Source organism: Chiloscyllium punctatum, chromosome 50, assembly GCF_047496795.1.
Source record: "Chiloscyllium punctatum isolate Juve2018m chromosome 50, sChiPun1.3, whole genome shotgun sequence".
NCBI lineage: Eukaryota > Metazoa > Chordata > Chondrichthyes > Orectolobiformes > Hemiscylliidae > Chiloscyllium > Chiloscyllium punctatum.
Genome location: NC_092788.1, coordinates 43,071,336 through 43,143,424, shown reverse-complemented (window position 1 = coordinate 43,143,424; position 72,089 = coordinate 43,071,336). Strand labels below are relative to the sequence as shown.

The following is a 72,089-nucleotide window of genomic DNA, read 5'->3' as shown; positions in this document are numbered from 1 at the left end:
ACAACACAGAGTACGAGCCACTATACGATCACGGCAACCCACAGCCAAACACACTAAGATCATGCAATAAGTACAGTATTATAAGGAATGTTAGGCAGAGCAACAAATGCACAATATCAGTGCTTAGCGAACAGTAGCAGATATGTGGGAAATCAGAATGGTCTGACCGTTTAACATCGGTTTCCCCAGTGGCTGTGTTGATTCCATCACTAATGTGTTGAGGGCTGAGATAAATAGATTTCTCCAAAACATCAAAGACTCCGGGGACAGTGCAGCTTTTGTTACCTGCACATCCACCAATATCATTTACTGTATCCGTTGCTCCCGGTGCAGTCTCCTGTACATTGGGAAGACTGGGCGCCTCCTAGCAGAGCGCCTTAGGGATCATCTCTGGGACACCCGCACCAATCAACCACACAGCCCTGTGGCCCAAAATTTCAACTCTCCCTCCAACTCGGCCGACGACATGGAGGTCCTGGGCCTCCATCACCTCCGCTCCCTCACCACCAGACACCTGGAGGAAGAACGTCTCATCTTCCGCCTCGGAACACTTCAATCCCAGGGCATCAATGTGGACATCAACAGTTTCCTCATTTCCCCTTCCCCCACCTCACCCCATTTCCAAACTTCCAGCTCAGCACTGTCCCCATGACTTGTCCTGACTTGTCCTACCTGCCTATCATCTATTCCACCTATCCATTCCACCCTTCCCCCGACCTATCACCTTCATCCCCTCCACCACTTAACTATTGTACTCTATGCTACTTTTTCCCCAAATCCACCCTCCTCTCACTTATCTCTCCACCCTTCAGGCTCTCTGCCTGTATTCGTGATGAAGAGCTTTTGCCCAAAACGTCGATTTCACTGCTCCTCGGATGCTGCCTGAACTGCTGTGTTTTCCAGCACCACTAATCCAGAATCTGCTTTCCAGCATCTACAGTCATTTTTGTTAACAAGCTTTTATTGAAATGTATACTTCAATAGCAATGCAGTTTAACATCGGTTACTTCACGAGTTTCCCCACACAAGGCAGTAACCACTGCTGACACATAGGCCCAGTTCCCAGCACCAGACTCAGAGGAACTGAGTGGCGCAGTCGCAAATAACCAACTTGTAATCAAGATGGGAATGAGGTCACAGAGATACTCGCTGGCTCAAGTGAATCAACCGGACAATGCATGGTTTCTATGATTGTTTCGAGGCGCAAGCAATTCCGAGGTTGGGAGTGCTTCTGGTCAAAGGTGGGGCAGAATGGAAAATTTGTTCCCGTTTATAATAACAGCAATCTACAGTGCATCTTGCTGAGAGAGCAGAATGCCTCAACTGGAGCGTGGGCAGCTGGTTTGAAATTTAGTTTTGCTTCACTATCATCCACTTCCCTGGAATGAATTGCTTTCACCAGTTTTATTTCCAATTGTTTAATATCTCCCTGCAGACTGCGGCTTTCTTCCTCATGGTTAATTGCATGACTAACTGTTGTATGATCTGCACACTGCTAAATCACGGCAACTACAAGTAAATATAAATCATTGATCTATATGAGAAAACAGTGGAACTAACAGCAGGCATGCTTCATAGGTTTGCAGGCGATACCAGAATTGTAGACAGTGGAGAAGAGTATCTAAGTTTCAAAAGGGTCTTAATCCAATGAGTCGTTGTACTGAAAAATGTAACATGGAGTTCAATCTGGATAAATGGAAGGTATTGCATTTTGGTACAACAACAAGAGTAGGGCTTTGCGTATGTTGGAAAACACGGAAGCTCGGTATGCAGGTAAATAATTCCTTGTAATTTGCATTACCAACAGACGAGATGGTTCAAAGGCATTTAACCTACTTCCCTTCATTGCTCGGTCCTTTGTGTATAGCAGTTGGGACGTTATGTTGAAGTTTTGCAGGAAATTGATGAGGCCTCTTCTGGAATATTATGTCCAGTTCTGGTCGCCCAGTTGTAGGAATGATATTATTCAACTGGAGTAGGTTCACAGAAGGGATACACGCTTGTTGCCTTTGGAAGGTTTGAGTTATAATGAAAGGCTGGACAGGCTGAGACAATTTTCAGATTCGAGATCTGGGTGCTTGAAAACCACATAAGTTAAGGCAGCATCCCAGGAGCAGGAGAATATTTTTTTTTGCGCAAGTGTCCTTCACCAGGCTTTTCCCGAAACATCGACTCTCCTGCTCCTCAAATGCTGCCTGATCTGCTGTGCTTTCCCAGCACAACACTCTCGACTCAGATCTCTCATCTGCAGGTCTCACTTTCTCCTAATTGAGAGCGTTTTCACTCGAGCTAAGGGCGACCGGACAGAAGTTTATGAATTATTGAAAGACAAGTTTAGAGTCAACGATAGCGGCCTTTTGCCAGGAGGGGAATTTCAAGGCGAGAGGGCATATGTTTAAGATGAAAAGAGAGATTTTTTTAAAACGAGACAAGTGAGGCATTTTTTTAGGGACAGTGTTTTACAGTGTAATTAACTTGCTGAGGAAGTGATGGATGAGGGTATATTTGCAACATTTAATGGACAATTGATTCCAAACATGAATGGGAAAGTGGGATTTTTAAAATAAATTTATTCATGCCTAGTACGTCAGCTATTTCCCAGAGGGCATATAAGAGTCAACCAACTATTATCCATCTGGACTCTCATGTGGGATGGAGCAGATGAATATGACAGTTTGCTTCCCGAACTGGCATGAGTGAATCAGATGGGATTTTCCACACAATTGATTCAGGTCATCACGAGAGTCTTCAATTCCAGGTGCTTAGTGAATTCAAACTTCACCATCTGTCATGCCAGGACCTGAACCCTTTGTCCCCAAAATATTACCTGGGTTTTGGATTAACAACACAGTCATAAAACTACAAGGACATTATCACCACTCAGCGGGTACAGGAGGGGGCAGACAGGAATGGATTAGTTTGGCAGTTGTTCAGCATGGATCGGTTGCACTGACAGGCCTGTTTTCATGTTGTATGACTCTGACTGACGCTATTGAGCAGGCAGCTGGTTGGGATTAACAGCCGCATTGACATCATAATCGAACACCTGATGGGATCTGTAATCCAGCTGGAGACTCCGGAGGTTGTTTTGCTCAGTGATCCCTTCCCACACACGGGACTGGTGAACGGTCTCTCCCCAGTGTTACTGATTAAATGAGATTCCATTTCTGTGGTTAATTGAATCCCTTCCAGCAGCTCTCACATTGCCCTGCTTTCTCTGTGGTATCTGTGTCCTTTTTTCTACACAGGGTGAACGATCCTTTCAAATTGTGTCCACACAGATACAAATTCTGTTTTCCCTGTTGTGAATGTGTTTTCATTCTTCCTCATTCATCCACAGGGTGTGAGTATCACTGGTCAGGACAACATTTATTCTTTGCCCCTCGTTCGTTGCTGTCTGGCTACACCACACACCCGGGTGGGATCCTAGCCTCGGGTGTCTGTCTGTGGGCAGTCTACACATTCTCTGTGTGTTTGCGTTTTTATTTCTCCCTCCGACCAACGATGTGCCAGTTGTAGGGATCAACAATGGGAAGTGCAGGCTTATGGGATCTGGTGGGATGTGCTTCGGATGTACCGTGTGGACTGGAAGGGCCGATTCGACTGCTTCCCCACACGGAGATTCTTGAATTAAGGGTCAGCTCATGTTTTTCTGGTCCTGGAGTCTCTCGTAGGCAGGACTGGGTGAAGATGGTAGAATCCCCTGCATAAGGGACAAGAATGAATGGAAATGCAGGAAATTAAAGTCATGATCTCTGTTCCTGAGGTCAGGCTTGTATTTCATGTTTTATTCGTCGAACGTAAACATCACCGTTTCCGTTTCCCAACCCCCAAGGATGACTAGTTTAAAATATCATCCCAACACCACCTTCTCCAGGTTGAAGTCTTGACTGTGTGGAAGAAACTGATACTGAGCTGATGCGAGCAAATGTAGCTGCCACCGCCAGTGTCGGAAACACAGATCCAAACAGCAAAATCATCTTTTAAACCCACCATTGCAAAGTTAAGGGCTCAACACGCTCCACTTGTGCCACTCAGCTGTCTTAGAAAGATGCGCTGGAAATCGCCATGATAGTATAAACGGGGACAACCATTCCTTTGAGCAGGAGCACACTCAACCGAGGAATTTCTTGTGCCTCTATACCATCACAGAAGGACAGCACGCTCACCTATTGCTTCACTGGAGCCAGAGAGTAACTCTGCACACTGATTCCCATCCCCATTTCCGGTTGGATCTGGACGGCTGTGCCGATGTTAAGCTAAAATGCTATTGAAGCATACATTTCAACACTACCCTGTACTGTCCCCCGAGTCTTTGATGTTTTGTCGAAATCGATCAATCTCATCTTTCAACATTCTTATTCAAGGGATCTCCACAGCCTCTGAGGACATCGATCTGAAAGATTCAGCTCATTCTCAGTTCCCACATGTCTGTCCCTGTTCACTGAGTACTGATATTGGGCATTTGCTGTTCTTCCGAACATTTCCTCTGCAAGCATCCTGTTCTGTGGTTCCTGTGATCGTGGTTGTCGGTATTTTGCATTGTGACCACAGCATCCTCGATTTGAAACCAAATCACGGCACTAAGTGTTCTCTCCGTTGTCCTTTTTGTGATACACGTTAATAAATTAATTGGTTTACCTTCAAGTTCCGCTCTCTCGCATCTCTGCATTTCATGTATCAGAATTCAATCACACCCGTTGTCAGAGATTCCGATCCTTCCCACGATCATGAAACCTCCTTTCCGTCCCTCTCCCCATTTCTCTGAGGCAATGCACAACCTATCACTCTCTTTCACATTCCGACTCTTCTGTCTGTGCTGCTGCTGCGGTCACTGTTATTGGGTGAACGTGCCCCAATCCCACCATCGGGACCTTCAAAAAAATTGAACCATTTGGATACCGCGGTTGTGAAATCAATCCCCATGTAGCAGCTTTTACTGACCAGAGACAATTGTAGCGTCAGGCTCATGGAAAATACCCAGGGCAGTTTTGGTGAAAAGACATTTTATCGGAAAAGATCAGCTTTGTGGCTTTCTGCGTTGGTCTTGTGATAATTTCATAGGACTGATAATCCAGAGACCGAGGTAATAGTCTGGGTACTCGCGCTTGAATCCCACCATGCCATGATTGTCAAATATCGATTCAAAAAATATCTGCAATGAAGAATCTAATGACTACTATATATCCATTGACAATTGTTGAAAGTAAGTCTCTGTTTCACTGATGTCATTTCGGGATGGAATTTGCTATCCTTACTTAGACTGGGCTGCATGTGACTTCAGACTCATAGCAATATGGTTGGGTCTCAACTGCCCTCTGGGCAATTCGGAATGGGTAATAAATTCTGCTTAGCTAGAATCGCCCTCATCCTAATCAAGAAATTTTAAATCTAATGCTCATTAGGCTCAAACAAGAGTGTCATTGTGCAGTTTTGCCATTCACATTATAGCAGGGATGTGATCACACTGAGAAAATTGCAGGAGATATTTACCAGGATACTGTTTGGGCTGAAGAGTTTCAGTTGTGAAGAAAGACAGGACAGAGTGGAGTGTTTGTCGCAGTGCAAAGGGGATGTAGGCAAGACATGATTGAGTTAGGGCATGGACAGGGTTGACTGAACGAGTTTCCCATTGATGGAGGGATCGACCAGCAGGGGCCAGAGATTTAAAGAGAAAGACAGAAAGGTTTGAGAAGATGTGCGAAAAAGCTTTATCAGCCAGTGGGTGGTTGGAATTTGGAATACACTGCATTGTTCAGAGCGGCAGAAATCCTTATAACCTGAATAAATATTCAGATGTGAACTCTTGATGCCAATACATATAACTGAAATGGGATTCAGTTCATTAGGCAGTTGTTTTTGACAAGTGTGGCCACATTTAGTTGAAGGGCCTCCTTTGACACTCTTGTCCTCGGTAGTATAATGACTAATGTCCCCGCCTGTCACAGGGCTCAATTTTCCGCTGGGGACAGTGTAAACGTTTTAAAACTGACGCTCCATTCCCAAGTGCGGGTATTGATACCTGTCCTTCCATTCTCGATGGGGCATGTCACAGGAAGGACAGTGCTGCCTGAATAAAGGTGGGGAAGCTGAAAGTGTGTTGCTGGAAAAGCGCAGCAGGTCAGGCAGCATCCAAGGAACAGGACAATCGCCGTTTCGGCTATAAGCCCTTCTTCAGGAATCCTGATTCCTGAAGAAGGGCTTATGCCTGAAAAGTCGATTCTCCTGCTCCTTTGATGCTGCCTGACCTGCTGCGCTTTTCCAGCAACACATTTTCAGCTCTGATCTCCAGCATCTGCAGTTCTCACTTTCTCCTTAAAGTTGGGGAAGGACTGCAACTCTCAGGGAGGCAGAGTGTCAGTGAACGGCCAAACACGTGACTTCTGCAAACTTCACCTTGTGACTGTGTTGGAATGAAAAGCATTTGACAGACTTGTTCCGGATTGAAGTGTTTGCTAGAAGCTGGAAGCTGAGGATGAAACAACATAAACGCATTCAAATATGAGTGCAGAAACATTTCCCGCAGCACGAATGAAATTGTAAAGGACAGAGTAGCGTTTCGATACATTGAATTTGTGTTCCTTTGTTTTGATGAGGCTGTTATCAGGTTATAAAACCACTAAAAATGATACAGCATTTGCCCAGTATGATGGAACATTGTCTCAGTAATTCGCACTGCAGTTCAGAGGGAGGGTTAGGTTGATTGGCAAAGTTAAACTGCCCTCTCGTGTCTAGGAAGTGAATTAAGTAAGTTAGGTGAATTAGCCATGGGTAACGCGGGGACAAGGTCAGAAGTCACAGGACATCAGGTTATACTCCAACAGGTTTATCTGAAATCATATGGGGGAGGGATTCCCCTTCTTCAGGTGAAATATAAGGAAATAGGGAGGGGAGCTAGGTCTGGGTGAGATGCTCTTCAGAGATTCGATACTGGCTCGATTGACTGAAATGCTTTTTCTACACGGTAGGATTCCGTGATTCTATGAATTGATAATGACGGTGTTTACTGGGGGGTAAAGCCATTAGAGAAGGTGCTGATGGGGGTGTACTGAGGATGAGATTTTATTCACTTGTCTTCTTGGAAAATTGAGGCCAGTTATCCCTGAACCAAGGAAAACTTAATGGGGTTTTTTCAGGTTATGAAATGTTTGAACAGACTAAATAGGTGGAAAATTCCGTCTTTCAAGTAAATAAACATCTAGATGTCAGGCATTCAATAGCTTTGATAAAATCTTGGAAGGGCAAAGAAATGATGAAAACAGAATCGCTGTCACTCCAAGAAACTGTTTTTCAAAATATTTGGAAAGGTACATTTGGTGACATACAAGGAATAAATTTCACAAGGAGAGAGACAGCGTGTGGCTAGGTAAAGGTGCAGAGGTGGGGTGTAGTCGGTCAGAAGTTGAGGGAAACAATGTCTAAGTTGGTTTACTTTAAATGTAAAGAAATTTCTTTAATGTGTGCAACTGAGTAAGATTCGCTTCCAAAACTCTGCATTTTGAAAGATTTGGCGTAATATTCCACCTAAAGCATTGCAAATGGAACTGAGTGGATTTTTATTTATTGTGAACGGAAGATATTACATAATGAATAGGAAGTGACCAGTTGCTTGGAGATCTACTTCCTGCTTTCATCACATGCGTTAAGGATGTGAGAACAAACACCATGATGTTTGGTCCATTTAATACTCAGTGAAATCTGCCAAAGAAACGAGAAACAAAACTGGTGGGTTTTCTTTTGTACTTTAACCCTCTGTTTTTCTAAGCGCATTTTCCTTAAACTGAAATTAAGTCAGAGCAAATTTGAATACAACATTAATCGTTCCAATGAGGTATATCTCATTCACTTCTGATCATTACAATGAAAATTGTGAGGTTTCAGCAAAATTAAAATGAAAGGAACAAATCAGCATTCCTTGCGATTGAATCCAATTCAGGTTCAGCCATATGAGAAAGGCCATTGAGTGAAAACATCGCCTTCATTTCACTCACCATGGCTGCTTCTTCACGTGATAGAAAAAGTGACTGAAGAAATTATGAGTCAAATGTAGATGTAAATATGACGGAAAATTCTTGTCCTGTTTCATTCTGACTCAGAATGTATTATTGACAGCTATTCATTCTGACCAGCATGGCTATTTATTGGAATTTGCTGTTATTATAATTCAAGTGAAAGCAGTAACACAATGGTGTGGATTCGATTCCGCTCTGGAACTTTCTCATCCATGACTTTCACTACATGTAACCTGATGAGGTCACATGTCACCCCACTACAAAATGTGCAGAGGAGACTGTGAGATTACGGTGCTGGGTTATTATACCGCTGTGCTCCACATTCACGGGTTCGAGTCACACTCTGGTTGCTAACTTTACACACCGCTCAAGTAGTTTTCCTTTGCACCTCACACTCTGGTATACACTGGATCGAGAATCTTGCCCTTCACTGCACGGAAGATTCACAAATAATCGACACCACATTAAAGTCGAAATGAAGAGTGAGAGCAGTCATTCTATTCAATTGTAGATGAAATTGGTGTAATGAGAAGGAACGCATTTTTCTTTCTGCCCTACATTCCATCTTGTCTTTCTATGAATTTTCATCGAAAGAAAGAGAAAAAAATAACAATAGATCGGAAGCACAGGTTATCCAGTGGGGTTGTTCATGAGTATTTCAACCTAACACTTCACACAAAGATCTGATCAGTATTTCAAACAGTCACTCGGAATTGGAACTGCAGAAAATTTCTCCAATGAAACAAACATTTCATTCTTTCACAAATTTCTGCTGTGTGCGAAACATACAAGGATCCATTATCCAGAGTGATCACTGACTTGCCAACTGTAAAGATCTAGCACCTTCCTTAAGCAATCACAGCTTCTGTACACAGCCACCTGTGCTGGTGCCCAGTGTCATTTGTTGCCCCCAGGTCACAGCACATTTCTTCTTCCTGAGTTTCTGAGGCTTGTTCCTGATCTGTCTGATTTGTTTAATAAACCTTTTTTGTCACTTCATCCCATCCCCTCACAATTCTGAGCTTATGAATAAAATGAGGCGTTAGACGAAATGTTAAACCAAGCGGAAGTATGCTATTCAGCCCAAGGAGTCTGCTCAACCATTCAACGAAATCATGGATGATCTGATTTGGAGATGCTGGTGTTGGACTGGGGTGTACAAAGTTAAAAATCACGCAACACCAGATTATAGTCCAACAGGTTTAATTGGAAGCACACTCGCTTTCGGAGTCACCTGATTATTACCTGATGAAGGAGCGATGCTCCGAAAGCGAGTGTGCTTCCAATTAAACCTGTTGGACTATAACCTTGTGTTGTGTGATTTATAACATAGTTAATCTGATAATCTTGAATTCCTTTCTGCTAACTAAACTCGACAAAGTTTCATGATCTTTCTGATTAACTATCTGGCACAGTTTGAAAATACCCAACCACACAGTCTCAACAGCGGTTTCTGGAAAATGCCACAGATTCTTTGACATCTGAGCAAAGAAATTACTCCTCATTTCTGAATTAAATTGGCAATATCTAATTCTGAGATTATGTCCTCTGGTGCTCTCCTCAGAGCATAGGGCAAGCCACCTGCCCGTATCCACCCTGTCAAGGTCCCATGAATATTGAGCGTTTATAATTGTTATTATGGGATTGTAAACCTCCCCTCCGCCTCCTTTGTTTGAAGGAGAATAATTCCAGCCAAACCAATCATTCCACGACGTTCTACTGTATTTAGAGTTAGCAACATGTTAGTAAGTCTGCGCTGTCCCTTACAGCGTCTTACATATTATTAAGACAGGTGGAGAAATTTCAGCGAGGAAACGGGTTGAAATTTCAGGCGCAGACGGGAATTGAAACTTGAAATCAGAAAGCGATAAGAATTGGATTGACCCACAGAAGGACCAAATACAGGGAAGATAACTCTGACAAATGAGAATCTAATCATATTCGATGGACACTCAATGGCTTCAATGTAACTGAATTCCTCCGTGTAATCGTCCTGGGAGCTAGTATTTAGGAAAACTGGAATCTGACCGCCCATATAAAGAAGTTGACGACAAAAATCTGTCGGTGGGTCAACTTTGTTTGATTATTAACTCAACCCTTGTCTCCATGAAGCCTAATCGACGTTTCGGGCAAAAGCCCTTCATCAGGAATATACCTGATCAGGAATATTTTTATTCCTGATGAAGGGCTTTTGCCCGAAACCTCGATTTCGCTGCTCGTTGGATGCTGCCTGAACTGCTGTACTCTTCCAGCACCACTAATCCAGAATTTGGTTTCCAGCATCTGCAGTTATTGTTTTTACCTCCATGAAGCCTACATCGTCCGCAATGCACAAATTAGATGTTTAACAGATCTCTCTCCATTTGCCTAGTTGGGTGCAGCTTCAATGCCACTGAAGGAACTGGGCAGCCTCCACGACAATGCAGTCACTTAACTGTATATTATTCAACACCTGAATATTTATTCCCTTAACTGCTAAAGCAGAATTGCAGCAGAGTGCACCACATAGAAGATTCACTGGAGTAAGTCATCCAGGATTTGTTGACAGAACCTTCAAATCTCAAAAATTGTACTGACTATAAGGACAAGTTTGAAGATGCTCTGAAACTTCACCATTTGCAAATTACCCTCTAAGGCACATACCAGCATGACTTGGAGAGGAATCAGTGGTAAATTCATTGAGTAGTGAAGTAGTTTGATAGGCAAAGATTCATACTTCAGCCCTCTATCTTTCATCTTTCAATTTTTAAAAATGTACATTATTGTATGGACCAGACTTGTGCTCATTCCTTTAGTTGTTTCCTAAACTGGTGGTTACTAAATATCGAATATCATCCGCAGTCTGTGGTCAACAATAGAAAATATCCAAAAACCTCTCGGGCAACTGATCTCCCTGTTCAACAATTTTCAGGGATCTGTGAATGAGGTAACAGTGGCTGAAGGACCTGAATTTAAGGGAATTTATATTTGCCAGGATTTGGTGTTGGAGAGACTGTTAGATCTGAAGGTTGATAAGTCTCCGGGACCTGATGGCATGCATCCCAGGGTACTGAAGGAGCTGGCTCGGGAAATCGTGGATGCGCTGGTGATTATTTTCCAGAGTTCAATAGAAACGGGGTCGGTTCCTGAGGATTGGAGGGCGGCTAATGTTGTGCCACTTTTTCAGAAGGGTGGGCGGGAGAAAGCAGGAAAATATAAACCAGTTAGTCTGACCTCAGTGGTGGGAAAGATGCTGGAGTCGATTATAAAGGATGAAATTACGGCACATCTGGACAATAGTAACAGGATAGGACAGAGTCAGCATGGATTTATGAAGGGGAAATCATGCTTGACTAATCTTCTTGAATTTTTTGAGGATGTAACTCGGAAGATGGACGAGGGAGATCCAGTGGATGTAGTGTACCTGGACTTTCAGAAAGCTTTTGATGAAGTCCCACACAAGAGGTTAGTGAGTAAAATTAGGGCGCACGGTATTGGGGGCAAAGTACTAGATTGGATAGAGAATTGGTTGGCTTATAGGAAACAAAGGTTAGTGATTAATGGCTCCATTTCGGAATGGCAGGCAGTGACCAGTCGGGTACCGCAGGGATCCGTGCTGGGACCGCAGCTTTTTACAATATATGTAAATGATATAGAAGATGGTATCAGCAATAACATTAGCAAATTTGCTGATGATACAAAGCTGGGTGGTAGGGTGGAATGTGATGAGGATGTTAGGAGATTACAGGGTGACCTGGACAAGTTAGGTGAGTGGGCAGATGCATGGCAGATGCAGTTTAATGTGGATAAATATCTGGTTATCCACTTTGGTGGCAAGAACAGGAAGGCACATTACTACCTCAATGGTATCAAATTAGGTAAAGGGGCTGTTCAGAGAGATCTGGGTGTTCTTGTCCACCAGTCAATGAAGGCAAGCATGCAGGTACAGCAGGTCGTGAAGAAGGCTAATAGCATGCTGGCCTTCATAACAAGAGGAATTGAGTATAGAAGCAAAGAGGTGCTTCTGCAGCTGTATGGGCCCTGGTGAGACCACACCTGGAGTACTGTGTACAGTTCTGGTCTCCAAATTTGAGGAAAGACATTCTGGCTATTGAGGGAGTGCAGCGTAGGTTCACGAGTCAATTCCTGGAATGGCAGGATTGCCTTACAAGGAAAGACTGAAGCGACTGGGCTTGTATACCCTTGAGTTTAGAAGACTGAGAGGGGATCTGATTGAAACGTATAGGATTATGAAAGGATTGGACACTCTGGCAGGAGGAAACATATTTCCGCTGATGGGGGAGTGCCGAACCAGAGGACACAACTTAAAAATACGGGGTAGACCATTTAGGACAGAGATGAGGAGAAACTACTTCATCCAGAGAGTGATGGCTGTGTGGAATGCTCTGCCCCAGAGGGCAGTGGAGGCCCAGTCTCTGGATTCATTTAAGAAAGAATTGGATAGAGCTCTTAAAGATAGTGGAGTCAAGGGTTATGGAGATAAGGATGGAACAGGATACTGATTGGGAATGATCAGTCATGATCATATTGAATGGCGGTGCAGGCTCGAAGGGCTGAATGGCCTACTCCTGCATCTATTGTCTATTGTCTATAATGTCCACTCCAAGATCTCTTTGTACAGGTACACCACTCAGAATCCTCACTGTTATTGTTACAACTCCCCAAATTCACTACCACTCATTGGTCTGGATTCAATTCCATTCGCCATTTTTCCTTTCCACCTGATGGATACATCCCTGCGGTCGCTGACATTATTCATCATAGTCAACTGCACGACTATGTATCGTTAGTAAAGATCTAAATCATGACTCCGAATAAAAACGTTTGAATTATTGATCTACATCAGGAAACAGTGGTACTTCACTGGGAACAAGCATCCAAACATGGTTCCTTTCTGCATGGGATGAACAACTGCCATGTTCCAATCTCCAAGTGTTGCTAGCCCAGTATCTCGCCACTACATTTGCAGATGATACAAAGATTGGTGGAGTAGCCAGAAAACATAGGGGACTGTCAAAGAATGAAGGGGAATATAGATAGACAGAAGAGTTTAGCGGAGAAGTCGCAAATGGTGTTCAATGTGAGGTGATGGTTGGGGGAAGTCTAAATTCCAGAGCCAAGTATACAGTAAGCGGAAGAGCCTTGGGTAAACTTTATGAGAAGAGAGATCTGGGAGTTCAGGTCCTTTGTACCCTGAAGGTGACTGCACAGGTGGATAGAGTGGTCAAGAAGGCATATGGCATGCTTGCCTTCACCGGATAGGGCATTGAGTATAAAAGCAGGCAAGCCCTGCTAAAATTGTACAAGAGTTTGTTTTGGCTGCGTTAGAATACTCTGTACAGTTCTGGTCGCCAAATTACCAAAGTTATGTGGACGTTTAGGAGAGAATGCGGAGAAGGTTTACACAGATGTTGTCTGGTATGGAAGATGCAAGCTCTGAAGAGAGGTTGAGTAGGTTACTTCTGCTTTCATTAGAAAAAACGAGATTGAGGGGACCTGATTGAAGTTTACAATATCATGAAGGGTACAGACAGGGTGGAGAGAGATAAGCTTGTTCCAAAGATGAGGGATTCAATAATCAGAGGTCACGTGTTCAATGAGAGAGGTGAAACTTTTAGGGGAGATAGACATGGAAAGTATTTTACACAGAGGGTGGTAGGTGCTGGAATGCGTTGCCAGCAGAGGTAGTAGAGGCAGGCATGGTAGATTCATTTCAGGTGCACCTGAGAAAGTGAGGAGCAGAGGGATACGGATGCTTAGAAATTGGGTGACATGTTTAGATATTGATTTGGATCGGCTCAGGCTCGGCTGTCCAAAGGGCCTGTTCCTGGGCTGCATGTTTTCTGTATTCTTTGTTCTTCTTTGTTCACTACACTACCAACTGTGCGTTACAGGTGAAGTAGTGTTACTCCTGCAATCATAATTGCTTATGCAAGGTAAATGAACTCACACCAGTGTACAATTGTTTCAACCAAGAGCTGAGTCAACAAGAATTAAACCTATGTGAAGGAAATATATAATTGTTTTCATATTAGCTAAAATGTGCATACAAGAATGAAAGGTGTCTGCAAGCAATAGTATATGGTACAGACAAATAGATAAGGTGCTGTGAGGATGTAGGTTAAGCCAGATATGCTTGTACAAGCAGTAGTTATAAGCATTTGTTTCCCATTTCTGTAAAAACAAAAAAAAAACGAACTGCAATTAAAAAGTAGTAAGGTTCACAATGGTTGGGGAAAGGGAGGAAATGTCACAAGTGGGGGAAATAGTTCGCAGTGATGGAGGACACACCTAAAAGTTGACCACAGCCAAGATGTGGTGAGAAGGCCAAGTCAAACCTGCACATTGTTATGCACAAGGCCGGATAAGGCAAGAGAGAAACAATAGTAATGGGCACTGGGTTTGGAGTAGTGAATCCTATGTACTTGCTAAACTCTGCGAGTCTATGTCAGGCACCACGCTTGCAAGCGTATAATAAACATACTGATTGCTTCAGATCTTGTCTCGCACTGAAATTATTGAAGTGAGTGGGCTTAGTTTCTCACGACTGGGGGATCATCCGGGATATTCTTCCATCGCCGAGGGGTGTGGCTGGTCCTGGACACTGGGAAGATGCCTCCCATTCACAATTGAGGAGCCGTTTCTTGCCCCGGTTTGGTCCACTCCCTTGGGCGACTGGTACGAATCCCACAAGAGAGACATCTGAATCAGACAGTGAAAGAAGGTCGATAAAAAATATGGAAAAAATGGAGCCAGGCAATTCTGTGCACAGACCAACGTCAGAAAAGTAACTTTTAAGTATTAACTTGGTGGCCGGGAAAAGGGGTATTTATTCGCTGAGGGGCTGGTGAGGGCCCCGAGAAATGGGGTGTAGGCAGAGTAAGTCGAACTGTCACTGAGTAAAGGAAGAAAAAGTCACTGGTAACATTCCTCCTGTAAGTTCGTTGGGGAGGATGTTGACGGAATGGACAAATAACACTTGTACAAGGGAAAAAGATAAAAAGAAAATGATTAAATATTGTTGTTTAGTATGGACCAAAGAACCAATCCTTCATCCAGCTGTCTTCTGGCCAAAGTATGATTCGGATGAGGATTGGGTATGTCAGTATTTAGATTTGTATGTGAATAAAAAACAAACTTTTAGTGAAGATGAAGCAGACTATGCGTCCTGTTGGAAGGGCAGTTTGGGAATGATGGTAGTAAAGACAAAGGATTCCCCCTCTGCCCCACCCAGTTCCTGGGATCCTTTTGCCTGTTTGCACTCCCGCCCCCTGTACCATAAAATCAGATTAGGTGAAAATGGGGGAGGAGGAGAGACAGACAGACAGATAGGGACAGGGAACGGATGACCCACAAGAGGAGAACGAAGGGGCGGTGGACGGGGATGTTGTTGTTCCCGACCATCAATCCGCAACAAAAGAAAGGGAAGATAAAGTAGACGTAGAGGAGGCCTCTGGAGTATCTAAACAAAATCCTAAGGGGCAAAAACAAAAACAAAAAAACATAATACAACTTATCCCCTTCGGGAGGTACAAACAGGGGACAAAGAGATTGAGTTTGTAAGTGCCCCTTCACCAGTGGGGAGGTCAGAACTTTTAAAAAGGAGATGAAGGTCCTGGTTGAGGATCCGGTCGGGCTCTCTGAATAAATTGATCAATTCTTGGGGCCCAGTCTGTATATGTGGACTGAGTTAATGTCTATTTTGAATGTACTATTTACTGGGGAAGAAAGGGGACTTATACGAGTAACAACCATTAAAATATGGGACAGGGAACTTCCCATTGGGGATGGGGATACTGGACAGGGAAAGACGGAGTTTCCCCTAAGAGACACCCAGTGGGAAAATCAAAACCCGGAGCATAGGGAAGAAATGATGGAATTGAATGACCTGATTCTAAAAGGAATAAGAGCGGCAGTTCCGAAGTTGCAGAATTTGACTAAAACCTTTGAAGTTAAAGAGGAGAACTGTGAGACACCCTAAACATTCTTCCAAAGAATAAGAGACTCAATGCCGAAATACTCTGGAATGAACCCTGAGAACCCAGTGGCACAGGGTCTTTTGAAAATATATGTTGTGACAAAGGCATGGCCAGACACAGAGAAAGATACTGAAGATAGAAGGGAGGAGTGAAACACCATTAGATGAATTGTTAAGAGAGGCACAGAAAGTGTTTGCAAAGAGAGAGGATGAGAGACAAAAACAGAAGGTGAAAATGATGGTAGCTACGATTGATGATGTAGTTAAGAAAAGAATGGAACCAATAGTGACCAACCGGAGCGGTGGGTGGCAGAGAGGAAGTGGGAGAGGGAGATGACAAGGGGGATATTTGATAGAGGGTTCGGGCGACAGGGGCAGAGATGGAAGTTTCCACAGGCAGAATGCTGTTATTGCAGAAACTCAGGCATTTTAAGCTGGAGTGTCCTGATCTACAAAGGGTAGAAAGGGCAATTCCGCTTATGAATTTTGATGAAGAATAGGGGTGTCAGGGGTTCGTACACCCGGGGAGCCACCAGGAACCCTTGATAAACTTCAAGGTGGGACACTGTAGGGAAGAGGTAGTTTTCCTCGTAGATACGGGGGCAGCACGGTCATCGCTGCATTTTAAACCAAAGAAAGTAGGAATGTCAACACGGTCAATTACTGTTTCCGGTGTAAAAAGGGAAGGATTTACTGTTCCAGTATTCGAACCTATGATGATAGAAGGTCCGAAGGATAGAGTCAAAGGGGAACTGCTGTATATCCCTGATATAGGAAATAACTTACTAGGGAGAGACTTAATTATCCTCTTAGGATTGGAGATTTGAATTCAGGAAAAAGAATTAGTTGTACAAGTGGCAATGTTGACCGAAGATGTGGAGAGAGAGGTAGACTCTATTATATGGGCTAGAGTAGGGAATCGGGGGAAAATACAGATCCGTCCCCTAGAAATAAGTTTAAAAAGGAAAGGGGACGTTGTTTATGAGCGACAATATCCCATTTCCACAGAAGGTAAACGAAGACTACAGCCAGTAATTGAGGGGCTAGAGATGGACTGTTGGAGCCATGTATGTCTCCTTATAATATCCTAATTCTACCAGTGCGAAAATCCGATGGAACTTATCGATTGGTGCAGGATTTGAGAATATTGAATCGAATAGTACAGATTAGGCACCCAGTGGTGCCAAACCCCTATACGTTATTAAGTAAGATCCCTCATGACCACAAATGGTTTAGTGTGATAGATTTAAAGGATGCCTTTTGGGCTCGTCCCTTGGCGGAGGAAAGTAGGAATTATTTTGCCTTTGAAAGGGAAGATCCCAAGACAGGACGGAAAAAGCAATACCGGTGGGCCGTGCTCCCCCAGGGGTTTACACAATCCCTGAATTTATTTGGACAGATGTTAGAACAAATATTGGAGAAATTTAGCAGCCCAAAGGGAACTACCCTGTTGCAGTATGTAGACGACTTCTTAGTAACAGGAAAGAGAAGAGATAGAGTAGTAGACGCCACTAAAAAAATTGAATTTCCTGGGTCAGCAGGGACTGCGAGTATCTAAAAACAAAATACAATATGTGGAGCAAGAAGTGAAATACTTGGGACATTTAGTTAGTGAGGGAAAGCGAAAGATAAGCCCGGAACGGATAGAGGGAATAGTGGGGATTTCACTGCCCAGGACCAAACAGGAATTACGTATTTTTTGGGGTTCAACGGGATATTGCAGATTGTGGATTGATTCTTATGCTCAAAAGATGAATCAATTATATCTCAAACTATTAGAGGAGGAACCAAAGTGTCTGAGTTGGGAAGAAGAGGAAAAGGAATTATTTAAGAATTCAAAAGAGATCTGATCCATGCCCCCATGTTAGCCTTACCTTCTCTAGATAAATCTTACCAGCTCTTTGCTACTGTAGATAAGGGAGTGGGTTTGGGAGTATTAACCCAGAGGTGGGGAGGAATGAGACAGCCAGTAGCATATCTTTCGAAGCTATTGGATCCAGCATAACGGGGGTGGCCTGAGTGTGTGCAGGCCGTGGCTGCCACTGCACTGTTGGTGGAGGAAAGCAGGAAGCTTACATTTGGGGGAGCCCTAATAGTAAGCACTCCACACCAAGTGAGAACAATCCGAAACCAAAATGCTGGGCGATGGTTAACAGACTCGCGAGTTCTGAAATATGAGGCAATATTGATAGAAAAGGATGATCTAGTGTTGGTCACGGACAATTGTTTAAATCCAGCTGACTTTCTTTGGAAAGGGGAAGGAGACTCTCCTCAGAATCCAGGGCACAGCTGCCTTGACATTATAGAATACCAAACTAAGGTCTGCATGGACCTGAGAGATGTTCCACTTCATGCAGGAGCCTGACTTTCTATAGTTGGATCATCCCGGGTGACTGAAGGGAAAAGACATAATGGGTATGCAGTCGTCGATGGGATGGAAGGTAGTGTGGTGAAGGCAGGAAGTTTGCCGAATGGGTGGTCAGCTCAGACCTGTGAACTCTATGCATTGGAAAGAGCCCTTAGCGCATTAGAAAATAAAGAGGGAGCAGCATACAGTGACTCTAAATATGCATTTGGTGTTGTGCACACTTTTGGAAAGATATGGCAGGAAAGAGAACTGATCAATAGCCAGGGGAAGGAATTAGTACACGAGGAATTGATTAAACGGGTCTTGGAATCCCTATTACTCCCCCGAGAAATAGCAGTAGTGCATGTAAATGGTCATCAGAAAGGAAATAAACCAGAAATTAGGGGGAATAGATTAGACGATGAAGTGGCTAGGGAAGCAGGCCTGGACCTACAAGGAGTGCTGATTCATTCCCTAATACCTACTGTCCCTGATCCCCGGAAGCTCCTATATTTACGGAAAGAGAAGAAAAATAATTGAAAGATTTTGGGGCTGCAAAAAAACAGCAGACGGGCAATGGATGTTACCTGATGGAAGAGAAATGTGAAACAAAATGATGATGGGAGAAATTATGGCTGTCCGACATCAACTCAGCCATTGGGGAGTACCAGCAACGTATCTTTTAGTTCTTAGGGAATATGGATGTAAAGGAATATATACAATTGCTAAACGCATATGTGAGGGATGTATCATATGCAGAAAGGTAAATAAGAAAGTCTTGAGAAAACAAACCCCGGGAGGAAGAGACCCGGGATTGAGACCTTTCCAGAGTATACAAGTAGATTATACTGAACTACCCAGAGTAGGAAGACTAAAATATATACTGGTCATAGTAGATCATCTATCTGGTTGGGTTGAGGCATACCCCCTAGCTACCGCAACTGCGAGTGGGGTGTCTAAAACAATATTGGAGCACATAATTCCCCGATATGGGCTAGTGAACCGTATAGATTCCGACCAAGGAATTCATTTTACCTCTAAAGTGTTACAGGAGATAATGAAAAGGTTGGGAATTTCCTCAGAGTTCCATGGTCCATGGCACCCACCATCATCAGGAAGGTTTGAGTGAATGAACCAAACACTCAAACGACAACTCTCTAAATTGATAATAGAAACCAAACTCCCTTGGACCAAATGTTTACCTATAGCTCTCATGCGAGTACAAACAGCCCCAAGGAAACATATGGGACTATCCCCATATGAAATCATATTTGGATTACCTTCTCTGGGAACGAACGGAGAATTGACAATTCCCGAAACTAAAGACTTGTTCTAAAGGAGTATATACTGGGCTTGTCCGCCTCTTTGTCTCTCCTCAGGAAACAGAGTTTATTCGCACAGACTCCGCCCCTTGAATTCACCTTTCATCCCATCCGGCCAGGAGATTGGGTCTTAGTAAAATCCTGGACAGAGACTAAATTGCAGCCGGACTGGTAAAGACCGTATCAGGATCCTTTGATTACTGAAACAACAATAAGGACAGCGGAGAAAGGCTGGACTCACTACACTCCGATTAAAGGTCCAGTAAAATCCCCAGTTGAGGAAGAAGTCTGGACAGCCGAATCAACGCAAGACCCGCTGAAACTCAGGCTGAAGAGACTTAGAGTAACTGATTATACAGTGGCAATGCGAGCTCAGGATTATTTCTGTAGGATTGTGTATTAAGTTTTTTTGTGCTTCAGCACAAATTTTAGAATGCTGGGGATGCTTAGAGCTATGATGCTAGCTCTTTTAGTATTGGGATTTTGTCAAATATAATTTTCATATGTGTTATTAACGTCCTGGAGTCTGATAATCCGCAAGTAATAAACCTGATGCATGTAACTTAGTAAATTGTGGGGATGTAGATAATCAGAGACAGTACCGCAGCTCAGAGATACATCTTAAGTCCTTTGGGGATAGTACTTGGTATAATGGTCTTGTCACAATACACCGGGCCACCTTCCGATCACCTCTCGATTGTCCCGATAAAGAGCGTAACCCAATATACCTAATGATAAAGAAAACCACATGGCACAAAGCAATTCTCGGGGTGGGGGGGGCACCTATGAGATACAATTAGATGAAACATTTAGGATAGAAATATAAGCAAATGGGAAGGATTTCTCGGGCTGTTGTTTTCAATTTAGCATAGGACAGGGAAAACGGGCGGAACTACTGGAAAATAAGGTACAACCTTTCACCCCTCCCGATGATCCTAAAGTAGTAAAAATTATAGAGATAAAGGACTTGAAACAGACTATCGAAATAGAAACTGGATATGGGGATGCAAATGCCTGGGTTGAATGGGTAAATTGTATTGTTAAAATGTCTGAACAAGAGCAATTGCTGTGCATGTGCCTCCAGTTGACCAGTGGCCCAGGTGGTTCCCTTTCCACTCGGGTGTAAGGGAGACAGGAAGGGCATGAAATGTATGATAGCCCTGTAACAGGAAAAGACTGCATGGAATGATAGGAATTGTAACTCCCTATCTCCTTTGTTCCCTCCCTTGGAGAAGAAAGATTTAAAAGCGCCCCCCCCCACACCCCCCGACGTTTTCAGCCGGAGTCGGAAATCACATGACGTGTGTGTGTAGACAAGGTGCAAATCGGTCTAGAGATTTGGGGGAGCTGAAATTATGTACAGAGATTAAGGACGTTACCGAAACGGAGAAGGGAGAGAACTATTCAGCACCAAAGGTTCCCCGAGCGGATCTGTGGTGGTACTGTGGAGGCAAAATATTGAGACCCACCCTACCTCCAGATTGGAGAGGGATATGTGCAATTGTACAATTGGCAATTCCATTTACCCTGGCATTTGAGAAGGAAAAGATAGTGGGGAAAAAGGGAAGGAGTAAGAGATCACTGTTAGACACTTCTTTCGATGACAGGATTTATCTCGATACTGTAGGAGTCCCTAGAAGGTTACCTGATGAGTTCAAGGCTCGTAAACAGATTGCAGAAGGCTTTGAATCAGCTCTCCTTTGTTGGGTAACAATTAATAAAAATGTAGATTGGATAAATTACATTTTCTATAATCAACAGCGATTTATAAATTATACAAGAGATGCGGTTAAAGGAATATCAGAACAGCTTGATGTGACAAGTAGGATGGCATGGGAAAACAGAATGGCCCTTGATATGGTTTTAACGGAAAAAGTGTGTGTGTGTGATGTTAGGAGGAAGCTGTTGCACCTTTATTCCTAATAACACTGTGCCTGATGGTTCAATTACTCGGGCCTTAAGGGGATTGACTACCTTAGCAGAGGGACTGGCTGAGAATTCAGGAGTAGACACATCTCTCACGGGATGGCTTGAATCCTGGTTTGCAAAATGGAAGGGGGTGGTGGTTTCCATCCTTACTTCCCTGATAGTAGTAGTCGGGGTAGTGGTGGCCATTGGCTGTTGTATCTTGCCCTGTACACGGGGGCTCACCCAAAAATTGAGACAGCCTTAATAAAACAGATGCCCCGAAAAGGCAATCAGGCAGAGGAACTTTGTCGATTAAATAATGAGGGGATGAGTGAGACCCAGATGGATGAAATCTCTGGAATTATGCTTGTAAATTTTGGGAGTAATGCTTAAATGGAAACTGCAGAAGATAACAAATGGTAATTAAAGAAAAGTAGTGTCACTTCTGCAATCATAATTATTTATGCAAGGTAAATGCAAGGTAAATGCACTCACACCAGTATATAAGTGTTTCAACCAAGAGCTGAGTCAACTAGAATGAAAACTATGTGAAGGAAATATATAATTGTTTTTGTATTAGCTAAAATGTGCATACAAGGATGAAATGTGCCTGCAAACAATGGTAGATGTTACACACAATGAGATAAGGTGCTGTGAGGATGTAGGTTAAGCCAGATATGCTTGTACAAGCAGTAGTTATAAGCATCTGTTTCCCACTTTTGCAAAAACATAAAAACAAACTCCAATTAAAAGGTCATAAAGATCAATATGGTTGGGGAAAGGGAGGAAATGTCACGGGGGGGGGGGGATTTAGATAGAGGTGATGGAGGATAGACCTAACAATGGGCCACAGCAGGATGTGGTGAAATGGCCAAGTAAAACTTGTACTTTGTTAAGCACAAGGCCGGATAAGGCAAGCGACAAACAATAGTAATGGGCACCGGGTTTGGAGTAGTGTGTCCTATATAAGGTATCTACTTGCTAAACTCTGTGTGCCCTATTCCAGGCACCACGCTTGCAAGCGTCTAATAAACATACTGATTGCTTCAGATCTTGTCTTGGACTGAAATTATTGAAGTGAGTGAGCTTTGTTTATCACACTCTGTAATTTAAATTTACTGTGCTTTCTATTCACTCAAGTTCTCATATTAATTACTCCTTGTTTTCTTCTTAACCTTGAGACAAATCTCAAACTTCTGGGCGCAATAAAAGCAATATGAATTATAAATTAGTATCTGGACAAGAGAACCAATGAAGAGTTACATCGACTTCTTGAACATCCGAGATATTTGAATGAAAAAGCAATGCCTTCCAAAAGAATCTCTGCACGTAGGTCTCCTTTTTCAATTCAATAATCCTGCAAATAGCTTATAATTGTCAGTTGATCTCTCTTAATGACTATCTAATCAATGTCATTGTGAACCACTGAAAAATTTGAAACTTTTATTTGTTAAAATGCAAAGATTCATTCTCAATTCGTTATTCAAACAATAAGTGAACCATATTTTACCTGTCCACTAAGGTCAAGTGTCCTGTCACCCATAATTGAACATTCTAAATATTCCTACAGCTGGAGAAATCGGAGCTAAAAAGGCCAAACTAAAGCAAACATTAGACAAAATAATCAGCTCCAGAAAACTGATGAAAGCCCGGTCAAAGAGGTCACAAAGGTTCAAGAGATCCAGTCACTACCAGCCCGAGAGTTGTGCTTTGGAGAGTTTTAAGCAGACTTCCTGGCACCTTGACTTGCAGCAAGTGCCTGAGCGTTATACACTTCGCTTGAAAATGACGACAAGTGAAGGGTGTTTGCACGAAACCCATTGAATGCTTAGAATCCAGAATTTTGGTAAAATGTTGTGAAACATTTCCCAGATCATGGAAATCGGCTCAACATTTTTGAAATCAAAGTACTCCTAATGGTCTTCAAGACCACCTAATTACTGTTCAGTGAAAAACACTTTGTACATGAAATATTGTTCTTAGGATGAATAATCACAGTCTCACCAGATCCAAAGATATGTAAGAGAAACATTATAATTTACACACTACATCTTTCCCAGACCAATGATCACACCTTATTACTTCGGACTGAGGATACTATGCGGAACATGTATCGAGATGAAGCACGTCCTAAATATAGGATTTCTTTTCTAATAGATTTCCAAACCAAAAATTATGATAAAAATGTAATTGTGGCTCATGACATTGTCAACAGATCCCCATTAAATGTATTTATCCGTTTATTCAGAGAAAATATCGAAACAAATACGTTTATAAATGCTGTTCGCTGTATGCTTCTGTGAAAATAAATCTTCCTTATTGACTTATTTTCGTATTCATTCTGACTCAAATGTCTAAATATTGATGATATGAAAAATTGCATGAATTAAATACAATGCAGAATTTGTTCTTATTATATATATTTCTCCAGAAGAAAAGTCGAGCAACCAAGTATAGAAATCTTGAAGATCTGAGGATTTTGAATGACAAACCATTTCTGATCAATGTTCACTGAATGTCTACTGCCTTTCCATATCATCATGCCGGAATTTGCATTCTCAGATGACAGATTAAGAAATATCTAATCAACATCAGAGCAAATCCATTTGGAAATATTGAATCATTTATTTTGCCAAAGTTCTAAAATTAATTATCAATTCATTGTCATTCCAAAAATCACACAGTAATTCAGTTTAGGTTTTGTCACAGACTTCGCCATATTCACATTTTAATTTATTCCAGTATTTCTTAGTGTCAATATTAAAGAAAAGAATAATAGTTCTCTTATTCCAGGATAACACAAACACAAACCAATTAATGATTCCTTATCCAACACTCACAGATAATATCTGTTCCCTTCTCATTTGAATGTTCACAGAAATAATTGAATTAATATTCGGCCTTACATATTATGAGACATCTGATTATTTTACACTCCAATAAATGCTGTTCATTTTTACACATATGAGATTTCTAATCATTTTTAAGTTTGCTATGAAATGTTTTTAAGATTAATTGTTGCTTATATCTAATATTTAAGAATTGATCAAATCCAGTACATCAGGCTTTAAGTGTGAAATTAAGGTTCAGTAAAGTAAACGCATTGCATTGTACAGAAACCAATGATAGCGAATGGTGGTTTTTATTTCAGTACTTGAATATTAGTTGATTTGCTGTTCTGGGCATGGCCTGCCCACACCAGGAATAGAATGGTCCATATTGGCTCATACAAAATGCCTGACAATCAAAAACAGGCAGCCTAACTTAGAACTAAAATACAAGGTGTCAGGGGGGTGATAAACTACACTAACATTCCGTTCCAGTCTTATATTAAAAGAAAGCACACTACCAATGGACCTACTCCAACGCCAGGACTACAGCATTCCAGACATTTCTTGATAACAGCATGCCGACATACAGACAAATGACCAATCCGGATCTTCATAAATGAAAGGATAATTGTCCCAGTAAATGAATAAGCAGCAGCTGCAGGGTGCAGCCCAGTTCACTCACTAAGCAGCTATCATGACAACAGAACAGTTCATTTGTCAGATATAGTTATTATTTTACAGTCACTCAGAATATTAAACAAAGGTTCTAATTACAGATTCTTGTGTATAATAGGGGAAATTTGCAACATAAGTTTGATACAAGTAACCAATGCTTACTAAAAACATTACAGAAGAGCATTTAGACAGAGATTTGAAGTTAGCTAGTTTTAGGAATTAACTTCACGGTATGATGTTGACTGCTCATTAATTATAAAGTCCAAACAGAAAGAGTAGCTGGACACAATATAACGAACTTTATAACACAAGCCATATTACTAATGCAAGGAAGCTAAAATTAACCGTCTTTTCTATTTCTTTGTACATATATAATTAAGACAGTGAACAATATGAGGGGTAATTGGCTTTGATAAAATAAAATATAAAGAATAGCAGAATTCAAAATGTCCCAACTGATAAGGTATCCTGAGAGGCGTGAGGGAGTTCAGGAATAACTTTGGAATCTAAGTCAATAAGATGCATGGAAAGATCCCAATAGGAATCTGGGGATGTCCATTAGAATGCCCATCTGCGATTATGTGTTTCAGTTGGGTGGTTGGATAAGGAGGGAAGGGCTGTAACCACATTACATGTGGCCATTGTGATGCAGAAAGGACATAAAAATGCTGCTTATTACTGTAAATATTACATTGTGTCACGGATCTGTCTTCCCAGACTGGTCTGGGAGGATGATCCCTATATTAACTGGTTGCTGTATGAGTAAACATCTTCCACATGCCTGAGCTCAGCCTGCCTCCTGAGTCCTCATTCCCTGTCAGGGGAAAACACTCCCACAGCTATGATGACATTTCAATTCAATACAAACATTTATTGTGTGTGAAATTATTATATTCAGAGCGTTATAATTCTCATGATAAAATTGCTTTACATTTACTTTTTTTGGTGTACAAGAAAACATTTCGATTATATCCATTTGTTCCTTTGTTTAACCAACATTAAGTTTTAAATTATTGTAAAGACTACAATGGGGGAAATGGGAACGAGTCTTCAGCTCAAATGTCATATGAAATGACTGTTTCCTTTTTTCAAACAAATTGCCCTCCAAAAGGATTTTTATTTTCATTTCATGATAAGAAAAAAATTGCTTGGAAATGTTGACAATTCTCCTTTTCCTCCCATATAAGATGTCAGTGAACAATAATCACACAATTATGAGAATTCCTTTCTGTATCAAATGTCAGTGACTCTATATTTTGTTCACAATAATAGTCACTTTCATGGCCTAATTCTTTTCCTCCTAATTCTGAAATAAGTATCGAAACATTTATTGTGGTAAAAATTACATCAACAAAATTGACATGACTCTTCAATAAAACTATTGGAACCATATAAATCTTGCATTGCCTGCATTTTTAAACAAAATCATTTTTTTCAATTGCTGCTGAATGATTTTTTCACATCATACAGCTAAGTTTTATGCTTTAATTTTCAGTTTCTTAATCTTAATGAATATCCAATCAACATCAGAGCAAAGTGTTTTCAAAATATTAAGTCAATTTATCTGTCAGGATTCTAAAAGCAATTATCAATTACAATAATTGCACAGCAATTTAACATAGACTTTGTAAAAATGCAGTGTTTTTTTGAAAATTTCATTCATTATTTCTTATTGTCAATGCTACTATATTAATACCTATTTGTTCAGGCCCATGTACATACCAAACGACCAATAATATCCCTTGCAAAATTCTTTGTAAATGTCTGATTTTTGCTCAGGTGAAATATAACAATTATCTCAGCCTTTGAAATTCAGAGAACTCCAATTCCTTTTCCCTGCGATATTACTCTTCATTTCTACATATCACTCAGTCTAATATCAAGATGAGATATCTCATTATTCTCAAATTCACGAATATATATTTTAAAAATCCGTTTGTTGCTAATATATCTTATATCTAATAATTGTGCAATCCACTAATGGCTACAAATGTGGAATTATGCTTCTGTACAATAAATACTGCAAGGACATTACAATGTACAATCTCTCAATCATTGTGAATATTGTATTTATTTTAAACTTGGAAACATTTTTGAATTGATTTGATTATAATTTACTTTGATTCTGACACTTACTGTATATCCAATCACAATATCAGTAGATTATTTGGAGGTCTCATCGTCCATTCCAATAATCACAGTATCTGCTATATACTTTCTTCTAGTTACTCATAGCAAAATGTATCTAATTCCACTCAATCAATATTCCTCAGAAAATATTTGCGAATGTTGTAGTCATAAAGCTGAAATATACAAAGTCATGATAGTCATTAATTTTCTCTTGTTCTGTAGATCTTAGTTAAAACAACACAGAATTTTATGTTCCAGTGCTATAAATATGAGAAAAGATCAATTACTTCTTCAGTAAAATAAACAAATGTCACTTGCTATTATTTATCATTTTTTAATTACTGGTCAGTTTATGAATTGTGTGAGATTTGTTTTTAGCTTTCCAGTCATCTATTTATATTGAATGTGACATTGAAATGGTGTGAAAATATCAGGGTGTGTTCACTTGAAAGTTCAATTTGCATATCTCTCACTTATGCCATTGATTGCATGATGGTTTAAGAACGTTTCATTCAGCAATCCTCGTAAATATCAAAAACTGTCTGATTTTAAATCAGATCATTCGCACCCAATTATCACTCTGTTCCTAATTCATGCAAATACCTCAATTTTATCGAACCCAATGTTCACACTGAACAATACACATAAAGCAACACAAAGACTTCCATCACCATCTGATTATTGTTCAGTAGAATAACCTGAGTAAGTACCTTATTGCTCCTGAAACCAATGACAACAGTAAGCATTTGTTTACTATTCCATGCAACAAGTGGAACTGATATCTTCTATTTCAGTTCAGTAGTTAAAGATGATTTATGTTGTTTAAAACAATGCTTCTACTTTATCACGGATATTGACTGTAATACAATCATGCAAACAACAAACGTTTTGTCATTCTAAAAATCTTTAAGATTACTTATTTTAAATTTGTGTGCAAGAGATATTTCAAATTACAACCGTTTTTGTTGCATAATTCAGCAAACCTAAGTTTTGAATTTGGGAAAGTTTCCATTTTTGCAAAATGGAAGTAGTTTTCAGTTTATATAACACAGTAAATGACTGGGTTTTTTTTTCCAAATCACGTGCTTTGCAAAATGATTATTGGTTTCATTTAATTGTAAGAAAAGAACTGTTTTGAACATGTTAATTCTTTGTCTTTTCTATTCCAACATTATTCATCACTGTACAATAATGAACAATTATTATAATTCCTTTATGTACCAAATGTCATTGACTGTATCATTTGTTCACTTTCATGCTCACTTTCATTATCTATTAACTTTCTTCCAAATTCTGGCAAAAATGTCTGAATTCTGACCATAATATTTATCATCTAAATTAAAATAACATGTCTCTATGATGAAACCATTTGATAGAAATTTATATTTCTTGTGTTACCTTCAGTTTTTAGTAAAGAAAGAAAAAAATTTCTATAATCACTGAATGGCTCATTTTTTCTTCAATTCATAAAGCTAGTTACTATATTTTATTCCACAATTTACCAATTTTAATAAATATCCAATCAACATAACAGCAAATATTTTGAAATATTGAATCATTTTAATTGCTCATATAGCAACATTATCAAGTCATTGTCATGGTAATAATCGTGCAATTATTTAAGAAAGTCTTTTGAACAAGTAAAGTGAGATTCACATTTTAATTTAACCAATTGTTTCTGAGTACCAACATTGCAATATGAAACTTTATTTTCAGGTCAAGTTTCCCACAGTGGATCTAAGGACTTCCCATCCAACATTAATTGTGAATGTCTGATGTTTGCTTATTTGAATGATCTCCGTAATCACAGAATTTAAATTCACAGACCTGCAATTACTTTTCATTGCAATAATTCCTGTTTGTTTGCACATATTCCTCAGTCACATAGCAAAACGAGATTTCTCATTATTTCTAAATTCATTGATCGAATTTTATAATTCAGTTGTTGCTCATACCTAATAATTATTCAATCCAGTACGTGCTGTGAATGTGGAATTATGGGTCTTTACATGAATAACTAATATAGTGTGCAATCTCTCAATCATTGTTAATATTAATTCTTATTTTACCCGCAGAAACATAATTGAATTCATTTAAATATATTTCACTTTGATGCGAACATTTACTGTATTTCTAATCATCATAAGTTTGAAGTATTTTTCATGACACAAAATCATGTATAATTCCTGCGTTTTGTTAAGTCAAATGAAAAAGAATTAACATTTCTGTATTGTTTCATTAAACAATGACAATGGATTTTGAATTTTTCAAAGTTGAGCATTTTTGCAAAGATGGGATGTTGTCTTCAGCTGAATAATCACATTGAATGACTAATTCACAGAATCTGCTGTTTATTCTCTTTGAGTTCCCAAGAAACCAAATTAACTAATTCTGCTAGTTCTAAATTCCTGGAAAGTATTTGATATTGTTGCAGTCTTAAAGATGAAGAAGTCAATGTGATTGTACTGATTTCTTTTATTGGGAAGAGCTTAATTCAAACATTTCAGGCACATAAATTGTTATTCTGCAGTGTTACAAAGATGAAAAGCAAGTCAATTTCGTCATCAGTGAAATAAACAAATGTCACTTCCCGTTATTCATTAGTTAGCTCATTCCCAAATTTGTATTTAAACAATGCAATTCACCTGAATATTGTTGTTCCCTTTGATCATATTAATTTTCTAATTATTGTTCATTCATGATTTGTCAGGGATTTCTATTTTTTGTTTTCGATTCACCTATACATATTGAATGTAAGATTGATACGCTTTGGCGACATCAGAGAGTGTTCATTTGAAATTTGACTTTGCACGTCTCTCACTTATCTCACTTCTTGCATGGGGTTAGGCATTGAGAACAGAGGATCAGTGGTTAGCACTCGTGTCTTACAGTGTTATGCACTTGGGTTTGATTCCATCCTCGGCCACATGTTTTTGTGGAGTTTGCATGTTCTGGTTAACTCCCACAATCCAAAGATATGCAGGTTAGGTACATTGACCATGCTAAGCTGCATGTTCTGTTCAGGGATGTGTAGGTTATGTGCATTAGTCAGGGGTAAATGTCCAGTAATCGGAGAGCAGAATGGTGCTGAGTGGATTATTCTTTGGAACGTCAGTGTAGATTTGTTGGGCCAAATGGCCTGTTTCCACACAGTAGGGATTCCATAAACTTAGAATTGTGTTTTGCTAAACAAAACTGACAATTTTTTAAAATGTTGCATTTAAAACTTATCTTTAACTGTCAATTGTCAATCTTGTAAAATATCTCAAAGTTACTGAAATCAACGTTCACACAAAACACTGCACATAAAGCCGCACAAAGCTCTTCATGACCATCTAAGTACTGTTCAGTGGAATAATCACAGTAAAATGTTATTGTTTCTGAGATCAATCACCATTATCACATAAAAGATCTGGTTATCATTCCCTCCAATAAATGCAATTGTTGTCCTCTGGTATTTCAGTTCAGTAGTTATACACCATACTGGTTGTTCAAAGCATGGTTATACTTTATTATGAATGGCCAAGGGTTCTAACGGCAAGAGGTGTTGTTTGATCTGATTTGTTGCATGTTCTCAAACAGGTTTTCACTATAAATATTGCAAAAAATGTGTTAATTTGGTCTTGTTCAACTGCTGACGCGAACATTTTCAGTTCGTGTTCATTTAACATAGTTGGAGAAAGTGAGGAAAGCTGTAGCATTGGAAAAGGGCAGGCACATCCAAAGAGCAGCTGTATCAACCTGTTGGGCATTAGGCCATCATCAGAAAAGATTCCTGATGAAGGGCTCATTCCCAAAACGTTGATTCTGCTTCTCCTCGAATGCTGCCTGACCTGCTGTGCTTTTCCGGCACCACTCTCTTTTGACATTAGAAATATTTGACTGAATATTCAGAGATAATACTAAAAGTTGCCTCTGTCAATTTAATTTACTGTGCTTTCTATTCACTGAAGTTTTCATGTTAATTCTTCCTCTTTTTCTTCTTAAATCTGATGCAAATTTCAAAATACGAACACATTTGCATTCACATGAATTATAAATTTGATTTCTCTTCAAGAAAACCAGTGAAAGGCGATATAGAATTCTTGAAAAGCCTACACATTTGAATGAAAAAGCAATTCCTTCCAAAAAATGTTTGCACGTCTGAATCTTTCTTTCAATTCAATAATCCTGCAAATAGTTTATAATTGTCAGTTGATCTCTCTGAATGAGTACCTAATCAATGTCAATGTAACCAGCTGAAACATTAACATCAGATTGATAACTGGGTGTTAAAGACCTTATTTGAAGTGAACAAATGTCTGGAATTTACTTGAATTCCACCAGAAAACATTCTTGAATCATAATACAAGAAATGAGATATGTGAGAGATGTGCAAACCTTATTTTTAAATGATAAACTCCAATATTTTCAAAGCATTTCAATCTTACGGTCAAAATGAACAGGTGAATGGAAAAATAAAAACAAGTATCTGACAATTCATAAACTGAACAACAATTACAAATTCACTTTGATCAAAGGACAGAGTAATATTTAGATGAATCACAACATTTAGTTACAAAGTAGGCAATCAGCTGACTGACAAGTAATAGATGGTAGAGTTTGTTAGTTTACTGAAGAAGGTATCAACTTTATTTCAAATTTATAGCATGAGAGAACAATGTTTAATGTGTTTCAATTGTTTGGACTTGCCCCTTTGTAACAAAAAAAAAATCAATCTAATTACTTAGACATCGTAATCTTGAATTCTGCAACAGTTTCAAATATTCTCCAGGAATTTATAAGCGACAGAATTCGATACAGATATCCCCACTATCCGAAATTAAAGCATTATTATGAAACCTTACATAATCTGAAAAGGCGTTAGTCGAAGAAGCATTAATTTATATGGGAAACATGTCCCCTTTTTTCGTAAAAGTGAAAATCTTCTTCAGATTTCTTTCACTTAGAGAAAACAGGGATAGATGAAAGTCTTTTGTAAAAGCAAAGTGGCTAAAGCGAATTTTCCAACACATATTTCTTGGTAACCTGGCAATCTGATAAGTATCAGATTTGGTGATTATTCATATAATAGATAAAAGCAGATCTAATGTTGGATTGAATAGCAATTCAGTTTGTGCTTAGGTACTCTCTAATCACCATTCAGAGCAGCTCTTGATATATTTCTGTTGGAGGTGTGAGTTGAAACCTTCCCTCGGGTTTAGTAATAGAGATACTACCACAGCTCCATAAGCTCCTTTCATAATGTTCCCACTCAGGACGGTAGGACTGCAATATTGTGTCTCATTGTAGTTTCTCAAATGAAAACTAATCAGCTGTTTATTGTTGTAATTTGAATGGGAATTAATTAGGTAGTTTCTGTGTGTAATGAACTGGAAATTAAACAATATTTTAAAATAAGAATAGAATAAATGAATAATACTGTTAAATAAACAGGAATCTCATGACAATTCTTTAAAATACAAATTGACAAAACTGCGTGATCATTGCATGGGACAAGGACTGCACAAAACACTACATAGGACAAACAGGAAGACAGCTAACGATCCGTATCCATGAACACCAACTAGCCACGAAACGACACGACCAGCTATCTTTAGTAGCCACACACACAAATGACAAGCAACATGAATTCGACTGGGACAACACTACCATTATAGGGCAAGCCTAACAGAGAACAGCCAGGGAATTCCTAGAGGCATGGCACTCATCCACAGACTCTATGAACAAACACATCGACCTGGACCCAATATACCAGCCACTACAGCGGACAGCTGGAACTGACAACCGGAAGCAGCAGAGACAGGCCACTATAAATGCCGGAGGAAACGGCACAGAAGCACTTCACAGGAGGCTCCCAAGCACTGAGGATGTCACCTCAACAGGGGACGAAACGTTTGCAAGACAAATTCCCAGCTCGGCAAACAGAACCACAACAATGAGCACCCGAGCTACAAATCTTCTCCCAAACGTTGAACATCCAGGATTAGTCCTTGTGGGCATTCCTGCAGTAATACAAGACAGCATTCCATGATGAGAGTTAAACCTGGGTGGCAGGAGAGGGAGCCACTGACCATGAGCAGGTTTGTTCAGTCAGTAACAGTGTGTTAGACATGGAGGTGAAGTGAGCAGTGAGGGGAAATGTAATAACAAGCTGCCGATGGGTAACTTTCATTGGAACAGGAGGAGGCCATTCAGCCCCTCAACTCTGCTCTGCCATTCATGATGATCATAGCTGATGTGTGACCTAATGTACAACTTTCAAAACCGTCTAATTTCATCAATAAACTCCTCTGAAACACACAAGATGAGTTTTGGAAAACTAAACATCTGCAAATGCTGGGAAATCAGAAATTGCTAGAAAAATTCAGTAGGTCTGGCAGCATCTGTGGAGAGTGAACCGTTCGTGTCCAGTGATCAGTCAGGTGACCAGCTGTAGCTGACCATTCTGTTGTTTCTGTAACACTGGAACAGGCTCTGGTGCGAGGGGAATGCGATTGTCGATAACAAACGAGAAAACAGGAGGACGTACTCAATCAGAATAAGGAATTCACTCACCCCACCCAGTGGGACACCCACCGACACAGTCACACTGCGGAGAGGCTGTTCACCTGCCCCACGTATGGGAAGGGATTTACTCGATCTTACAATCTGCTGAGGCACCAGAGATAGCACAGTGGATTTAGACCCTTCACCTGCTCCATGTGTGAGAAAGGATTCATTCAAATCTCTCACCAGCGGAGACATTAGTGCATTCCCACTGGGGAGAGGCCTTTCACCTACTCAGTGTGTGGGAAAGGATTCACTCAGTCCTCTGATCTGCTTAAACACCAGCGAGCTCACTCTGGGGAAAGGTCATTCACTTGTTCCCAGTGTGGGGGGAGATTCACTCAAATGCAGCACCTGCGGAATCCCTAGTGAGTCCACATTGGGGGAGAGGCCATTCAGATGGTCAGTGTGGGAGAGGGGATTCAGTGATTCATCCTGCCCCACTGAGACCCCAGCGTGTTCACACTGGGTAGGAGCTGTTCACCCCTCTGTGTGACACGGGATTTGCTGCATCTTCAACACGATTGAGAGCCCAGTGAGTGCTCACAGGGACGTGGTCATCCACCTGCTCCGTGTGGACTGCAGGACTCTGATTCTGATGTTACTGTCCATCAGAGTCAGGAGTGGACCTTGTACATGATGACACTGTTGGAGTATTGATGTCGTTGTTAACCACATTAACTGGGCTGGAGGTGACTGAACTTACATTGCCACTTTCTGAACCTCAGGATGTCTCTCTGAGCAGTAAGTCTCCACAAACAGCAATGCGACAATGAGCAGGGATCATCTGTTTTGATTTAAATTGTGATTGTAGCACGGCTACTTCACAGCACCAGGTACAAGGTTGGAGTCCAGCCTTGGTCAACGGCCTGTGTGGAGTCCCCACATTCTCCCCGTGATAGTGTGGGTCCCCTCCAGGTGCTCTGGTTTCCCCACAGTCCAAAGATGTGCAGGTTAGGTGGATCAGTTGTGCTAAATTGTCCAGTGTCCAGGATTGTGCAGAATAGGTGCATCATGGGAAATGCAGTGTTACACTGTTAGAGTGCTCTGGGCGTGATGTTCTTTTGATGGTCGGTGGTGTCTGATGGGCCACTGCTCTCCTTCCACACTGTAGGGATTTTATTCTATGATTGAGGATAAAGGCTACACAGCAGGGTGTCCTTGGAGAAGGAGCATGTAGTGTGGATCAATGCTCTCGATGGGCACCGCAGGGGATATAGTGCTTTATCTCCACCGCTACCCCCTCCCCACAACTCTACTTTGATTTAGTCCCTTCTCACTCTGTCACTTGTAATGGTTTGCTTGACCCGTAATAGGCTTTGTTTGGAAATATTCAATTGGTTACACAAATGGTTTACTGCTGGTGATTATATGTGTAGATTAGAGTGGTGCTGGAAAAGGACAGCAGGTCAGGCAGGATCCGAGGAGCTGGAAAATCAACGTTTTGGCGAGAGGCCTTTTCCAGCACCACTCTAATCAAGGCTCTGGTTTCCAGCATCTGCGGTCCTCACTTTTGCACTGCTGGAGATTATAGGTTAACCAAAAGCACAATGGCAGAATGATAATTTTGATGGTGGGAAGGTTGCTGTACTCACATTTCTGGGTCAGAGAAATGGGGAAAAAGAACACTTCACACCTCACAGAATGACAACTGAAAAGCAGTTAAATCAAACCAAAGGTTCAGACAGGGAGGGAATATTTCCCTGGAGTTTGAGTAGCTGGAAAGTGATGGTGTCTGGGAATAGACAGGATTTTGTTTTACAGGAGGTTGAAAGCGTTAAAACTGTTATATTCAGACAGTTTACGTTATTTTCTTTAATTTTATTTGCTGTGCAAAAAGCTTTTGCAACATTTTAAAGCCAAAATTTAGAAACCTTGTGTTAAAGATAAATGTTCAATAAAATCCATCAAACCATCGCTCACTGAAAACTGTTGTGGAAGTGCAATCTCCTGGAGAATCCCTGCCCACTCCTTCCTACCCGTGCTCCATGACTATATACATACCTGGGAGATAGCAGCAGGAGGAGACCATTCAGCCTTTCACTCCTGCTCCACCATTCAATGGGAAACAGCTGACCATCCAGCTCAGTCTCCTGTTCCTGCTCTGTTCCAATCCCCTTTCATGACTTTACCTTGAAGAACTATATTTCAGTTCTCCTTTGGCTTCACTGCCTTTTGTTCCATTGGCGTTGTGGTGTTACTGTGTGGATGTAGGCAGGGGTAATGTGATGGTGCTGCCTCCTGGAGGATGCACTCAGCGTCCCTCATCATTCTGCAGTAACATCAATTGGGTTTCAGCAACTAGAGATAGAACCCATTTCCAGGATATGGGCATCACTGGCTCAGCCAGCATTTATTCCCCATCTCTCGTTACCCTTCAGAAGATGGTAGTGAGCTCCTGTCTTGAACCATTCACAGTCCATTTGGCGCAGATAGACCGACAATGCTGGGAGAGAGAGTGTTGCAGGATTTTGGCCGAGTGATTCTCCATCTTTGGTTCATCAAATACTGGTTAACTTAATCACAATCTGCATGTGATTTTGAGATTTCAGTCTGCAAATCTTCACCATCTAGCACCCTGTCTAAAGGAATATGTACAGATTAGAAATTCAGAACAGACAATTCTAGTTTCTCTGGAATATCTTTTTCCCCTTTCTTCCCCCAAAGCTGTAACCCTCCAGCCCACTTACTCTCTCCTACCATTCTGACTCTGCTACCCCCTAAAGTACACCCTCCCCATTCTCATGGAGTTGTTGATAAACAGGTCTCTGCCACCACTTCCCGTGCCTGGTTAGAGTCTGCACACTTTCTGGGTTCACTTCCTTTCACTTCAGTTGCTGCAAGTCAATAATGTAACAGCAGAATGAAACAAAAGGAAACAGAAAGGGAGGTGGCAGATCCTGGACAGAAGAGGAACCTTCAGGCTGGGAGAATGGGTCAGATTCTTCCTTGTTTCCCATTGGTCAATTCCCACTGTTATGACAAGTTGCGAATGGAACTTGGTCCCATCTAGGCGTAGTGTCACTTTGACCCCCCCAACAGATCAATATTATAGGCAGATGCGTCCCTTCTCCAGCCATTCACAGTGTGAAATGCTTTCTGCTAGTTACCCCAAAGAACATGCTCCAAAACCCGTCCACATTCTGTCCATGTACATGGCTGGGTTTCCCCACACACGTGTGGTCCCTGCCTCAGGGCTTGTGGGGGTTGTAGTCCCCATGAAGCCTCTGGGGACCTGCCCTGGAAAGTGAAAGAAAGTGTGGGCTGGAGGGTGTTGTCTATAGGATATCTATTCAGACACACAGGACATGTGGGCTGTCACTGGGATTTACTGAGACATCCACTTAGACACCCGGACTTCTGACGTAAGGAATATACATTCAGCCAATTGTGGGGTGGGGAGGGTAATAATGGGCAGCAGATTTTAAGCAGAGGTGGCTCAGCGGCGAGCACTGCTGCCTCACAGCGTCAGGGACCCGGGTTTGATTCCAGCGTTAGGCAACTGTGTGGAGTTTACACATTCTCCCCATGTCTGCATGGTTTTGTTCGGTGCTCCAGTTTCCTCCCACAGTCCAAAGATGTGCAGGTTAGGTGGATTGGTCAGGCCAAATTGCTCACAGGGTCCATGCATGTGCTGGTTAGGCAATTAGCCACGGGAAATGCAGGGTTACAGGGAATGGGTGGGTCTGAATGGGATGCTCATCAGAGGGTTGGTGTGGAATCGATGGATGAATACCCTGTTTCTGCACTATAGGGACTCTATTCTATTCTCATGAAGAAGAATGTACTTATCTCGATGTGCTGTGAATCTGTGGAATTCCCTTTTCAAAATGCGGTGGATGCCAGGACAATGAGCCAATTTAATGAAGAGATACAGTTGTTGAATTTGCAATGGGTTGAAGGGTGAGAGAGAGCTGGCGGGAAAATCCAGTTGAGACAGAGGTGAGCTCAATCATCACTGTATTAAATGGTGGAGCTGGTTCGAAGGGCTGCATTGCCTCTCCTGTGCCCAGTGCTTATCTTCTTACGGTAATAACCAGAAAGATGAATCCAAAACTCACCATCTTCACCAAAGGAGATCTTCAGAAACAGCAGGATAGTCAGGTGGATTAGTGTTCCAAACTTAGATAGTGAGGAAGCGTGTAGGAGATAATGATTTTGCAATTTTAAACTGAGGGGAGACAGTGATTTATGATTTTAGACCTTGTGTTGTGAATATCTATCCTGTACTTTATTACAAAGCCAAGGTGGTCGCTGACAATGAAACCCAAAACTCCCAGGAAACATCGTCTCACCTCATAATCTGATAAAAAGACTTGTGATAAGTCTGATAGAATTTAGAACACAGATGGAAAGCGGGAAGATTAAATCCAATCCCAAGATCCTGTGCTTAAACGAAGGAGACTACAATAGGATGAGGCAGGAGTTGGCTAATGCAGACTGGAAGCAAAGACTTTACTGTGGGACAGTTCTCAGACAGTGGAGGAATATCAAAGTAATTTTTCAAATTTCTCAGCAAAAGTATATATCAGTGAAAAGGAAGGACTGTAGGAAAAGGAGTAATCTGCCATGTCTAAGGCAATAAGGGAGTCTATGAAATTGAAGTAGAAGGCATACAAATTGGCAAAGACCAAGGATAAATTCAGAGATTTTAAAACCTCAAAGATCAACAGAAAGCATGATGGATTTGGGGATAAAAAGTGATGAGTAGCTATCCCCAGGGACAGAATAGCAGTTTACACTGCTTGAGGGGAACCTATTGTGTGGGGAACACATGGCCTCTGTAATTGTTGAAGCACTTAACTGTTACCATAGAGATAATCCTGATCAAGTTAAAAATCACAGCACACTCCAAAAGCTTGTACTTCCAAATAAACCTGTTGGACTATAACCTGGTGTTGCGTGATTTTTAACTTTGTCCACCCCACCCCAACCCTGGCTCCTGCACATCAGCATCCTGATAGAGAGCCCCACGGAAACTGAACTGCCTGTCAGGTACTTGAGGGAGCCACGGGGGCGTTGGGGGGGCGGGGGTGGTTAACCACAAAGTGCTGAACTGACCTCGACTTTCTAACTGCCGTTGCCATGGAGATAATACTGAGAGACAGTCTCTATTCAAGGTCCCAAACCACAAAGGTTTAAGAATGGGAGTGGCACATCGGACAGGCGGGGAGTTACCTGATGCTGCCTGGAGGTGTTTTGCATGTACACTATCCATGTAACTGCCGTGTTTCATCAATAAAAGACTCAAAGAAGACCTCTCAGAGTTCTGTGCCTGGTTATTCCTATCCAGCAGGGTTCAGGAATATGAGCACACAGCAGTCAGGCTTCACAGTGGAGGATACGAAGAACATGCCAGTAATTGATAAGGAGACTGAGGAAGGTGAGGACCAAGAAACAATCATTATCACGAAAGAGTTAGAGCTGGGCAAGTTAATGGAGCTAAAGGTAAACAAGTCTCCTTGCCCTGATGGAATACATACCATGATACCAACAGAATTAGGGGGAGAAATAGCAAATGCACTTAGAGTTATAGCATCCTGCAGCAGAGACAGGCCCTTTGGCCCAAACTGGCCCATGCCAATCAGAATGTCCATCCACACTAACCCCATTTCCCTGCACTTGGCCCATCTGCTTCTGAAACTTTCCTATCCATGCATTTGTCCAAATGTCTTTTACTTGTTGTTAATATACCCACCTCAACCACTTCCACTGGCAGCTCATTCCATATACATACCACCTTTGTGTAGAACAGTTGCCCCTCAGTTTCCCATGTATTCTTTCTCCTCTAACTTTAACCTGATGCCCTCCAACACTTGAGTCCCTGGGAAAAAGACCGAGTTCATTCACCTTACCCATGCCTCTCATGGTCTTATACACTTCTATAAAATATTCCCCCACAGTGTCCTCTGCTCTAAACAAAAAAGTCCTCACTTGTCCAACCTCTCCCTGTACCTCAGACTCCTGAGACCTGGCATCATCCTTGTAAATTTCTTCTTCACCTTTCCAGTTGAATAACTGAAACCTACACTGCATTCATCACATTTCCCATGTTTCCCTACGGCGCTGGAACCGATGTGACAACACCAATGGATTACATAATTCACTCCATTACAACAATCCCATTTTCATAGATTTTTCCATGATGCAGGAATCCTTTGGTCTTTCTGGTTTCATGGTTAATTGTCCTCATACAAAACCAATCTGTGGCTTGACTATTCCAGGGAAATGTGCCATGATTTTTTAGACTTTCAAAAACCAAGTCCCCACACTAACATGGACTTCACTGTCTCAGTACTTTTCCAGTCACACTGACATTTGAAATATTCACCCACGGACAGAATACACACCTTTCCTTCCAGATGAAAAGGCCAATGATATTCAGATCGGCACGGATCAAGTAACATGAAGTTCAATTTGAATTTCTCAACTGCAAATCCCCCCTTTCAATACTCTATAACAGAGAAAACAGAAAGTGCTGGAGATCCTCAGCAGGTCTGGCAGCATCTGAAATGGTGACAGATGCAGGAAACATTGCAGCCTTGAAGAAGTGTTGAGATGATCACACCAGGCATGTGTGCTTGATGACCATTATGGATAAGATGGGGACAGGGATCCCTTTCTGGAAGGGCCTTGGTGAGACCACACCTGGAGTACTGTATACACCTTTGTTCCCCTTTTCCAAGGAAGGCTCTCCTGGTTATTGAGAGTGTGTAAAGGAGGATCACCAGATGAGTCCTGGGATGGGAAGATAGTTAAGGACTGCAGATGCTGGAAGTCAGAGTCTGTACAAAGTGGACCTGGGGAGGTGCAGCAGGTCAGGCAGCATCAGAGGAGAAGGAAGGTTTATGTTTTGGGTCAGGACCCTTTGTCAGTCTTGATAAATAGCCCTGACCCGAAACGTCACCTTTCCAGCCCCATCGTATTCATGCTGGTCATCAAGCACCTATTTATGCTAGTTCCACGTTCTGGCACTCAGCATGTAACCAATATTGTAGTGCTTGGTGTGATCATCTAAACACTTCAAAGCTGCAATGTTTCCTGCATCTGTCACCATTTCAGATGCTGATAGACTTGCTGAGGATCTCCAGCGCTTTTTGTTTTTATTGCAGATTTCCACCATTTTGCTGAAGCACAGAGTCATCGACATGTACAAAGCTCCAGATTTTGTTGACTCACCTTCCTGGGATGTCAGGACTGATGGATGAAGAGGGACTCAATCTTCATTTAATCCTCCTTTCCTTTGGCTTTCTGAGCCGCTAACTACATTAGTGGGCGGCACAGTGGTTAGCACTGCTGCCTCACAGCACCAGAGACCCGTGTTCAATTCTCGCCTCAGGTGACTGACTGTGTGGAGTTTGCACGTTCTCCCTGTGTCTGCGTGGGTTTCCTCCGGGTGCTCCAGTTTCCTCCCACAGTCACAAAGATGTGCAGGTCAGGTGAATTGGCCATGCTAAATTGCCCGTAGTGTTAGGTAAGGGGTAGATGTAGATGTAGGGGTATGGGTGGGTTACGCTTCGGCGGGGCGGTGTGGACTTGTTGGGCCGAAGGGCCTGTTTCCACACTGCAAGTAATCTAATCTAATCTAAAAATCACTAATATTCTACCTCCCATTCCCTGTCCTGAATCTGACCCATCTAAGCCTACACTTTAGTTCCCATTCCCCTGCCAGACTAGTTACAAACTCACCAATAGAACTGGCAAAAGTCCCAACGGATGTGTCTCAGCTCTGCCCGGGGGTAACCGGTCAGGCTGGTACAGGTCCGTCCCCGAAACGGTCCCAGTGCCTGATGAATCATAACCCTTCTCTGGTTACACCATTACCCCAGCCACACATCCAGCTGATCTACCTTCTCATTCCTGCTCTCATTAGCACATGGCACTGGGAGTAAGTCTGACATTATTACATTTCAGGAGCTACATTTTAATGTATCTCTGCTCTCCCTATATCCAGCTTTCAGGCCCTCATCCCTCTGTTTAGCGATGTCGTTGGTATCTGTGTGTTGCACCACCATGGGCTGTTTACCCTCCAGCTCCAGAACGTCCTGCAGCCACTCCATGATATCATGGATCTTGGCACCAGGGAGATTACATCCCATCCTGGATTCATGTCTGTGGGCACAGAAGTGCCAGGCTGTACCCCTGATTATTGAATCCCCTGTCATTATAACCCTGCCACTATCATTCCTCTTGTTCTGATCAGCAGAGCTCTCGGTGGTGTCATGAACCTGGCTGATGCTGATTTCCCAAGAAGCCACCCCACCCATTCCTGCCCTGACAGAATCCCAAGCGGTATACAGTATCTGTATGAGAAGGGGATAACAACAGGGGACTCCTGTACTCACTTCCTGAGCCTTTTACTCGATCTGATGTTCACCCATTCCCTTTCTGCCTGTGTAACCCTCACCTGCAGTGTGACTAACTCACTAAACGTGCTGTCCATAACATACTCAGTATTGCAGATGCTCCACAGTGAGTCTACTCTCAGCTCCAGCTTTGAAAAGCAGTTTCCCAGTAACTGCAGAAGGGAACCCTTCCTGCACACATAGCCGTCAGGGACACTGGAAGCGGCCCTTATTTCCCACATTGTACAAGAGGAGCACACCACAGGTCTGAGGGCTCCTGTCACAACGTCTCTCTACATTCATCTAGTTACTCCCATTAAAAGAATTTAAATGAGTGAGTAACCTTCCTTCACTTCAAACATGTCCATTATAATAACAAAAAAAAATCTTTACTTAAGCTGATATGTCATACTTTAAAAACTTAAATACTCCACAGGTATCACTGACAAATTGGCTGTTCCCATTGGGACTGTGAATTTCTGAAAGGCCTGAACTAAAACGGAGTTTCAGCTTCACCTTCTCCCTGTCTCACCTCACTATTTACACCCAACTGCAAAACACACTCATTGAGCCAAGCAGCACTCACAGTGTAGTCCGGGCATTTTCATTGTCTGCTCACACCTACACTTCCCTCAGCCTCCTGTACTGTTCCAATGCACCTCAATGGGAGCTCAGACCAGCATTGCATCTTTCAATTCAGCCCTTTGTAACCCCAGAGTCAAAATGGACTTCAGCAGTTTCTGAATGAACAGACAGTTGTCAGAATCTGGAACGTTCCACCTGAAATGGTGCTGGAATTTGAGTCCACGAGAAATTTGCAGAGAATTGGAAGTCGGGAGTTTACAGATTAACATTATAAAGTGGATGAGTGAGACTAAATCTGACAGCTCCTGCAAAAAGACGAGGTGTAATTTGGATAAATCTGTGCTCTCTCTCAGGCCAATACCTCCTTCCACAGCTAGAGGGCCAAGAATTGAACACATACCCCAAGGGTGATCCAACCATGAACTTGAACATCGTTCTGCTTTTGGCTTGACAAAAATATTGAAGATATTTTCCCACAGACAGAACAGACAAACCTTTCTCGTTCCACAGTTAAATCCCAATGATATTCAGATCCTGAGGACTCTGCTATCTGGAGAAACTTGTTTATTGAGATCCCAGTCTCAATTATCCTCAATTAATATCCTATAAAATGAATTCACAAAACAAAGCTCAGTCAGTGCAAGATAAATAGTGAAGACAAACACTTCTCTTGGTATGTGTTTGATGTGTAAATGCTCCTCTTCAAATCACCCCGCCCCCACCCAGGAAGAGGACCCGTGCATGCTCCTTGCTGTACCTTGCCCCAAATAAAGATGGTGGCCATAACCCAGGACTTCTCACTACCTGAGGCCCAAGCCATCTTCCCCTTTGCTGCAAACGTGGGACCAAGAGTTTCTAATTCAGACTAACTACCTGCCCAGAGTGTAACTAAACCCTCCCAGTCTACACTGATACATTTCATCTGGTTTCTGCTGCCACTCTCCCCTTTCCGCCTCCTGCACACACCATGGGTTTTCGCGGGTCCAGTGACCCTTCCTCAGAACCGATGACAGCTGGGAAAATTAGAATCCCTTCAGGAAACAGGCCCTTTGGCCCAACAATTCCACACCCACCCTCCGAAGTTTATCCCACCCAGACCCATTCTCCTATTCTATTACTCTCCATTTCCCCCGAACTAATGCACATCCCTGAACACTACGGGAACCTTAGCTGGGCCAATTCACCGAACCTACAGATCTTTGGGCTACAGGAGATAGGGGTTAGAGAGTAAATAATAGGTGGGGACAGAGCCCAAAGAGACACAGGAACATTTGGAAAGATAAAGGAGTGGGAAGGTGGAAAGCTGTTAATGGAGGAGACAGGAACCTTCTCGCATCTCAGTGGCGGTGGTGGAAATGGTGGCTGATGATCTACATTGTGCTGCAAAAAAGACCCTGAGCTTCCAGTTGCCTGCTCATTAACACACAAGACTGTTCCCTGTCCAACATCTCTGTCTCATGCTTACTGCAGTGTTCCAGTGAAGTTTGATGCAAGCTGGAAGAACACTTCAGAACATACCAAATGGCTTCCTATTTCAAGGACTGCAATTTCCCCTCCCATGTGGTCAACAATGCCCTCCAGTGTATCTCCTCCACTTCCCACACCACTGCCCTTGAACCCCACCCCTTCAAATGCAACAAAGATGGAATCCCACCATCCTCACCTTCCACCCAGATACAACGCATCATCCTCTGCTCTTTCCACCATCAGATCCAACCACCTGAGATATATTTCCCTCCCCACCCCTTTCAGCATTCCACAGAGACCATACCTTCTGTGACTTCCACGTTAGATCCACACTCCCCACCAACCCACACTCTACTCTAAGCACCTTCGCTTGCCACTGCAAGAGGTGGAAAACCTGTGCCCACACCTTCCCTTTAACTCCATCCAAGGCACCACTGGATCCTCCCACATCCAGCAGAGATTTCCCTGCTCACCCAAACACCTCACCGATTGTGTCCCTTGCTCTCAGGACGCCAAATTGTGGAATATTCCATGGAACATTTCTGGGACACATGCACCAACCAACCCCACCGCCCTGTAGTCGACCACTTCGGTTTCCCCCCCACCCCCTCCGTCACCACGCTGCCAAGGACATGCAAGTCCTCCATCCCCAAATCCGAGCCACCCGGCACCTGGAGGAAGAACACCTGATCTTCCATCTTGGGAAGTTTCAACCACACAGCATGAAGGTTTCCTCATCTCCCATCCCCCACCCCCCGCCTTATCTCAGATTCAACCCTCCAACTCGGCACTGGCCTCTTGAACAGTCCCACCTGTCTATCTTCCTTTCCAATTATCCATTCCACCCTCTCACCACTACCCTCCATCTACAACCACCTATTGCCTCCCTAGCTCGCTTCCCCCAACCCCAAACACCCCTCCCTATTTATCTCTCAGCCGTATTCCCCCACCCACATTTCTGATGAAGTGCTGACATGCCCAATACATCAATTCTCCTGCTCCTTGGATGCTGCCTGACCTGCTGTGTTTTTCCAGCGCCACATTTTAACACTAACTGGAAGAACAACACCTCATCTCCCAATCGGGAACCCTGCAACCCTCTGGCTTCAACATCAAATTCAATAATTTTAGGTCCTGAACTCTCCCACGTCCTAGTGTCTTTGCCCCCTACCCCACATACCAGGCCTTGTTATTACGTAGCCTGCCATTACACACTACCTATGGTTAGCCACTAACAGTCCCCATAAACAGCTCTTCACCCTCCCCCCGTCCGATCGTTATTCACTCCTCTGTCCAACTGCTCCTATCTCTCTCTTTGGACTCTATCCCCACTTATCATTTACTCCTTAATCCCTACCTTCTGCGTAAAAACAGACTCTTTTTTTCTCAGTAACATCAGTTCCTGAGGAAGCATCACTGGATCGAAAATGCGAACTGATTTCTTTTCACAGATGCTGCCAGATCTGCTGAGCTTTTCCAGTACCTTCTGGTTGTTGTGTGTGATTTACAGCATCCGAAGTTCTTGTGGTTCTAATTTACCCGGAGTATCTAATTCAGGTCTAGCAGACTGAAACAGTGTTTATCAACCTTCCCAGTCCACACTAACTCCATCTCTCTCCCAGTATCTGCTGTCTCTCCCACTCCTTCATATTCAGTCCCCCCTCACAGTGACACTGCGCCTGCAAAGCTGATGGTCATGTGTTGGCCTGCTGGACCCACCCCTCATTCACTCCCATTGGCTGGAGGATCATGCCAACTCTCCTATTGGTTTGAAGCTGTGTCAATCAGCCAGGCCCCATTGTGACCCGAGTGGTGGGATCCTCCCAGGTGCATCAGAGGCTGAGGGGTGACCTCATAGAGGTTTATAAAACCATGAGGGGCCTGGGTAGGATAAATAGACAAGGTCATTTCCCCGGGGTCGGGGAGTCGAGAATGAGAGGGCATAGGTTTAAGATGAGAGGGGAAGAATTTAAAATGGATCTGAGGGGCAATATTTTTCCCCACTGAGGTTGGTGCGTGTATGGAATCTTCTGTCAGGAAGTGGAGGATGTTGGTACAATTAAACGATTTGCATCTGGATGGTAATATGAATAGGAAGGGTGTAGAGTGATATGTGCCAAGTGTTGGCAAATGGGTCTAGATTAGGTTGGGATATCTGGTCAGCATGGACCACTTTAACCAAAGGATTTATTTTCATGCTGTACATCTCTACGGCTCTGCCCTGCGATGAGCTTCATCATTCACAGTGAATGGGTCAGTATCACAGAGCACAGGGACTGGAGGCTATTCAGCCCATTGGGGCTGTACTCTCTTCCTCTGGAGATGGTGCCAGTCTATCACAACTCACCTCCCATTTGGACATAGCCCTCCAAATCCTTCCTTAAAAATGTTAAATTTCAAAATTGTTTTGACAATAGCTACTGAATCTGCATCCAGCTGTTGGTCAAACTGTTCCAGATGCTCAGAACTTACTGAGTAAAAAAATCTTGACATTTTTCTTTGCATTATTTGCCAGTCACCTGAAAATAGTTACTAAAAATTGTGACGTTAAAAATTTCTCACTCTGTCTCTCTGTAAATGAAATACCCTGGAAACAAATCAACTCCTGGTCAAAATCACTGCTTAACCTTCTCAGCTCCAAGGAGAATTGTCTGGCCTTCTGGTAACTCTCCATAAAAGAGAAACCTATCTTAATTTTAATTTATTAGCATCATAGAGATGTACAGCACAGAAACAGACCCTTCAGTCCAACTTGTCCATGCCGACTAGATATCCTAAATTAATCTCGGCCCATATGCCAACAGTTGGCCCATATCCTTCGAAACCTTTCCCAATCACATATCCAATGAGATGCCTTTTCAATGTTGTAACTGTACCAGCCTCCACACTTTCTCTGGCAGCTCATTCCATACACATACTATGTTCAGTTTGAAACTTTGCCCCTAATATCCCTTTTCAATCTTTTCCCTCATGCCTGTGCTTTCTAGTTTTGGACTCACCTAAACAGGAATAAGATCCTGGCTGTTTGCCCTTAATGATTTTATCAACCTCTATGGTCACCTCTCAGCATCCAATTCTCCAGTGAAAACAGCCTCAGTCTATTCAGCCTCTCCCTATAGCTCAATCCCTCAACCCTGGCAACACCTTTGCATCTTTTCTGAATCCTTTCAAGTTTCACAATATCATTCCAATAGCGGGGAGACCAGGACTGAAAGCAGAATTCCAGAAGTGGCTGAAGGAATGTCCTGTACAGCCGCAAAATGACGTCACAACTCCTGTACGCAATGCACTGACCAATAAAGGCACGTACACCAAACACTTTCTTCATTACCCTGCCTATCTATGATTCCACTTTCAAGGAATTATGAACCTGCACTCCAAGATCTCTTTGTTCAGCAACACTCCCCAGGACCTTCCCATTAAGTGTAGAAGTCCTGCCCTGATTCGCTTTTCCAAAATGAAGAACCTCACATTTATCGAAATTAAACTGCATCTGCCACTCCTCAGCCCATTTGATCGGAGTCTCATTGTACTCTCAGGTAACTTTGCTGTCCACTGCACCTCCAATTTTGGTGTCTATTGTAAACCTACTAACCATAGCTCCGATATTCACATAGAAATCATTTATCTAAATGGCAAAAAGCAGTGGACCCAGCACCCAGCCTGACAGCATATTGGTCATCACAGGCTTCCAGTCCAAAAAGTACCCTCCACTATGACACTGACTTCTCAGCAAGGTTAGAGCTCATGGGATACAGGGAGATCTTACCATTTGGATACAGAACTGGCTCAAAGACAGAAGACAGAGGGTGGTGATGGAGGGTTGCTTTTCAGACTGGAGGCCTGTGACGAGTGGAGTGTTACAAGGATCACTGCTGGATCCACTACCTTTCGTCATTTATATCAATGACTTAGAATGTGAACATAGGAGGTAAAGTTAGTGAGTTGACACCAAAACTGGAGGTGTAGTGGACAGTGAAAAAGATTACCTCAGAGTACAATGGGATCTCGGTCAGATGGGTGAATGGGCCGAGGAGTGGCATTTTGGGAAAACAAATTTTAGTAGGACTTATACACTTAATGGTAAGGTCCTGAGGAATGTTACTGAACAAAGAGACCTTGGAGTGCAGGTAGATAGGATAGTGAAGGCGGCATTTGGAATGCTTGCCTTTATCGGACTAAGTATTGAGTACAGGAGTTATGAGATCATGTTGCAGCTGTACAGGACATTGGTTAGGCCACTTTTGGAATGTTGCGTACAAATCTGGTCTCCCTCCTATTGGAAGGATGTTGTGAAACTTGAAAGGGTTCAGAAAAGATTTACAAGAATGTTGCCATGGTTGGAGGATTTGAGCTAGGCTGGGGGGTTAAATAGAGGTTGAATAGATTGGGGCTGTTTTCCCTGCAGCGTCGGAGGCTGAGAGGTGATCTTATCGATGTATATGAAAACCTGAGGTGCATGGATAGGATAAATAGACAAAGTCTTTTCCCTGGCGTGGGGGATTCCAGCACTAGAGGACATAGGTTTATGGTATGAGGGGAAAGACTTTAAAGAGACTTGAGAGGCAACGTTTTCACACAGAGGGGGTACGTGTATGGAATGAGCTGACAGAGGAAGTGGTGGAGGCCATTACGATTGCAACATTTAAAAGGCATCTTCATGTGTATATGAATAGGAAGAATATGGGCCGGGTGCTGACAGGTGGGACTAGATTACATTGGGATATCTGATCAGCATGTACTGGTTGGACTGACAGGTCTCTGTTTCTGTGCTGTCCATCTCTGACTCGTTGACCTTCCAGCCAATTCCGTATTCAAACAGCTAGTTCCGCCAGAATTCTATGGTATTGAACCTGCTAACCAGTGTGTTATGTGAAACCTTGTGTCTTTCTCAAGTCCAAGGTACTGATTTCAATGCACAAAGCCATGCTGACTCTCCCGAATCATTTCTTGCCTTTCAAATGACATGTAAACCCTGTCCCTGAGAATCCCTTCCAACAACTTCTCTGCCACTGACTTCAGGCTCACCGGTCTATAGTTCCCTGGCTTTTCCTTACCACCTTTCTCAAATAATGGCACCCATCTTCCAGCACCTCACCTGTGGCGATCGATGATACAAATATCGCAGCGAGGGGCCCGGCAAAAGCTTCCCTATTTACCCACAAAGTTCTGGGATACACCTGATCAGATTCCAGGGATTTATCCACCTTTATGCATTTTAAGACATCCAGTACCTCCTCCTCTGTAATATGTACACTTGCCAAGTTATCACTATTTATTTCTCCAACTTCTCTAACTTTCATATCCCCTTTCATTAAAATCTGACATCAAATACTTAAAATCTCTCCCACCTCCTGCTGTTCCATAGACAGTCTTGTTGATCTTTGAGGGTGGCTATTCTCTGCCTAGTTATTCTTTTCTCTTTAGTGTATTTGTAGAATCTCTTTGGATTCTCCTTAAACCTATTTCCCAAAGCTATCTCATGTCCCCTTTTTTGCCTCCTGGTTTCCCGTGAGTATACTCCGACTGCCCTTATCGTCCTCTATGGATTCACACAAACACAGTGGGGTCTGTACCTGCCATATCCTTCCTTCATTTTCTTGACCAGAGCCCCAATTTCTCAGGTCATGCAGCATTCTCGACGCCTCCCAGCCTTGGCCTTAACAGGAACATACTGTCTGTGTACTCTCATTGTCGCAGGCCTATGGAGGATGTGGCAGATGATGACAGAGAAACAATCATTATCAGTAAAGAGGTAGTGTTGGGAAAGCGAACAACTCATCGTTATCTCTAATTCCTCTCTAGCCTCAGAACTATCACTATCTCTGGGATCAAAAACATCTCAATCTCTGCAACATCCTCCAACCTCTAATCTCCTCCAGTCTCAACACACTTTCTATCTTTAATCTTTTCCACCCTCACAAATCTCTGTGATGTGCCTTTCTTTAATTCCAGCCTTCAGGATAACCCATTTCTATTTCAGATTCCTGCACCCTGAGCTCCACAATGTCCCGCTTAACCTCTGTCACATTTTCCTCCAAAAAACATCAATCAATCACGTATCACCTATTCTAATATCACCTTCTCTGACCCGGTTGCTATTTGTGGCTTGTCATATTCCTATATTACGCGTCTGTGGTCTACAGGACGGAAAACGGTTTTGTGGTCCATTGGGTTTATGCTGTAAAGAAATCTCCCAGCTAACTATTTTAATTCCATTTTCCAGCACAGAGCCCATAGACCTGTCAGCCTTGGCATTGCAAGTGTGTTCCTAAATAGATTTTAAATGCCTTCGGGATTTCTGTCTCTCACTCTCTTCCAGACAGTGAGGTTTAGTGCAACTGTTGCTCTATGCTATCACCCACAGGGTTCAGAGCAGCTGGGTCTGTGCGAACCAGAGATCGCCCACACATTGTGAAGGATGGCAGGGTCCCTGAGACGGGGCACAGGAGATTTACCAGGATGGTTCAAGGAATGGGGGATTTTAGTTGCAGAATTTGTGGGGCTTTTTTAACACTAATTGTTCACGTGACATGTGTGTTGCTAATACACATCAAGAATAACCATCCGCAATTAATGGACTCTCCTTTTCAACCTCTCCCCTTGCATGTGCTGTGGTAATATTCAGGTTAACCACTACCAGATATCTCTCTATAATGAGAGAGCAGTCCTATGGTCGGGTAGGACAATGCTGACTTGGTCTTTTACACAGTGATGCCACTGTCCCTCGAGGGTGGGGAAAGGGAATGCTGAAGGTGGTGGATGGGAAACCACTCAGGTACAGTGCTTTACCCTGGAGGATGTTCACTTTCTTTAATATTGTTGGGGGGGGGGGGGGGTGCACTGATGCAGGCAAGTGGAGAATGTTCCAACACAATCCTGATGTGTACCTTATAGAGAGAAAACAGACATTGGGGAATCAGGGGTTTGGGGAAACTGAGGAGTTCTCCTTGTAGCAAAGGAAATTTGGCGAGCTGTGACAAAGCGGTTTACAAAAGTTACACGTTGTAATAATAAACCTTAGACCCATCAGCTCATTATACAAGGGTTACAGGACACATGTTGAAGATTTGGGAAGATCTATTGAGAGGAGATCTTTTATTCAGCAAATGGTATTGATCTGGAACACAATACTCTCACACAATATGAATATCCAGGTCCTGATGAATGGAGTAATTCTGTCAGAGTTTGGCGTTAGAGTGACGGAGATTACCATCTGAATATCTGCCTGTAATACAAGTTTATAAAATCCGTCACTGTCAGTTCAAGTTTGAAACTCATACAATCCCCTCCTCCTGGCCCAGGAGGACTGTACACATTACCCCTGGCGGAGGTTAGCAGGAACTTCAAGGGCAAATCTATGTGGGTATTGATGAGTTTCCACCTTGGGACTTCATGTGACTGAACATGAGACAGAATGTCCCAAGATTCAGTGAGATGTGGAGAGCAGGATTTCCTTCCTTTTCTTTCCTTCCGTTCTGCCGCTGTGCCTCATCAATAAGACATGGGGGTGTGGAAGGCTCATGCACCTTGATGGGCAAGTTGTCTCCATTCTGACCAATGGGCAACAAGGTCCTACCAGTCATGAAACAGAGTATCCCTGAAAGATAGCAACTGAGCATGCTTCCCACTGCCCAGTGCTCACAGTACATGTTTCGAATAATGAGGGGGGAAATCTCCGAGAAAAAGCATAACAGGAAAGTTCCAAAAGGATTATAAACAGTTTACAGAGAGATATTCACAGGAAACCTGGGCAACAAGTTGGCAAATAGAGTATAACTTGGGATAAACTGTAGAAAGCTGCACCACAAAGGGACTGGGGGAAAATGAGCAGGAAACACAGAAAGCGAGCACACAGTTACAACATGGAACCAGGAAGGGGAATGGAATGCTGTCCCTTATTTCAAAGAGTTTGCAATATAAGAGTTTGGAGTATATACCTTCGGGCAACTAAACAAATGGCAACTGAGACCACATCTGGAGTAACGTGAACAGATTTGGTCACTTTAGTTCATGAAATAGAGCAGTTTATTGGAGGCATTTCAGAGAAGATCCATTGGGATGATCCCTGTTTTGAAGGGATTATCCTGTAAGCAAAGGCTGAATAAGTTGGGAATATACTCACTGGACTTTGGAAGAATGAGAGATGATCTCTTTGAAACATACAGAATGCTGTCGAGGTTTGACAGGGTAAATATGGAGAGGATGTGTCCCATTACGGGTGAGTCTTGAACCAGATTCTGGGTCAGTCGCGGAATCAAGGATTCTGTTTCAGATTTGTTAAGTTAAAGGCAACACCGACACAGGTTAGGGTTTCAGTCGCAATGAAGCTGGGGTGAGAAGGAGACAAGCAGCATTTTAGAGATTGGAATTCCTGGTGTTTGTGATTGTGTAGATGTCTGATCAGAAGGACACCTTGGGGTCAGATATGAAAGCAATATTGTGAAGAGTGTAGACACTTCCCAGTGAGAGGGAGGGGCACAGCAGTAAGGGAAATGAATTTGGAATAGCAACTGAAGGCAATGGGTTTAACAATGACAGTGTATCATTGGAGTGAATTGCAGCTAATCGAAGCGTGGTAAGCAGTTTGATAACTGAGTAACAGTGGAGTAATGGAGAGGGATGATGGGGAGGGAGAGCTGGACATTGTCAGTGTACATGTGAAACCTAACAGTGCTTTTGGGCGATGTTACCTCCTGGCAGTATGTAGGTGAGAAACAGGACGGACTAAGGATAGATCCTGGAGGGACACCAAATACAATGAATTCAGAAAGGGAGAGTGGAGATGGAGCAGGATTTTCCAATGATGGTGAGGTCAAATATTAGGTTTTAGCAGAATTGGAGAGAAGGACATAACCAGAAAAGACAGACAGACAGCTCATGGAACAATATCTGTGAATTGCAAGGCGGGGGGTGGGGGGGAGGTGCAGGCAGAAATGACGGTGACAAGCAGGAGGATGAGACAGAGATTTGGAATGTCCATGATTTAGCTACACTCGGGTAAATGGCCAAGATGACCTCAAATAAGGCTTGACAAGGGACTCTAGGAAATGCAAGTTTAGGACTTAGGAGCATCCTTGTGAGGCAGAATGGCTTGGTGGGCTTGTGGAGAGGGAGGAAAGAAGCAGAGGCAGCTGATCGGATTGTTTCAATGTTATTGACAGAGAAACTCCATGTGCTCCTCACACTTGTTGTTGGATGGAGGAGACAGGATAATGGACATTTGTTTATTGTTTTGGAAATAAAAACAAACCTGTGATAGTGATTCTAAAAATAAGTGAACAAACCTGTCGTATTTATCAAGAATATTAAAATATACAACTGAAGTTCAGGTTTGAATCCCAAATTGGTAGAGGGTGGCTCTGAATTCAAGAAAAAATTAACTGGAATGAAGAATCTACTGTTTGCCATGGAACCATTGGGGATGTTTTTCTGCTATTGACAATGTCCTTGAGGGAAAGAAACCCGACAGTGGGCCATCAAGTCACTCATTGTATTAATCACTGCGCAGTCTCAACAAAGGAATGAAACTGGATGGACCACATTACATCTACCAATGCACTGGAAAATACAACCACACAATCAGCCCTCTTGACCCTACAACTTCGGCCTCACTGTGGGCCAACAACAGCAGCAGAACTGTACTCCAGCTCAATCTGAAATCTCATGGCCTGATATCCCCCACTTAACCATCAACATCAAGCCTGGGGAACCAACCCTGGTTCAATGGTGAATGTAGGAGGGCATGTCAGGAGCAGTACAAGGCATACCTAAAAATGAGGTGCCAACCTGGTGCAGCTACCAAACCTGCATGGCAAACAGCACAAGCAACACCAAATAGAACTAAGTGATCCCATAACCAACAGATTAGATCTGATTTCTGCAGTTCTGCCACACCTAGTCAAGAATAGTGATGGACAATTAAACAACTCACTGGAGGAAGCATCACAGATATCCCCACCCTTACCGATGGAGGGGTCTCACACATTCATGCAACAGATAAGAGGACAGCATTAGCAGCGATTTTCAGCCAGCAGTGCCAAGTGGATGAGCCTTCTCCATTGGTCCCTGACATCACAGATATGAATCGACTTGGTTGAAAACTCATTTCAAATCAGATCAAGAAATGGATAAGCAGTGTAAAGGTATGGGCCATGCCAATATTCTGGCAATAATAATGTTGTCTGTGCTTCAGAACCTGCTGCCCACCAAGGCAAGTACTGCTCCAACACTGGCACCTACCGACTTTGTGGAACATTGCTCAGGGATGTTCCAACACAAAAAAACAGGGCAGATCCAACTCAGCCAATTCCCCTCCATCAGTCCACACTCGCTCAGCAGTGACGTGATGGAAGGTGTCATCAACAGTGCTGTCACGCAGCTGCTCAGTGATGCCCATTTTGGGTTCTGCCAGGGCCACTCAGTTCCTGAGCTTGTTACACACTTGATTCACAAACTGACAAACAGCTGAATGAGGTGAGGATGACAGGCCAGACCCCCTCCAAGACCACTATTTCGACTTCAGTGATATCACCTGACCTCACCACAGTCTCAGCTCATTTGCTGAAACTCTCATTCATTCCTTTTGTTAACACTCGATTTCATTGTCTAAACCCACTCCTGGCCAGCATCCCACAGTCACCCTCCCGATAATCTCAAGAATATTGAAAACTCTACTGCCGAAGTGCTCACTTGTACCAAAACTTGCTGATCAATCAAAAGACTCCCATTTATAAGTGACAACAATTTACTTTCGCACCTTTGAATTAATTGCTGGCTGTAATTATTCCTATCTCCCTGCACCACACACCTTTTCATATCTCAATAACTCATTTTAGTTCAGACTCTCAATGATGTGTTTAGTTTTGAGTTCACCTGTGTGACTGTTTCTATAGACTCCAAGGGAACATGGTCTGGAATCCCCACTCTAACTCTCTAAGATCTACTTTCTTCCTTTAAGGCATTCTTGAAAAACTGCTTATTTGGCAATGGTTTTGGTCACTGGACACAATATTCTCCATCTGTAGCCTTATGTCAAAAGTTCTCAATAATATTTTTGTGAAATTAAAACCATGATGATTTGTACAGATATCTTCTACTCTTCAATATCGCTGAGTGAATAATCTGTAATGTCTCTTACCCAACCACGTTGTGGGAGCACCTTCACCACACAAACTGCAGCAGTACAAGGAAGTCAAACATCACCCTCTCCACAGGCAACAAGGCTTTGGCATTGATCACTTGTTTCTGTGGAAGGAGAAATACACAGTTGATGTTTCAGGGAGTGCAATATGAATTACAGGGAATGAAAATGGTGCAGAATTTGACTGTCAGAAAATTGAAGGAAAATGCACTCACTTATTGGAAAAAAGAATTCTTGACTGTCAAAGATATTGTGGAAAAGATAAACTGATAATGGAACATCATACGGTCAGGAGCCGGGCAGCAGTGGACAATTCATTTGCATTCCTGAAGAAGGGCTTATGCCGAATCGTTGATACTCCTGCTCCTCGGATGCTGCCTGCGCTGCTGTGTTTTTCCAGCTCTACATTTTTCAATTCATTTACAAAGCAGCTGTGAAAGTAATAGTAAAATACTATACAGAGCAAAAATATACCCACGAGAGACTGAGGAAGCTAGATAATCAGAGAACCCAGAGGTGAACCAGAGCAGAGTTCACTTTTATGATCCCACAGTCAAAGATGTCTAACACAGAAACAGACTTCTTCGGTCCAACCTATGCCAACCAGATAGCCTAACCTAATCTACCTAAATGAAACCCTTTTTGGCACTCCTCAGCCCATTGGCCCATCTGATCAATATCCCACTGTACTCTGAAATAACCTTCTTCATTGTCCACAATACCTCCAATTTTGGTGTCACCTGCAAACTTACTAACTATACGGCCTCTATTCACATCCAAATCATTTAAATGAATGACGAAACAAATCCAGAAAAAAGTCCATTTCTCTGGGTTTGAATGTGCTCTGTGTAAATCCTGCCCTGTGACTCTTTTTACCAGGGAAGGCTGTACATACATCCCTCTGAACTTTGCCCCCTACAAAGCTGGCGGCCGCGCACGTGTCCAGTGAATCATTGCCCCGAATAAAGATGGCGGCGCTCACTCGGGCCGATTACTCAACGAGACATATTCCCGTTTGCTGCAAAAACGGAACTGTTTCAAATTTGTATTTTCCGATGTGCAGCAAATGTTTGTAAAACCTCTCAGACCATACCAACACCATTTCCCTCCCGCTTCCTGCTGTTTATTTCTTTCCTTACCGACTGCTCTCCGCACACACACATTCCAAACATCCGCGCTCACAGCGAGGATGATCACGTGGTATAGTCTAGTCCCGCCCTCATTCACTGATTGGCCGGAGGACCAACTGCCCCGCCAGGTCCTCCAGCTCCGCCCCTGCCTTTCCATTGGTCCGCCGCTGACATCAATCACACCTGTCGATGCCAACCAGATATCCTAACCTAATCTATCTATATTAATTCCTATCTGCCTGTCCTCAGCCCATTGGCCCATCTGATCAATATCCCATTGTATTCTGAGATAACCTTTTTCATTGTCCACAATACCAACTGTTGGCTGGAGCTTGCGCACTGCTTCGTGGCTTTTGTTGCTATTTCTCAGTTACAAGAGTGAGGGACAAAGTTAAAATCCCACAACCATCTGATGAAGGACCGGCAAAGTAGTGTTTCCAAATAAACCGGTTGGACTATAACCTGGTGTTCTGTGAATTTTAATTTTGTCCATCCTAATCCAACACCAGCACCTCCAAGTCACGAGTGATGGAGGCATGCATAATATAAGAACAAAAGATCAAGGAAAAAGAGAAGGCCGTCCTGCCCTTCGAGCCTGCTCTACCATTCAATAAGATCATGGCTGATCATTTTGTGGATGCAGAACCATTTACCCACGTTCGCACCATATTCCTTAATTAATTATTTCTTTTTTAAAAAATTAACTTAGCTTTAAAACCGTTCATTGAACTAGCATCAACTACTTCCCTGGGTAATGCACTCCTATCGAGGTCAAGACGTTCCTTCTCAATTCACTCCTAAATTTGCTGCCTCTAACCTTGTGGTGATGCCCTCTTGTCCGAGCTTCGTCTGCCAGTGGACACATCCTCTCTACTTCTATTTTATTTCTTCCATTCATTATTTTATATCTATCCATTCTTCTGAATTCCAATGAATATAATCCCAATCTACTCAGTCTCTGTTAAGTCAAACCCTTCACCTCCGGAATCAACATAGTTAACCTCCTCTGCACCCCCTCCAGGGCCAGTGCATCCTTGAGCACGCACGGAGGTAAAAACTGCATGCAGTACTCCAGGTGTGGCCTCACCAGCACCCACTGTAGCGAGAACATAAACTCTGCTTTTAAACACAATCCCTTCAGCAATGAAGGATAAAATTCCATTTGCCTTCTGAATTGATTGTTATACCTGGTGACTAACCCTCCTACAGAAGGATGTTCAGGTGCCTCTGCATAGCAAATAATGTAACTTTTTAAAAATTCAAGTAATAATCTTTTTATTAATGTTACTCCAACCAAAGAGTATGACTTTACATTTCTGAACATAATATTCCACTTGCCAAACCATTGCCCACTCACTCAATGTATCTATGTTCCCCTGCAAAGTTTCCCAGTCCTCCACACACTTTGTCCTGCTACTCATCTTAGTCTAATATGCAAACTTTGACACCCTACATGTGGTCCCCAACTCCAAATCATCTGTATCATTTCTAAATAATTGCAGTCCCAACACTCATCCTAGAGGCACGCGACTAGTTACTGATTGCCAGCCAGAATAAACCAGCTTATTTATCCCCACTCTTTGCTTCCTGTTAGTCAACCAATCTTCTACCCATGCTAATACTCTATCCCATGCACCCTTATATAATGCAACAGCCATTTGCGTGGCACCTTGTTGAAGGCCTTTTGGAAATCCAGGTACATCGCATCCACTGGGTCCCCGTTGTCCACCTTGTTCGAAATGTCTTCATAGAATTCAAAATGATTTGTCAAGCATGACCTGCCCTTTGTAAATCCATGCTCTGTCTGCCCAATGGGACAATTTGTATCGGGATTCCCTGTTATTTCTTCCTTGATAATAGACCCAAACATCTTTCCAACTACAGAGAATAAACTAACTGGTGTAGAATTCCGTATCTTTTGTCCACCGCCTTTTCTTACAGTCCTTCCTTTTCACTGGAATATGCCTTTGCTGAGCACTTCCTAAAATGTCTTTGAAAATCTTTCACTGCTCATCAACTGTTCCACCATAAAATGTTTGTTTCCAGTCTAATTTATCCAGGTTCTCCCTCATTCTATTTTAGTTCCCCGTGTTCAAGCACAGGACCAAGGTATTAGATTTTATCTTCGTACTGGAGGAGAAAGTGAGGACTGCAGATGCTGGAGATCAGAGCTGAAAATGTGTTGCCGGAAAAGCGCAGCAGGACAGGCAGCATCCAAGGAACAGGAGAATCGACGTTTCGCGCATAAGCCCTTCTTCAGGAATGAGGAAAGTGTGTCCAGCAGGGTAAGATAAAAGGTAGGGAGGAGGGATTTGGGGGAGGGGCGTTGGAAATGCGATAGGTGGAAGGACGTCAAAGTAAGAGTGATAGGCCGGAGTGGGGGTGGGGGCTGGAGAGGTCAGGAAAAAGATTGCAGGTTCGGAAGGCGGAGCTGAGTTCGAGGGATTTGACTGAGACAAGGTGGGGGTAGGGGAAATGAGGAAACTGGAGAAATCTGAATTCATCCCTTGTGGTTGGAGGGTTCCTAGGCGCAAGATGGGGCGCTCTTCCTCCAACTATCGTGTTGCTATGGTCTGACGATGGAGGAGTCCAAGGACCTGCATGTCCTTGGTGGAGTGGGAGGGGGAGTTGAAGTGTTGAGCCACGGGGTGGTTGGGATGGTTGGTCTGGTTGGTCCAGGTGTCCCAGAAGTGTTTTCTGAAATGTTCCGCAAGTCGGCAGCCTGTCTCCCCAATATAGAGGAGGCCACATCGGGTGCAGCGGATGCAATAAATGATGTGTGTGGAGGTGCAGGTGAATTTGTGGTGGATATGGAAGTATCCCTTGGGGCCTTGGAGGGAAGTAAGGGGGGAGGTGTGGGCGCAAGTTTTGCATTTCTTGCGGTTGTATGGGAAGGTGCCGGGAGTGGAGGTTGGGTTGGTCTGGGTGTGGACCTGACAAGGGAGTCACGGACGGAGTGGTTTTTTTGGAACACTGATAGGGGAGGGGAGGGAAATATATCCCTGGTGGTGGGGTCCATTTGGAGGTGGCTGAAATGACGATGGATGATACGCTGTATATGGTGTTTAGTGGGGTGGTAGGTGAGGACCAGTGGGGTTCTGTCCTGGTGGTGGTTGGAGGGGCGGGGCTCAAGGGTGGAGGAGCGGGAAGTGGAGGAGATGCGGTGGAGGGCATCGTCGACCACGTCTGGGGGAAATTGCGGTCTTTGAAGAACGAGGCAATCTGGGTTGTACGGTATTGGAACTGGTCCTCCTGGGAGCAGATGCGGCGGAGACGAAGGAATTTTGAATATGGGATGGCATTTTTTACAGGAGGCAGGGTAGGAGGAGGTGTAGTCTAGGTAGCTGTGGGAGTCGGTCGGTTTATAGTAAATGTCCGTGTTGATTCGGTCGCCCGGGATAGAAATGGAAAGATCTAGGAAGATGGGGGGAGGAGTCTGAGACGGTCCAGGTGAATTTGAGGTCGGGGTGGAAGGTGTTGGTGAAGTGGATGAACTGTTCAACCTCCTCGTGGTAGCATGAGGCAGCGCCGATACATTCATCGATGTAGCGGAGAAAAAGGTGGGAGGTGGTGCCAGTGTAGTTGCGGAAGATGGACTGTTCCACATATCCTACAAAGAAGCAGGCATAGCTGGGGCCCATGCGGGTGCCCCTGGCTACTCCTTTGGTTTGGAGGAAGTGGGAGGATTGGAAAGAGAAGTTGTTCAGGGTGAGGACCCGTTCAGTCAGTCGAAGGAGGGTGTCAGTGGAAGGGTACTGGTTGGTTCGGTGGGAAAGGAAGAAGCGGAGGGCTTTGAGTTCTTCATGATGGGGGTTGGAGGTGTATAGGGACTGGTGAAGATAAGGCGTTGGGGGCCGGGGAAACGAAAATCATGGAGAAGGTGGAGGGCGTGGGTTGTGTCCCAAACGTAGGTGGGGAGTTCTTGGACTAAGGGGGACAGGACCGTGTCGAGGTATGCAGAGATGAGTTCGGTGGAGCAGGATCAGGCTGAGACAATGAGTCGGCCGTGGCAGTCACGTTTGTGGATTTTGAGCAGGAGGTAGAAACTGGCGGTGTGGGGTTGAGGGACTATGAGGTTGGAGGCGGTGGATGGGAGATCCCCTGAGGTGATGAGGTTATGGATGGTCTGGGAGATGATGGTTTGGTGGTGGGAGGTGGGGTCATGGTCAAGGGGGCAGCAGGAGGAGGTGTCCACGAGCTGGCGTTTCGCCTCAGCGGTGTAAAGGTCGGTGCGCCAAACTACTACCGCGCCTCCCTTGTCTGCCCGTTTGATAGTGAGGTTGGGGTTGAAACGGATGGAGTGGAGGGATGCACGTCCCGAGGGTGAGAGGTTGAAGTGGGTGAGAGGGGTGGAGAAGTTGAGGTGGTTAATGTCACAGTGGCAGTTGGCTATGAAGAGATCAAGGGCAGGTAATTTTTCTTCACACTCTCCATATGTATTCTAACTTCAACCATACAGTGATCACTTCTTCCAAGAGGATCCCTAACTCTGAGGTCATTAACTATTCCTGTCTCATTGCACGGGGGCCAGATGTTGGATAGCTGGCTCCTTGTCGGTTACATTTCATACTGTTCAAAAAAACTATCATGTATACACTTAATGAACTCCTCAAGGCTACCCTGACTGAGCTGGTTCGACCAATCTACATGTAGATTAAAATCACCCATGGTAATAGACATGCCATTTTTACAGGCATTAGTTATTTCTTTGTTTATTGTCCATCCCAATGTGATGTTTTTATTTAGCCTACACACTGCGCCTATCAGTGACTTTCTTGTTAGAATTTTGAAAGCATCATTTCTGTTTCCCCTAATGTACAGCAATAACAACAACTACTTGCTTTGTATGGACTCTTTCATAATGGCCAATCTCCTAAGGTGTTTCATGGATGATCAAAACATTGATTAAGGAGAATGATTTTAAAATACATCTTAAAAGAGGATAGAGAAGGTTAGGGAGGGTTTTCTACACACTTCTGCCCTTGACAGCTCCAATTGTGGAGTGATGCAGGTGGGGTGGGGTGGGTTGAAAAGGGAACGTGCAAAGGGGAAATGGAGGAGCGTAGGCAGTGCATAAGGTCTTAAGGATAGAGGAGGTTCCAGACTGAGTCTGTCTGTCATAGACAGTATGGCTGCCTCATGGAATTTGAAGCATCGCAATGGGCCCGTGGATGTCATGTTAGTCCAGGATAGTATAACGGTGGCTGAGAGAACATTTGGTGAGGACTTGTCTACTGAAGTAGTGTGGGCTGAGGTTAGAAACAGGAGAGGGGAGGTCACACTGCTTGGATTTTTTATAGGCCGCCACAGAGTTCCAGGGAGGGGGAAGAGAGGATTAGGAAAATTACTCTGGGTAGGAGTGAAAGTAACATGGTGGTCATTATGGGGGACTTTAACTTCCCCAATATTGACTGGAAATTCTATAACTCAAGTATGACGGATAGATCAGTTTTTGTCCAATGTGTACAGGAGGGTTTCCTGACACAGGATGTCGAAGGGCCGACAAGAGGGGAGGCCACATTGGATCTGGTGCTTGGTCATGAACGAGACGAGGTGTTTGATTTAGGTGTAGGTGAGCACTTTGGAGAGAGTGATTACAATTCAGTTATGTTTAGTTTAGCGATGAAAAGGGATAGGTACATGCCACAGGTGAAGACTTATCGATGGGGCAGTGGCAATTATAATGCGATTATGCAAGAATTAGGATGCATCGGATGGGGTAGCGAAATGCAGTGGATGCAGACAATGGAAATGTGGAGCTGGTTTAAGGAACAGATATTGCGTGTCCTTGATAGGTATGTCCCTGTCAGGCAGGGAGGAAGTGATAAGGTAAGGGAACCATGATTTACAGAAATTGCATCTCTTGTTAAGAAGAAGTAGGAGGCTTATGTGTTGATGAGACAAATGGTACAGATGAGGCGATGGAGACTTACAGATCAGCTAGGAAGGATTTTAAGAGAGTTAAGAAGAGCAAAGAGAGGACACGAGCAGTCTTTAGCAAATAGAATAAAGGAGAACCTAAAGCTTTCTATAGGTATGTGAGGAATAAACGATAGAGTAGGAATAGGGCCAATCAAAGACAGAAGAGGAAAGTTGAGTGTGGACACTGTGAAAATCGGAGAGGTGCTAAACAAACATTTCTCATTGGTTTTCACTCAGGAAAATTAGAATATTGTAGATAATAATGAGGTAGAAGATGTTAGACTAGAAAGGATCGAGGTTAGTTACGAACAGATGTTATCAATTCTAGAAGGATTGAAAGTAGACAAGTCCTCTGGGCTAGATGGGATTTATCTGTAGATTGTCTAGGAAGCTAGGGAGGAGATAGCAAAGACTTCAGCTTTGATATTGAGTTGTCATTGCTGACAAGTTCACTACCAGAGGACTGGATGATTGCAAATGTTATGCCCTTGATCAAGAAGGGCGGTAGAGATGACCCAGGTAATTATATACCAGTGAGCCTTACTTCTGTTGTAGGAATGGTTTTGGAAAGGATTATAAGAGACACCATTTGTAATCATCTGGCAAACAACAATATGAGTTCAGATCGTCAATATGGTTTCGTCAAGGACAGGTCATGTCTCGCAAACCTCATTGAGTATTTTTGAGATGGTGACCAAGCATATAGATGAGGGTAGGGCAGTTGACGTGGTATACATGGACTTCAGTAAAGCCTTTGATAAGGTTCCACATGGTAGGCTGTTAGATAAAATGCAGCAACATGGAATTGAGTGTGATTTAGCAGTTTGGATTAGAAACTGGCTTTCTGAAAGAAGGCAGCGAGTGGTGGATGATGGAAAATAATCAGCCTCCAGTGCAGTTATTAGTGGTGTGCCACAAGGATCTGTTTTGGGATCACTGCTGTTTGTCATTTTTATAAAAGTCTTAGACGCAGGCATAGATGGATGGATTAGTAAATTTGCAGATGACTCGAAAGTCAGTGGAGTAGTGGACAGTGTGGAAGAATGTTGCAGGTTGCAGGGGGACTTGGATAAACTGCAGAATTGGGCTGAATGTTGGCAAATGGAGTTCAATGCAGCTCAACGTAAGGTGATGCACTTTGTGAAGAATAACAGGAAGGCGGAGTACCGGGTCAATGGAAAGATTCTTGGTAGTGTAGATGTGCAGAAGAATGTTGGAGGCCATGTACATAGATGCCTGAAAGTTGCCACCCAGGTGTACAGTACTGTTAAGGCGGCATACAGTGTGTTAGATTTCATTCGTAGATGGATTGAGTTCTGGAGCCGCAATATCATGCCGCAACGATACAAAACACTGGTGCGGCCATATTTGGAATATTGTGTACAGTTCTGGTGCCCATATTTCGGGACGGATGTGGAAGCATGGGAAAAGGTGCAGAGGATATTTACCAGGATGTTGTGTGATCTGGAGGGAAGGTCTTATGAGGAAAGGTTGAGAGACTTGAACGTGTTCTCATTGGCAAGAAGAAGGCTAAGAGAGGATTTGATAGAGACATACAAGATGATCAGTGGCTTAGATAGGGTAGACAGTGAAAGTCTTTTTCCTAGGATGATGACATTATTGTGTATGAGGCGGTATATCTGCAAATTGAGGAGTGATAGATTTAAGACAGATGTCAGAGGCAGGTTCTTTACTCAGAGTGGTTAGGGCATGGAATCCACTACCTACTAATGTAGTTCACTCAGCCACGTTAGTGAGATTTAAACAATCTTTTAGATAAGCTCATGGGTGTTTTCAGGACAGTGTAGGGGGACGAGCTAAGAATAGTTCACAGGTTGGCACAACATCAAGGATCGAAGGGCCTGTTCTGCTGGATTGTTCTATGACTATTGTGCTACAAGAGATTTTTACTGTCTTAAACAGAGTGATGGATCTTGTATTGTGGGCTTACGAAGTATCACTGATCTCTACCAAACATGTACGAGGTAGAGAATGCTGCCTGACCCGCTGCGCTTTTCCAGCAACACATTTTTCAGCTCTGATCTCCAGCATCTGCAGTCCTCACTTTCTCCATGTACGAGGTAGAGTCAGGGCAATAACAAGAGGCTGCAACAGGAGGGGGACAGGTAGCTCCATTCAAAACCCGACTCCTTCTCAACTGTTTTCACCACAAAAACCAAGCGCCTTTCAGAAAAGCACCTCTATATCCCACCACTTTGCCCTACAATCGTGGTATCTGGCTGTGCACTCAGAGCAGTGCAACAGTCTGTACTGGGACCATGAAACACTTGGTAAAGAGTCAAATCATCTGAGCATTGAGAGCCTCACCACATTGTATGCATTTTCTCTTGTTTTCACTCTGCTCCTGACTTCCCTTGGTTTTCCTGATGAACCTGCTAAAAGTTGTTATTGCATACATCTGCACAAGCTGTGAATTGAACCCAGGCCTCTCGATCCAAGATTCGGGATATTTTCACCGCGTCACAAAACATCGACTTGAACTTCCTTTATCCCTTGCCTGCTAAGTCACGCCTGAATCAACTCTGCAATTGGGAGGAAGGGGCGGAACAGGAGGACGGAGGAGCGGCCGGTCCTTTAACCAGAGTGAGTGAGGAGAGGGGCCAAAGAATTCTCGGGAGTGAACGCTTCAAGATTGGTCAGAGAGCAAACTATTTTGCAGGATTGATCATTCTCACGACATAGTGGAGCATTAAACGTCTCTCATAAATCAATGTGAGGTTTTAAAAAATACTGTAGTTTAAATGTAAATCTGATAACGTACATATTTCCGATCGATTTACACTACTCGAGTAAAAAACTTCTTTTCAAACTCCCAGAACAGTTGGTGATTTACATACCTGGCCGGTATGGTTGATTTGGACCAGACAATTTACATGTTATACATCTCCATGACTATAACTCGACAAAGCAATTGTTAATGACTAATATTTTACCCATAAGTCTTTGCAGTTATGAATATTCTCTCTGAATTCACTGATAACCTCAGACGCACGCGCAGTTTGGTTTCTATGCAGAGCATGCGCAGTGTCACATTGGTCAGGACACAGAGAGAGAGACATGGAGCTACTTTCTCCGGCAGCGGCTGCGATCGGTTCCAGAGAGCGGCGCTCAGAGCCAGTGTGTGGGAGCCTCGCCGGGAGAAAGGAGCGGAGAGAATTCACAAGTCCTGCATAAAGGTTAAAAAAAAAACTCGTAGAAGACCCTCCAGGCCCGGGTAAGGAGGTGGCGGTCTCTGATCAGGGAAGGGGCCCAGGGTCACGGCCGCCATTTGTTTGAGGGAAGAGGAAGCTCAGGGCCGCCATCTTGAGAAGGTCAAGGTGCAGGAGGGCGGGGCTCCCGGGGTCTGTAGAACAATCAGAGGAAAGGGAAGCCCCATTGTTATTGATTAATTCCACGTACACAGCGTCACTGGGCGATCCTGCAGGAATATCCTCTCTCAGTCCTGCTGGGATGTTTCACCCCATCAGAACCAGCAGCTCTCCTCCTCTCTCAGCTCCCCTTCTGTCCTTCCTGCAGCATCTGTCCCCTGGAACATTGAGCTGCCTGTCCTGTCCCTCCCTCATCTGTTGTTTCTGTAATACCTGTGATATCCCAGTCCCATCTTCGATTACTTCACTAAAGACAGGAATGCACCTGATGGATTTTTCTTAACATCAGCAATTGTTTAATACTTATTTACAGGTTTTTAATTACATCGTTTTTGAAACATTTACTTCCCATTCAATCATTTGCAATGGTGGGATTTGAACCTGTGTCCAGAGAACACTTGCTGAGTTTCTGGATAAATTGTCACACAATATTGCCACTAGGCCTTCACTTCACCTGCTCACAGTTTGTATATCCCAGTGCAACATGAATCAAAACCCTTTCTTCCTGCACAATTGTTTGACTCGGCATTCTAGTGATGTGACTCAGTACCTCTCCCTGTGGTATCCCTCACTGTGTGGGTCTAATTGCTGCCTCTGTCAGCATCTCTCACTTCTGAAGCTACTCCAGATCATGAGCCAACAGAATTCTCCACTCCAGAGAGATGAGGCAGCACAGGTCAGGAATGTAGACTGGGAATTTCCAGATATCTGTGGGCTCAGTGCCATTCTATATGTGTAACCCTCAAAGCATTAGTCTAATTTCCCATTCTGCCTATTTCTGTGTCTTCTACAGGTACTCATGAAGTTCCTGACTCAATAGACTTGCCAAGTGCTGGTTGGGACGATGGTTGGTCAGCCAGAAAGACAAAGTCAGGGAGGTCGGGAGTCTTCAATAAATCCTGCTGCCAGGTAAGATCATTCCATTGCACAGAGCAGAAAGTAATAAGGGGGATCCAAACATCAGCTAACAAGACATGACATAGAGAAAGTGCTGGAGGGGGAGCACAGTACAGACTCACCCCAGGCTCAATCACCACACCTGCTGCAAGTTTTGTTATAATTAGACAGCATCGGGAGTTCCCAGGTATCAGTCCAGGCCTGTGCTTTCTTAGGGAGCATCAGAACAACTGAGGGGACAGCAGGCCTCCCCCGAGAGGGTGGTAATGCTGCCTGGGATCTTTCTGTTCCCTATTCCCTCTCCAACACTGTATCTATGGCTTGTATTGTGGACCAGTGTCTTCAATCATTCTAACTCCTATAACAGTTCCTATCTCTGTCATCTCCTCCCCTCTCACCAATTATTTCACATATTTGAAACCTCCAGTCCAGATGACCATCCGTATCGCTGTAACTTGCTTCAGTCTCTACAACATGCCTTGTCTCGATAGTCTCCTCCTCCAATACTTGGAGACATCGGGTCTGTTTCTGTGTGGCATGACTCTTCGGCCAAGGTTCCCTAAATGGAATGAGTCGTGTTTGCCTGTGTTTGGCTCATATTCCTTCATACCTTCTCCTCTCCATGTACCTGCCCGAGTGTCTTTTCCATGTTGTAATTGTACTTGTTTTTACCATTTCCTCTGGCAGTCCATTCCGTCTATGCACCATCCTCTGTGGATAATGTTGCCCCTCAGCTCCCTCTTTAAATCCTTGTTCTCTTACCTCATGTTTATGCCTCTAGGTTTGGACTCACCTACCCTTGGCTATTCACCTTACTTAGACCCTACATGGTTTCATAAACCTTTATAAGGTCACCCCGTGGCCTCCCCTGTCCAGGAGAAATATTGACGACAGTGTTACCAATATCTCCAACTCATGTACTCAATGCTCTGACCAATGAAGACAAGTGTGCCAATTGCCGCTTTCAACACCCTGTCGCCCTGTGATGCCAGTCCAAGGAACAATGTAACTGCACCCCTTGGTCTCTCCCTTTTCTCCAACACTGTCCAGGGCCCAACTATTACCCATGTTAGTCCTCCTTGGTTTGTCTGAACTAAATCCAACACCTGAATTAAACTCCATCTTTCATTCCTTGGCCCACTGACCCAGTTGATTAACATCCCCTTTGATAACTATATTCCCTGCCCACTCTTCCACTAATCTTGGTATCCATAAACGTACTAACAGGGACTCCTATATTTTCACTCAGATTGTTTATGTAAATGGTGCACAACAGTGGTCCCAGCACCAATCCTTACAGCACACTGCTGGTCAGAGGCCCCAGTCTGAACAACAACCCTCTCCCACCACCCTCTGTCTCCCACTGTCATCCCATTTTGTATCCAGTTGGCTAGCTCTCCCTGATCCCTTGTGATCTACCCTTACTAACCAATGTATCATGCTACACCCTGAACAAGGGTTTGTGGAAGCCAGAAACAACATCTGTTGCTCTCCCTTCGTCTATCTTTTTGGTCACATCTTGAGCAAACTCCAGTCAAGTTTGTGGGACATGTTTTCCCACGCACAAAGTCATGCTGGCTGTCCGTAATCAGGCCTTATCTTTCCAAATGCATGTAAGGCCTACCTCTCAGAATGACCTCCAATAACTGACCCACCCTGTTGTCTTGCTCATCAGTCTGTAGCTCCCTGGCTTTCTCTTGCAGCCTTTCTGAATGAATGACACAACATTATAATTATAGTCAGAGTCATACCGTACTATTTGGTTAATGCTATCCATACTCTAAAACTGATCTCATTCCACCTGACAGTTCCTGGATCATATCCCTTCAAACCTTTCCTATTCCTGTACTAACCCAAATGTCTTTTAAACATTGTAATTGTCCCCATGTTCACTCCTTCCTTGGGAAGTTCATTTCACACACAACCCACCCTCTGTGTAACAATGTGCCTCATGTCTTTTATTTTATATGTCTCTCCACTAAACTTAAAAATGTAGTGCCTTGTCTTGAAACTCCCCTGTCCATGGGAAAAGACAACTCCCATTAACTCTATCTATCCCCCTCATGATTTTATAAACTACTATAATGTTATCTGTCAACATTCAGGTTTCAGTGAAAAATACCAACCTATTCAGCCTTTCTTTATACTGAAGCCTTTCGTACCCAGCCACATCCCAGTAAATCTCCTCCCAACCCTTTCCAGCTTAATAATATCCTTCCTATAACTGGGCGACCAGAACTGGACACAGTATTCCAGAAGAGGACTCACCAATGGCCTGTATAATCTCAATGCGACTACTCAACTCCGATATCCAAAGGACTGAGCAATGAAAGCAAGTGAGGCAAGCACCTTTTTTTAAACTATCCTGTCTCTCCATGTTGCAAATTTCAATGAATTATGTAGCTGAACCCTGAGGTCCCTCTGTTCTACAACACTACTGAAGGTCCTCCCATTAATTGTATAAGTCCTGCCAGTGTTTGTTGTTCCAAATGCATTACCTCACATTTATTCAGATTGAACTCCATCTACAGTTTTTCAGCCATTCACACAATTCATCAGGATCCCTTTGTAATCTCAGAAAACCTTCTTCACTGTCCACAATGCCACCCTCCAGTCTAACAGCCTATCATACATAGCACTCTATGGTACAAATATCTCTGCTAGGGGCCCTACAATTTCTTCACCAGCTTCCCACAATGTCCTGAGATCCATTTGATCAGGTCCTGGGGATTTATCTACCTTTGTGTTTTAAAACCTCCCGCACCTCCTTTTCTATAATGTGGACTCATTTCAAGACATTGAGTCATAGAGATGTACAGCACGGAAACGGGCCCTTCGGACCAACTCCTGCATGACGTTTCTAGTCACATTTGCCACAATTTTGCCAATATCCCTCTGAACCTTTGCTATTCATACACCCATCCACATGCATTTTAAATGTATATCTGTCAGCCTCCACTATTTGCTCTGGCAGCTTATTCCATCCACTCTGTGGGAGACCATTGTCCTTTAGACCCCTTTGAAAAGTTTCCCTCGCCTGGGGAAATGACCTTGTCTATTGACCCTGTCGATGACCATCATGATTTTAAACACCTTTTATCAGTTAACTCCTCAGCCTCCCATGTTCAACTGAAAACAGTCCCAGCCTATTCAGGCTTTTCCCTGAAGTACAAACCCTCCAACCCTGGCAACGTCTTTGGTCATTTCTTCTGAACCCTTTCAGGTTCCACGACATCCTTCCGATGGCATTGAGACCTGAATTGCACACAGTATTCCAATAGTGGTCAGGCCAAACACTGTTTAGTTCCCTGAGCGCCCCAGTCTTTATCCACAGGAAGTTCCAAAGTGAAATATTTGTTTTGGATCTTGTAGTTTCACACATTGTTGCCTTCATTGATCATTAAGGAGACCGGGTTTGTCCCGAGCTCTTCTTTTGCTCTTAATACACTTGTAGAGTCTCTTTGGATTCTCCTTAACTTTCTCTGCCAAAGTGATCTCATGCTCCCTTTTTACATTCCTGATTTCCATCCTAAGTGTATTCCTACAGCCCCGATGCTCCTGAAGGGATTCCCTTGAGTCAGCCAGTTATATCTGACATGTGACCCCTTTTTTTCTTGACCACAGCCCAGAAACTCAGCCAGTGTTTCCTAATTCAGTCAGCATTGAGCTGCACACTAACAGGAACACGCTGGCGCTGAACGCTCCTTTTATCTCGGTTTTAAAATATTCCTACTTGCCCAGACTTCCCTTTACCTGCAAATAGCCTCCCCAGATCTACTTTAAAAATTCCTGTCTAATACTATCTTGCTCCATTGAATAACTTTAACTTGTGGTTCAGGCCTGTCCTTTTCCATCGCTATTTTCAAACTAATACAATTGTGGTAACTTTCCAAAGTGCTCCCCCACTAACACCTCAGTCCCGTTCCTGACCTTGTTTCCCAAGGGGAGGTCAGGTTTAGCCCCATTCTCCAGTTGGGCCACTTACATAATGACTGGGAGTTTTCGGAACACACTTAACAAATTCCTTCCTTCCAAATGCTTAACACAGTAACAATCCCAGTCCAGGTTTGGAACAGTTAAGATCCCCTATTATTCTCAGAGATATCTGAAATCTCCTGACATATTTGCTCCTCCATCTCCCATTGCCTATCGCTGTAGTACGACCGTAGAAAACTAATGACCAATTTTTATTTCTCAGTTCCACTAATATCGTTTAACTGGGCGATCCTACATGAATCCTCCCTCTAGGTACTGCTGGGATGTTTCCCCCAATCAAACCCACCAGCTCTCCTCCTGTTTTGCCTCCTGTTCTATCCTTCCTGTAGTATCTGTCTCCAGAACATTGAGCTGCTGCTCCTGTTGCTCCCTCAGCTGTGTTTCTGTAATATCTATGGGATCCCAATCCCATGTTCCCATCCATACTCTGGGTTCATCTGCCTTATCTATCTGGCCCTTTGCATTGAAATAATTTCAGTTTAATCCACCAGTTTTCCCTAATTGTCTGCTATGTTCTTGCCCTGCCTTGTCTACTTGCATTGCTCTCTCGAACATTTGTACCAGCCTCAACTTTCTTTCTGGCCTTACGAATCTTTGGGGTCACACAGCCCTGCCAGATGAGTTTAAATCCCCTCGAGCAGCTCCAGCAACGTTCCCCACCAGGATGTGGGTCCCCCTCCTGCTCCCAGTTCAGGTGTATTCCCCACCCTGTCTACCTGTGCTGACACTTTCAGACATCCAGGGACTTGCTCACCAAGGTCCCTGTATTCCTCACTACACCAGGAGGACCTACCATTCATGATGGATATCATTTGTTTATTAGACTTCCCACAGTACATTACCTCACAGTGATCAGAAGTAAACTCTGTCTGCCATTACTCTGCTCAGTTTATCATCTGATCGATATCAGACTGCAGCCTGAGTCCATCCCCCTCACTGTGGACAACACCCTCACCTTTCAGGTTATCTGCAAACCTATTAATGTTACCTTCTGCTTTCACATCCGAGTGATTAATGTCCATAATGAACAGCAATGGCTCCTGCACAGATCCCTGTGGTACACCCGCTGGGCAAAGGCTTTCAATCACAAAACCAACCCTCCACCAATTGTGGTGCCAATTTACCAACTTACCTTGGATCCCATGGGATCTTCCCTTTGGGACCAGCCTTCCGTGTGGGATCTTGTCAAAGACCTTAATGAACTCCATATAAACCACACCATCTGCACTGCCCTCATCAATATCAGAGGACAGTCGTCTCGCAAATCCATACAGACAATCCCTAATGAAATTGCGGGGGTATCCGTTTTTGGCGAATACATTGTATAGGTGTTCTTCTTCCTCTTTTTGCAGTTCTGGTGTACTGCAGTGTGTTGTGGCCCTTTTGAACAGTGTCTTGATGCAACCTCTTTTGTGTGTGTTGGGGTGGTCGCTTTCGTAGTTTAGGACTTGGTCTGTGTGTGT

General features: G+C 43.2%; 2 long non-coding RNA genes across 5 annotated transcripts in view; one reads left to right on the top strand and one right to left on the bottom strand.

The window, feature by feature from the left end:
• Window positions 1-33,363: 33,363 nt before the first annotated feature.
• On the bottom strand, window positions 33,364-56,492 carry LOC140470114 (uncharacterized). 4 transcript variants are annotated; one of them, XR_011956375.1, is made up of 6 exons: window positions 56,432-56,492; window positions 55,508-55,723; window positions 55,290-55,396; window positions 49,726-49,851; window positions 43,177-43,285; window positions 33,364-36,334 (listed from the first exon to the last, which is right to left on the bottom strand). It is a non-coding gene; the product is annotated as an uncharacterized lncRNA (long non-coding RNA). The 4 variants fall into 4 exon arrangements; XR_011956377.1 differs by lacking the exon at window positions 43,177-43,285; XR_011956378.1 differs by lacking the exon at window positions 49,726-49,851.
• Window positions 56,493-65,428: 8,936 nt separating this feature from the next.
• Window positions 65,429-72,089, top strand: part of LOC140470006 (uncharacterized) — an 8,468-nt gene continuing 1,807 nt past the window's right edge. Inside the window, exons 1-2 of the long non-coding RNA XR_011956298.1 lie at window positions 65,429-65,579; window positions 66,527-66,642. This is a non-coding gene — a long non-coding RNA (uncharacterized lncRNA). The remainder of the gene's footprint in view (window positions 65,580-66,526; window positions 66,643-72,089) is intronic.